Source organism: Anabas testudineus, chromosome 13 (genome assembly GCF_900324465.2).
Source record: "Anabas testudineus chromosome 13, fAnaTes1.2, whole genome shotgun sequence".
Lineage (NCBI taxonomy): Eukaryota > Metazoa > Chordata > Actinopteri > Anabantiformes > Anabantidae > Anabas > Anabas testudineus.
Window position 1 is genome coordinate 13,237,292 of NC_046622.1, and position 72,089 is coordinate 13,309,380.

Below are 72,089 nucleotides of genomic sequence, written 5' to 3' on the forward strand. Positions count from 1 at the left end.
GCTAATCATTAGAACAGTATCACTTGTGATGAAAGATTATGTGTAGTGTTAAGAAAGACACAAGTACTATAGTCACTTACTTTGAAATAGATCCAGATTCTACTGGATTCATGCAGCACTTGCATAAATGGCTTGTCTTGGGTTATCTGCTGTTTTGTACAATGTGCTTTGCTCAATGTGGCTTGCAGTACTCACAGGACTTTTTGGTCCTTCCCCCTGCGTACAGTGAGGCCAAAGGGTTTCTCTGTGATCTCCAGTGTGCTTCTGAGGGGGACGGATGGGTTACTGCTGAGAACTTTGTTGACATGCTCATGGGGGACCTCAAACCTCTCGTTGTTGGGGTCGTAGATCTGAGGGAAAGGAAAGAAACCGCACAGGTAGCGTGAGTGTGGCCTCGTTTCTAACAGTCATGTTTGTACTTTGTTGTGGATGTCCCTATTTTGGTTCTTCTTTGCTTCCGTCTATGTTTTGTTGGACATGCTATGATTAAAAACTGCTTTTGAAATTAATTGGCATAGATGAGGTGTATCTTGTAACTTCCAGGTTCTTACAAATGTGAATGCGTGTGCGTGCACGAGTGTGGATTTTTGTGCAAAAGAAATTCTAAACATTGAAGTGTCTGTCAGTGTGCACCTTAAATCTGAGTCGATTGTTTGACTGCATTACTGCTTGAAGTGATAGCTCGTGTATATCTGCTCCAAACAAGGAAGGAGAGGCCATTCTTTTCAGCTTGGCATTCAGTTCTGCAAAATGAAACGCAAATAGAGATGTTAAAGGTTGTAATACAGTAATACATTGAAGACCTCATTGTTTAAAACTGCAGTGTCGCAGATGAAATGACGTTTTATTGACTAGCATCATAGCCCATAATTCAGTAGGTGTTACCACTGTACAGTTACATACATGAAAAATTTTGTCTTGGGCACAGATGGAGAAAAAAAAACAGGCTGACCTAGAAACTGCACTAAAGTGAAAGCCAAATATTTTCCCACATTAGCTTATACATGGGTGAGAATAGTAGAGAGGGGAAAATGAAGGTTTACCAAATGAATTTGGTTGCTCTATGCTTTCCACAGTGTATCCATGGTTGATTGGGAAGAAACACCAGGGGACATTTGATGCATCCACTGGCCCCCAGCAACATCCACGAGCTTCACATTTGAGCTGTTGAAGTAAGAGGTGTAAAATCTACATTAAAAACAGAATGCTATGATTTGCACATCTCATAAACGTATCTTTTATTCGCATTTTGTTGTATGAATCAGTCTTTCCAAAATGCACAGGGTATTGGATTTGCTTTGTATTCTTGGAAATCATAGTAACCCATACCTTTGAGGCACCACCATCAGGGTAACAGTCTACTCTTTCAGCGTGTGCAATGACGGGACACTGGGCAACAAACAATGTTTCTGTAGTGTTTGCTAAAAGATAAAAATGTTTAAGCAAGCATTAGAAATGTTCAAATTGAAAATCCTGTATTTCTAATGACTCCGAATTCAGTGTGTGTGTTTTGTAAAGTATGATCATGTGTGTTCACCTACCATTTTTAATGACCCCACCTTCTCCAGTGGCAAACAAAACAATGAGAACGATGGAGACCACCATCATCAATGCGAACACAACCATTAGGCTCACCTCCAAACCTGAGAAGCGCCTTTTCCCCATCTAATACACAGAAACAGATGCACATGTACACACAGATTACAAAGGCCATCACCAAGTAATCTAAAAAGCAAGGTCTCTAAAGTTTCAAAAGCTTCTCTGCTTAATGAGGTCTATTGGCTGGACTGACACGTGTAGAAAACAACCCCAAATTTAGAAAAGACGTATCTGAAATATTCATACGCTTTCCTTGCATTAACCTTGGACTTGTTCTGACATCTATTAATCTATTAAATTGTGGAAATCACAAACTACTGCACTACTGTAGATGAAACCTTTGGAAAAAATTGCCCTACAGGTTGGATCATTGCAAAGACACGCGTTGCATCATTCAAGCAATTGGGCTTCACTGTACTCTTGGATACAAAAAAACAAAACAAAAAAAAACACACACAGTGTGTGTGATAGGAGGGTATGTGTCAGTTTGGGTGAATGAGAGGCTTATAGCTATCCTGTTTAATGTGATGTGAAGAGCAGGCAAGGGCAAAGAGAGAGAGAGACGCAAAGCCAAATGTGTGCATGCCCCTGTGTGTGTGGAATCAGCTGCACACTGCAGAGTGAGACTAAAACCACCTGCAAACATGCAACGAAACCCCAAAAACACACACATGGAAAAGCACAGGAGTTTAAACCTACAAGCAGTTTAAAGTATTATCTGAGATGGACTTTTAACTTACTAACTTTAGATCACTTTTGTGTCATATGTTTGTCACCTGTGATTATACTAAAGGCTAGTATGAAAAGCGTGGATTGGTGCAGTGTACGTCCGAATAAAGTATTCTGTCTACACATCAGTATTCAAAGCCCTCTAGAGACATCTGTTCCTCACCATTAAAATTTACATAAAATTATTTACTCTACTGGCAAAAACCAACACATAACCAACATTATTAACAAAGTTGGTCACCGTCTGTCCACATCAATGTGGATACAACTGCATAATTCAAACATCTGCGAGCTACAAAACTTGAAAAATACTGTAAGCTGGCAATTCATCTGTTTTATGCAATTCTGATCATGATATATCTGTAAACAAGACTGAATGTAATAGTTTTTAATTTATTCATCATTATCATACGCTGATGTTGTTGTTATTAAAAATGAACCCCACCAGCATCACGGTGGTAGTCTGTCATCTGGCATTATATTGTCAATGATGCACTATCAACAACAAATGCTATCATCAATGTTGTAGAGAAGGTTTGCTTACTGTTGATCTTAATTGTAATATATGATAAACCTTGTTAGTTCTTGAGTTGAACAGCTAGAACATCTGCAACTGCAATCTTACCTTGGCTCTCTCCAGTGTTCAGGGCAAAGTGCTCTGAGTTTAAGTGAGATAGCACCTTATAATCCACAGGATGTTTTATGGTCATAGGGTTTCACCACTCTTGTACAGCTTGCTGTGTGTAGGTGTTTTATAGTCTCTGCATGCAGACCCAGAAACCATAAAAACCATCTGATAACTATCTGCAGTGTAAAGAAACAACTGAAACCTAAAATCCCCATATCAGCTTGTTACAATCAACCCTGCTATCAGGTTTGATTCCACAGTTTATGACTGGGTATCCATGTGCATGCTTGGTTGTAATTTACCCACAGATTAATGTGTATTTTTGTTGTTTTATGTAAGCTTCAGCTCAGCACTTGTAATCTTCACCACACTGTGCCCACGCTTCTCAGTCACTGATATACACGTGATACTCACATGTTTGTAAAAACAATCTACCAGAACACCTGATAATAATATAGTGGTAATAATAATTCACTGTTATCAAAAGCTTTTTTGTATTTGTTATAAAACAGAATTACAGAGCTGTCATTTTGCTTGCCTAAATCATCTACAGATAGTGTTTAGGCTTTAGTTCCCCTTTCTGTGTGTGAAACTTGTATGAAGGGCAAACACAGTGGTGTAGTAAGCACTGTACTGTACTGCACTCATAGCTAAAGCAATCAGGGTTTCTAACCTACGGGATGTGTAGTTCCCCTTGTGACTGCATGGGTCTTCTCCATGTACTTGAGCTTCTTTCCACAGTCCAAAGCCCTGCAGTTGGGGTATCTGTAGACTCTAAAGTGCCCACGGGTGTGAATCTGAGAGGGAATGGTTGTCTGCCTATATCAGCCCTCTGATAGACTAGAGACCTCTAGCACAATGACAGTTGGGATTAGCTACAGTTGCCCAACACTTAACAGGAAAAGCAGTTTCCTGATGGCTGGATTTGTATGAGATTATTCAGCCATCAGTGGGTAGAGTGATGTATTCAGCTCCACTTAAAAGCAACAAGACAAACAGTATTCTTAAATTAAAGATATTTTCTTTCCAATAGTTAGATGAAGAGATTAATACAACTGTCATTTTTTTTATTATACAAAAATGCTGTGACGAGCGCTGTGATCGTGGAACCAGAGTTACTATGTGTAACTATTGCTCATTTTCACACCATCTTTGTCTTCTAACAATGCTCCCGAGCTTCATAGAGCGAAAGACAGATGACTGCACCCTCTGCTGTGACACTCACACAATGACACAATCATCATCGTGCAGCAGGACAGCAGCGATGATGAACAACACTCACCTCCTCTCTGGTCATCAGACGTGAGAGTCGTGGCGAGCCAGAGAAAACCAGAGCAGGCAGTTCGTTTTCTGCCTTGAAACAAATAGTTTCATTGTTTGCCTTACAACAATGACATTGTATTTGACAGGATGCACTCTGCCTTTGTTCAGTGGGGGTCGGAATTTGATGTTATGTCCTGGACATGAGGTTTTCTGGGCTTGGTATTCAAAACACACAGATTAGCTGTGGTCCAGTGCCACTGGCTTCCTTCAAAGGGTTTGGTTTGTTTTGAAAGCTGAAGTTGAAAGAACTGGTCAGGATCTTGGTTTCAATTGTACATAGTTTCTATGGCCTCCAGCTACTGTACGTCTGGACTCTCTGTAGTATTGGCGACAGTGTCCATGTCATTCCATTGAAGAGAATGAAGACAATGATAAACTTAATAAGCAATTTACTCTCCAGGGATGCAATCACCTGTTCTTCCTACACAGAGAGTGCTTGTCGTGGACTGTAAAAACCCAACGTTAGTCTATTTTAGAGAGAAGGGGTGGGTGGGGGGTACATAAAGGACTTGCATTGCTATCTCCATAATTTGGATAAAATACCATGGATAACAACGACACAATAACCTCTTTTTGTCAGTTTATATGCTTGGAGATTTAGGTGGCTAACCTAAGTCCTTTTCTAATCATTCTGCTCACTCACTCAGTCTTTCTCTCCTTACAAATCCAATTCAACTCTGCCACTGCCAATTTCAGGTGCTCTACCTCTAGAATGCAGCGCCAGCCAATTTCAATAGAACAAACTGAAATTGGCAATTCACTCTCCTGTATTGATCCAGTCACTTTAAAACTAGACACTCAACACTGAGAGCTGCCAACCAAACACGCTTATTTATCCGTGTTTGTGTGTTCCTGTACATAAGAGTATGACAAGTGGAAGTAGAATTTGAATTGTCTTTCTAATATGAGCTATGGCCAAATCGTTTATTAGCTTTAAGAGCGCTACTCGTTTACTGTTTTAGTTCCTTCTTTCTTTATTTGTTTGTATTTAAAATACACAGTTTTACAGACATTTCATTCCAATGAATGTTTTTATAACTTTTGTTTTATCACCTGCATTGCTATTTTGTAACTGCAATCTCAATGCATAATAAAACACTCTCAAGGTCTTAATATAATAAATGTTTTTATAGTGATTTCTGTATCTACCAACAGTCACTAAATTATTCTCTCCAGTGTCAGGTGCCAGGTCTATTAATAATTGACCACATGAAGTTGTAGCACATGTTCACTCAGGAAGACTACTATTCTAATGCATTCTCTTAGTCTACTGCCTGCTTTTCATTTTCCACATAATCAGTAATGTAATTCCACGCTACTACATTTATATTTATGCAAACAAACCCCTCCACATATTATGACAAAATAATTACCATATGACTGCCCTTGCATGTCTGACAAATATCAGTGTACATTTTCTGCACAAATTAATAATTCTTACTCTTCAGCTGCTACATAAATAAGCATGAATCATTTCATTAATTTCCTCAAATGAATACTGCCAAGTTGTTTTAAGCAGTAACCAAAGTTAGGGATTGATAGAGTAATGGAAGTTGCTGGTGAGAGGACACCGGAGGGTAAGTGTGACAGCTACAGTACTGTATGTTTTAAAAATTGATTGCAGGTTCGTAAACAAAATGTCAACTTACACACAGTCAGTCCATTTTTTAGGTCCCTGCTGCTCCTCAGAGTTACTAATGGTCACACAAATCCTAACCCTATTATCTTATAAGGTCTGCGGTGTTCAGCATGTTGTCCAGCACTGGCTCTTCAATGGGGGAGGGGGTTTTGCTTGACCTGTGGATAAAGTCCATCATGTGAATTAGGTTATATTCCAAACAACAAATGATTTGCTCTACTTTCTTACCAATTTTTTTTCTTATTTTATGTTGACAGGTTAGCAAAATCTTAAATGAGATCTACAGAACAATATGTGTTTGGCTCTAAAATGGCACAAATTGCACAAGTAATGACTTGAAAGAGTACCTTATTATCTAAAAATGAAACCTGTCTGTTAGCACAGAGTGTGGAATTAGCCATAAGCTCTAGAGATTTATTTCAGCGCTGGATTTTATAAAGGCCATTGATGGTTTTACACTGAAATTGCAGGAAAGTTGTTGTTTAGTTAATGTTAAGGTGAAAGCCCTCACTAGTACTGTGTTTTATACTGTATTTTTGCTCTCCATGTAGCCCTAAGTAGTCTTTTAAAAGCTTTTCTCAATTAAAGCAAGTCTTTAATGTCAAGTGACTGATTTGTCTTCCAGTTTTATGGTTAGAACTGAGAAACAGGAGTAAGGGAAGGTAGTTAAGGTGGAAAAAGTCACACAAACATCTACAAAGAATTGAGTCATAGTTGATTTATTATAATTTATCAATTTATATAATTGTACAATGAAGAAATTACAGCTACCGTGTGTTCAAACCCCTCAGTCTTTGGACATTTTACTGCAATGTAAATGTATTCTGAAAAAAAAAAAAACATTTATTAAAATCCCAAATTTCAGTCTAATTACTGCCAAGGTTGCGACTTCACATTACTGAATTAAGGCTAGGAAACCCTTTTGTATATACAAGATTTAAGTCTATTCTTTATTTATTTTGATGTTAAAAATTTCTAAAATTATGTTTTCACTTTGTCACTATTGGTATATAAAAGAGAAAAATGCCTCTTTGCCTTTTTTCAATTGTAAATTAGGTGTTGTGAGTCCTCAGACAGTGCAGTGATGTATCTATCTAATTTCATTATCATAATGTCAGAAGCATGTCTACTCTTCACAATAATCTCATGATAAATGGAATTAGAATAGCCAATCCTTTTTCTAAGGTGAGGTTGAGGAAAGCTTTGTGTATGATTTGATTTGATTTGATATGCTTGATTTGATTCATAAACAATAGGGAATGATAACCGTATCATAGCGTTGGATCTTCATTAGGTTTCAGGACAACTGATACACAGTTGTGGTTGTGTCCATGTGGTGGGGGGAATTGGAAATTTAGCTTTGATTAATAAAAGAGAAGACATAATGCATTTGAGAAATGTTTAAAGAATTCAGTGGGGAGGCTGCCAGGTGTTGGTGATTTATTATTTTGCATCTGATGGAGAGCTTTGAACAGCTTGTTTTGGATGAAGTGGTGAATCTAATGTTTCAACTTGCTCAGTCTAGCCTGATTCTCCTGCTGAATTTTTAATGGCTAAAATGATTGTTTTTCTTTCTTTCTTTCTCCTTTCTTCACAGTATATTTTATATCTGGATAAGAATGTTTGTTTTACCTTAAGCGTTGTTTGTTCTTTGGGAATATTAGTAGCTACGTCTGCTAGTTGCTTGATCATCTGTGTGAATTCTAGTGCAAGGTCCAGCGCCTTCTCAACAGCTGAGAGTGATGCGATTATGTGCAGAAAAACTAACCCTAACCCTTTGAACCAGTACTTAGTTTTATACCCTAGCATTCATCTGAATTAGCTGTTACATACATCAAATGCATTAGCTTAGAAAAACAGAATGTCAGTGGAACAATAACAGCATCTTTCTGTTTTGGTCCATTCACATCTAACATAACCTCAAAATTTGCAAGCAAGTTTTTTTCTTAAGTGTAGGTCTGCTTCCTTAACAAGTATCTATGTTCTGCTGGTAGCTTAATGGGGGGATGTAATTACAGTCCATGCAAGCATGCTATTCTACACTCAGAGTGAACCACAGCTAATTAACCCAGTGTCCGAGGCTTTTACATGTGAAAATGAAAGCCAGTTAGTGGTGCTTAAGGCTGCTAGAGAAGAGTGTGGGTGAAATCAAGCAGAATACTTGAAGAACACAATTGTGCTGAACATTTTTTTTTTTTTTTACCTTGTTACCCAGTATCAATTTACAACAGAGGCTAATGTTATCTCCTCAATACTCATCCAGAAACAAAGGTCTTTATTTAGTTGAGTAATTTTCTGTAAGTCACACATAGCTTACCTTATTTTATCCCACGGCCATCTAGTAAGAAATATTTTTTTTAAATTGTCATTTTAGTTCAAACCCTTTTATTTTGGATTATTAAACATGCATTGTGATTTAATTCAGTAGCAATTTTCATTGTTTTTTCCGTGATGCATTAAATCCCCAGTCCCATATTTGTGATAGTAGAAAAAGTAGTAATGTAAGTAATTGTGGTCAGTGTGAACGCAATTGGCCTAATCTATAGTGGCAAAAGTCCAAGTAATACAGTGAAATATTGTTTACTGCTCAATTTCAAAACACAAGTTAAATGTCTGATCTAAAAGAGGCCCTGGTTTATATATATAATATATATTCATATATAATATCTAATACAGTAATGATATTTGGGGTTGCTAATTTGTGTTTTCATTGGAATTTAATTCACATTGCAGTGAGCTATATCTACCAAAATTCACTGTATGTCTGGTATAGTAAGAAAAAAAAAAAACCCTTTCTGGCAAAGTCAAAGCCATGCAACAAGATAAAGTTTAGTGGTTAGAAAAATTATTATTTTATTATTATTATCTCCCTCATAGAAAACATGCTCAGGAAATGGCAATATAACAATGAACTGTTCACGTCCAAGTCATTCAGCGTCCTAGGAGATAAAATCAACAATTACACTGTGGTGTTGCAATTGTTCTCTCTGTGTGATTGTGTTGTGCATGTGTCTGTAGCTGTTATATCATAAGTGGCTGCACAAGCCATAACATGCAGGTGGCCTATCTAAGTGTTCCCATTATGCAGTTTTGCCTATAAGTGTGGCACAGATGTTACACCCCGATGGGGGAGAAACAGCATAGTGAATGGATGCATATGCACAATTGTAACCACACACACATAGACTCAATCAAGCTTCTGCTGCGTCATTCCTAAGGGAAATGTTTTCCATCCCTGCTGTTACTCTCTGCATGTTTTGACAGAAATAGACTCACACCCCTACACACACACACACACGGGTGTGTGCACACACGCTCTGTTCTAAAATAATGAGTATGCTAAATGCTGTCAGTGCTTGATAACCGCTTTAAATACACTGTATGCTGGATCCAGTATAATGATTAACCACTATTTGTGTGTGTGTGTGTGTGTGTGTGTGCTGTATTATCTGTATCAAGTTCAAAGGTCACCAGTTGCCACTACCCTACAGAAGGCCTAAGTATTAATATTTTCTCATATATCTCCCTCTCACTGTTTTATATTAGCCATATTGTGAAACCTGGCAGTGAACTTCTGAACTCCACAGGGCCTGAAGTTCAGTGGAGCTGTAAAATATTACACAGAAAGCAGAAAAGAAAAAAAAAAAGGAAAACTTCTTGCTCTCCTTTCATCTGTTGAGGTCTTAAATTTACTACTGCTTCTGAGTTGCTCACGGTCTGCGGAGTATCAATATTTCATTATTTCATATCTGAGTCTTTCTTTCCCGCTCTCTCTCTCTCTCTCTCTCTCTCTCTGTGTGTGTGTGTGTGTGCTGTATGTGCACATAAAGGATTCTCTGGTTGAAGTACCCCTTTCTTTACCCCTGCTATTCTTTCATATTGCATAGCCGATTTAAAAGCTAATATAATGTGACAGCTAATTATCTTCAATTGAATGTGCTGACGCTAGCAAAAATAGTTCAGCTGCTGAAGAGCGCTGCCAAACAAAACTCCATTATCCATAGATAACTGTTGCATTATTAGTATGTTCACTTTGTATTTGTCCATCGTCCGGTTTGTCCAGCCCTGACCTTCTGATCCCTGACAAACATTCCAGTCATTCAGAAAGGTGTCTCCCAGAAACACTAATCAAATCCCAAATAATGTTTCGTGAATCACCCTGAGCGACAGAGATTAAAGGTAAACTGACCTTTGTTACAAGACAACATCAGACCTACAGTAACTGATGGGGCACTAATGGATTAGGCTCGTTTTATGGAATATGATCAATGTCCATTTAGCAGCGTGGCAGGTTTTACAAAGACCGCCAGCCACTGGATGAACCTGGGTTCAGCTACCGGCATTTACAGACGTCTGGCGTTGCTTGAGTGTTTCCTCCAGAAGTGCTGTGGTGCAGCTGTTCCTGTTTAAGGAGCACAAGAGAATCTTCCCATTGTGATTTTGTAAGCTTTTATCTGTAACACAGCATTATGCATGTACTTTTCCCATATTCAAATTTTACGAGCTTATGACTATATTTGCTTGAATGCTTTTTACAATGTTGCTAAATTGTTACATTTGTGCAGCTACAACCCTCTAAAATGCTGGAGCTGTAGTCACTCATCAGGCCTCTGCCTGCCGAGCAAACCCGAAGGAGAAAAGATAAGAGATAAAAAAGGGAAATAAATCACGAATCAGGAAGTAGCTGCGACACAACCTTTCATATTCTATATGTGTTTAATCTGTTTACTGCAATCTACTTTGGGAAATGTGAATATGATCCACAGTACATAGTGTTTAAGAGTCTTGTTTATCAACTTTAACTCTGGACTCAGGGTCACTCAGGACGCATTCTGCTAATTTATTAGAAAAATAAATATATGCACAATAAAGGTTTCAAAACTATGTAGTAATATGCTGTTTTCTTTCTTATCAGACACAAAATGTGTCTGTATTTTAACACATTCATTTATCTTTCTATTCTTGTGCACAATCCTTATATTGTACGTTAATTATAAAAATACATTTCATACATATGACAATGTATAAAATCTATGTTTAGTGGAGTGAAAAAACAAAATAAAACACATTCATTATAAAAGAAAGCTGGGCAACCGTCTGAACATGTCTCTGTGAGCTCCTCCGGGTGCAACAGCTGTTTTATTTTACATCAAACAGCATAATGACAACTGTCTAAGCTTCCCACCAAATGATCTACGGCACGTCAGCTGGCATCAACTGTCCAATTAAGCAGAAGAAGTGTTTCACGTTTCTTCAGATGCAAACAGACATTTTTACAGTGTTCAGGAGCCCCACCTCAGAGCTGACTCAGAGAAGTTAAAACCATGTGAGCATTCAGTGAGCAATATGCTTTTCTCCACTTTTCTAAAGCTCGAGGAGAAGCCAGTGGTGAAAAAGGTTCTATAATCACTTACTTACTTAGAAATAGTAATCCTATACACTCAAATACACAGTCATAAGTAAAATTTGAGCATTCACAATGGTACTGAAGTAAAAGTACAAACGTAGTAACTCAAATAAAACTTGATGTGCCAAAAGTAAAAGTACTCTCAATGCAAACCAATTAATCTCATGTCACTGAATGTGATGTTTAATTACAACTAACTAGTAAGAATTGTACTGAGGAACAATACTTAAGTAAATACACTTATTTCTATTTCCCAGCACTTTGAGCAGATGTGTTGTTTAATGAACACGCTTGAAAAGGCCTGTCAGTGAAGATTTTAACCCCTATGGCCACATATAGTGACACCACATGCTTTAACTGCTTAATCATGGGACTAGCAACTGTCAAATGCAGTGCTGGTGGAGACTTCAGTATGGCCGGATCTATGAATAAACCTGTGTTTACCTTATCAACAGGGTTCATAAAGGCTGCTTAGGTCATTGCAACACATGGCACAAACTTCACTCACACAGCAAATATGTAACGCTTCTTTTCTAAAATGCTTCCTACTTATCATTAGTGTTCACTGTTCATTACATCATAATTACTGCACAGACTTGTTGGTAGTTGCTAATTTCAGACTGGCTAAAACCACCTGCTCACAAGTAGCTGTATGTCCATGAGATTTGAACATTAGCGTCATCATGATCCACCTGCTCTTCTTCCTTTTCCTTGAGAAGAATTTCACACTGCGGAGCTTGAAGTCTGTTGTCAGATATTGGCAAACCAAAACACAACTCAATACCAGAGTCAGCTAGTCACAGTGCAACATGGGAAACGTACACCTGTCAGTAAAGTAACAGAAATAAAGAGGTAGTGGTTAAGATAGACTGAAGGTAGACACCAAGTCAAGGTGATGATAACCTGATATATTTATTTATGAAGGACACTGCTGAGTGTTATAACAGAAGATGGCACTGGAGAGTTACTTCCATTAAACCTTGACTTGAGTGCGGTGAGAGTTTTCCCACTTTTTATAACTACATAAATAAAAAATAAAAAAACTTCTGTCAAACCGTCTCCAATAGAATAACAGAAATAACATGATGAAAACCATGTGGTGAGCAGATTATTAATTAGCGTGATGCTTATCACATAGTGTAGCCCGCTTTAAACTTCAAATTCATTCAAATATAGCTACGAACAATGCTCCTGAAAGTGCTGGCCGTGTAATCTCTGTGTTTATTGCATATGTGATAGGTCTGTTTAAAGGAGGGGACAATTGATGAATGTCAGAAATTCTCTCAAATAGGGTTAGGGTTGCCTCTGTAAACAGTTTTAGTTCATCGTTTTATGTTAGCTGTTATTTTTCATGGTGAAGATCCCAGGTTAAGATACCCCCTATGGTGACATTGGTATTAATCACTATGGACATATAGTCATTCCTTCAGTAAAAAGATATTCAAACAAACTACCTGAAGTGGATGAATACTTTTGATGATACTGAAACATCAAAATGACCCAAAGCACGTGAAACTACAGACAGCAACTACAGATTAGTCCGAATGGGACTGATGGAGTGTGGACGTGGAGGGGACATCTAGTATTTTCATTTTAAACTCACTTAGACGTATCACTGATCATTATTTGTGCTGAGGCAGGGGGTAGATTGCGATGGTGTGATGTCTGATAACACGGCACCACAGTAGTCCGATAAATAATAAATGTTTCTGTAAAAATAATTTTAAAAAATGTGCCTATACTTCAAGTCGTAATAAAAACATCACAACAAACATGAATTAAAAAGCACAAATAAATATGGATTTTTTTTTTTTTTTTTTGTACCGTGAGATTCCTGTTTGCACAGCATTCACATCAAATTAACATCCTCATTTAAAGTTCAATTAGATGGTGTATTTCTTTTTTATCCATCTCTCCTCTCTCCTCTCTCATCAGGCTGTCCGGGTAGCAACAACGAATCTCGCCGTTGCCATGGCAACTCTGAGCGGGTGAACTTTTGTCAGGTGCCAAGAGCTCGCTGCAATAAAATAGTGTTGAGGGTGTGCATGTGTGTGTGTGTGTGCATGTGTGTGTGTGTGCATGTGTGTGTGTGTGTGTGTGTGTGTGTGTGTGTGTGTGTGTGTGTGCATGTGTGTGTGCGCCACTGCGAGTGTTAGTTGGAGAGAAAGAAAACAGTGTGCTTATCTTCGAGAAAGACTGCAAATCCCCCTTCGGTCTGTCACTCTCAGTTCTCCAGCAGAGTGACTCTCTTTACTTTCTTGCACAGCGTCTCTCTCTGTATCTTCCATTATCTTTCGCTCAGTAACGCCCTTGTTGCATACTACTTCTCCCATATCACTGAAAATGACTTCTGAAAAGCAACTCCTCTTATTTATTTATTTCTTTAATTCTATTTTTTTGTCACCCCTTCTGCTCTCACCTGCTCTCCTATCGCACTCTCTTTCCCTGCCCCCAGAACACAAGGAAACAAAGCCTGAAAACTTAGCACGCCTTCTTTTCTGGTTTTTTTTCCTACACCCACTCTCCTCTCACCCTGTTCTATGATATGCAGATTCTCAGCTCTCAAAGAACACACTATTGATCTTTCCCGTCCTCTCTCCTCTGCTCGCTTTGTGTCTCCCTCTCTCTCTCTCGGCTTCCTCTATCCATTACCCTCCTTTCATTCTGCTCTTTTCCCCTCTTTCCTCCCTCCATCTCTAATGACCTCTCTGCTGATTCAGAGGCCACGGAGAGTTATGGAAAATCTCTGCGTGTCATTTATATCTATGACTGTAACGATGATTAGAAAAAAATAACCATTTGTGTCCAATGAAAGCGGAACAGCAGACGGCTCAGCACTGCAGTAAAACAGCAAAAAAAAAAAAAAAAAATCTCCTCATTGTCAAAACATCTTGTGGTGCAGTTTCTTCATGCAGAGCTGCCATAAATATTTTGGAATGAAGCGTGTGTGTGTGTGTGTGTGTGTGTGTGTGTGTGTGTGTGTCCTAAACTAGGTGAATGACTTGTTGTTGCTGTGTGGCTCTGCCTGCCAACACAGAGGCTCTCTCTTCAACTTCACTTCATCAGTATGCAGCTCATCTCCACATCACCGTCCCTATGTTATAAATACACGGTCACACACACACACACACACACACACACACACACACACACACACACACACACTCACACACACAAAAGCAAACATTTAATCAAAATCCTGTTCATTTCGTCATCGCTGTCCTTGTGGTATAAATATCGTAAGAACAGACGGAGGAAACACAGAACTTGGACTGAGTCCAGTCTGCCAGACACACACGTGTGCATGTGAGTGGACACACTGATATTTGCATAAACTTTCTCCCCGTTGCTCTCTCTCTCTGCCTCTCCGACACATAAACACACAATCAGAGCATGTACTCAGACACAGGAGCTTTTGTGAGAGAGCCCAAATATGCGAGCACACACACACACACACACACTTTGGGGTGATAAATAAACCAGTGCGAGCTCAGCAGTAGCCCTTTGCTATGTCAGGCTTTACTGATGTCTACTTCAATCCTGGAGAGTGGTTCGAACAGGTTCTGAAAGATCAATCTAATCTTAGACTGATAACACACACACACACGCTCGCACACACACGTGTGCAAGAATAATAGCGAATTAATCACTGTTCTCTTACTGACTAGTGACTATTCTGTTTGTTTAGTAACTGTCAAAACAAAGTCAAATTTACATGATTAAATCAACATCCAAAAAAATAGTGGCACTGCTAAACTGAAACAGACAGAAAAAGAGTAGACAGAATCATTTCAATAAAACTTTAAATAAAAAAAAAAAAAGGAAAGTTGGGTTGAGGCCACACATGAAACCTGAGAAAGGAAAACAGTCCGTATGTCCTGCACACCAAGTCCTTTACTCTGGAATTGAGATTCTGATCGTGTTCACATACATGCACGCAATCAGGCATGAAGGTGAAGACAGGAAGAAGTGAAAAGTGTGAAGGAGAAAACCCAGATCCTCTGTCAAAGCACATACCAAAGGGAAAACCAGTTTGATCTTCCACGTATCAATACTTTCTCACCTTCGGACTGTTGAGATATTGTGTAAAGAAATCACACTAAAGCACACTGAAATGAATCTGACCTAGAGGCATATGGAAGCATGCTGCTTTTTCAACCGTAACTCTGTAATTTCACTCTTTTTTTTTTTTTTCCTGGCACATACTGTGATCCACTAGTGCACTGTTTGTAATAGTTCCCTCTGCCTGCCATAGATTGCCTACAGCTTATGGCTACTGTACAACCTCAGTGTCAGTCCACTCCAACCTCTTAAAGACCTTGGCTCTGTTTACTCATGCATGCTTGGGGATTTATTCGTCCAGTTAAGAGTCCAAAAGGCAGAAAAATGTGGGGTATTTGTTTGTCCTGGAACTTGCTGCCCTCGCCACTCTCAGATGAGCAAAATGTAAACACTCGTGATTCGATAATAAAGGGCAAACTGAAGTTAAAAGCGTGAATATAGATGTTAAGGGCTGTTCTGTCAACTCAAAGAGTTATTTTATCTTTCAAGCACAAAACACTGGCTTAAGTATCCCTGGAGGTAATCAATAATTTTCTGCTCACACTTTGACTCACTAAAGATCACTGCAATATAAATACTCTATCAACAGCTTTTCAGTATCGCATGTAAAATTGTTCCCTGCTGAGACAACTGCACTTACAGCTCATGTATGAGATTATGTGTCAAAGGGTTAATTGTGTAAAGTGAAGTAAGAGGCTCTAGGATTAACTTAAAGGTGGAATGAATGGCTTTAAAGAAAGGCACTTTGATGTGATTAGCTGCCTAGCATTTAAACCAATGTGGAGACGTATCAGATGCTACTGTTACGATGGGAAAAAAAGGAGGCGTATGATGATGATACAACAGATCTTAATTATATAAACTATACCTAACTATAATTCGTCTCAAGAGTTTGATGAGAAAATTGATACCCCAGCTTTTTTCGGATAGATATGAAGCAATTGGTCGCAGATTATCTCAGGATGGCATAAAACTCATAATTTTATTTTGTGAGAAAAAGATGGTAAGTTGAATTTCTGTCACTCTCTCACTCACTTATTTAGCTGCAAGAGTTCTGCTTCTCCCTGAAAAAGCACATTAATAAACAAAATAAGAGAAGAGAGGGAAATGCACATGGAGTCAAAATGACTTAGAAAGTGGTTTTATAGGTCCAGATGAAGAATTCATGCAGGAGAACACAAATAAATAAATAAAAAAAACAAGAGTGCTAAGGAAAGTGGCCTCTCTCCGTTCCACAAACACATCCATACGCGTTTGTTATGTCTTTCTGCCGCTCTGTCTCTTACATCTGCCTGCCTGTCAACCCCGCCGACCTGAACGATCTATCAACTGCTTCTACTGTCGCTCCAATAGATGGCGAGGGGGGATAAGGATGCGAGGTTGGCGAGTGAGAGACTCTGGTCAGAAAGAGAGATGCCACCTTTCATGTCTCTTCCTGAGATGCAACGTAACAAGGGACTTGGGTGAGGAAGAGGTGCGATTGCTCTTTGTCTCTGGGGGAACTGAAGTAGCCTCCATCTGCTGTGAGTGCGTCTCCCTCGTCCCTTCATTCTCACTACTACCGCTATTACCACTCCTCCTCCCCTTCCACCAATTATTTACTGTATCTGCCATTTCTTTTAACACTCTACCACCGCTAGCAAAAAAAGACTGAATGCACCATTTAAATTAAGCAGCAATCTGTCTCGCTGCAAATCCTGACGCCTTTTTTTTTATTTAATACCAAATAATTTGGTATAATGACCACTGCAAATGATTACAAATCGTTCAGCATTTTGCCGGCTGACGTTGAGGCCTGCGTTCACGCTGATAGATGGTACAGTATTACAGATTTACATGTGACAGTTCATCCTCCTCAGCCGCCTGTCCGTCACCTGCTCGGCTCTTCTCTTCACCACTCAGTCATTCTTTGAACCAAATTATTCATGGAGCCCAGACAATTACTCAGTCGAAGCAGTTAAGCATGCTCATACATCAGACATTTATAAATAGTTCCTACCCTTCACCTCCCTGTCTCCTCTCTTCCCCTCTCTTCCCCTCTCCACTCTTTCTGTCCTTAGTCTGATTTCCATAATTTCACTCGTCTGCAGCACCTACACAGTTTATTTCCAATCCTCTCTTTCCCCTGTCTCTCCATCTCATCGTTCACCCCTCTTCTACCTCTGGTTTCTTATCATGCCCTGCCCTCTCCTCTTCCTAAAAGATGGAGAGAACGAGAGAAGGGTGGGGGACAGACCAGAGTGGAAGACGAGATAGAGGCGAGAAGAGTGACAGCAGCTTAGGGAAAGAGGATGGGGGCTCTTTTCCTCTCTGTTTTTCTATCTCGCTATCTAACTCTCTCTCTCTCCCTCCACCCTCCATTGTGCTTTCTGTCTCTCTCAGACACAAACACTCACTGCAGGGGTCTCTGTTCTTCTGTCTAGTTGTATTTCCCTAAGGGATCTCAGCTTCCCTCATACACAGCTGAGTTGCGCCTGGTGCTGCTCTCAGTGCCCTACAACCGCTATACATGCGCCTACACTCGTACACAAACACACGCATGCATGAGCAGACACCTTGCATACATGCCTGTCTGCACTTAAACACGTAAACCTGCGGGGAAGAAGTGACAGAATATCTAGATAAATATCCACCACACACTTGCAAGTAAAGCAGACATGTAGTACTCCAAAGGCTTATTTGCAAAAGCAGCACCCATACACCCGTGCAGTGTGCTGCTTCTGTCCTGCCTGTGACCGTGAATCAGCATTCTGCCTGAATTATAGCGCTGCATTATAGATTCCCCTCCACAACCCACATAGTCTCTAGACATTGTTCGGAGAAACAAACACGCAGGCAGCAGCTAGCAGATCAACAGACATAAGTGAAACCTTTAAATAACAAAAACAAGCACTTAATACCAATCTTCGTGTTTGGTGAGGCAGCTTTTACTCCACCGCAGACGTGATGAGGTCGTTTTGCCATGACAAGAAGAAACACATGCTCCTCCTACGTTCACACTCGCAGGCAGAGATCCATAAGTTCCAAACATAATAATAACCATTTCCCTTACTGAATTAACACATCTACACATCTACTGGTTTCCTTTTTTGTCTTCTTGGAAACTGTGCTTTGCGTGGTACCACAGATTATGTGGCAACTGCTGTGCTCTTATATTCTTAGCAGGGGGAATAAAGCATGAAGGTGATAATGAATGCTTAATCAAAGACATGCCCAGGTGCTTGTACAAGTAGAAGGATAGGAAACGTTATCAGTAGAGTCGACACATAGACACACAAAGCACAAATATTCCAAAGAATAGATATAGTCAGCTCTTCAGATATCTGCTGCTTGTCCAATAAAGGTGGACTGTCTCATTTTAGGTCATATATTGTGGTATAATCAAAATGTACATGCATTCAACACTCTGCCGACATGCCATCCACATGACCTTTCCTCTAAGCTGTAGCCATTAAAAAAATACATCTCATAACTGCTGCAGCTGTTTGGCATTGAAAATCCTTTAATAGCTGTGAATCTAGCCATCAAGACAGTCAACACCTATAGAAATGTTTAGGCAGGCGTGCATGTGTGTGTTTGTGTGTGTGTGCACAGTACATCTGTCACATATGTCAATGCGGGTGAGTGCTGATCCTCTGAAAGCAGTCAGGCCTTAATTAGACTAAGTCCTGAATTGTTGAGCTAATGCTAACAATGCAAGTGATCCCTGCTCATTAGGCAAAAAAAAAAATCTCCACGAATCTCTCTTTCTCTCTCTCTCTCTCTCAGCTGTAGAAGTAGTCGCTGAGAATTCCCACTAGCACAACAACAGATCCACATCATTGCACACACGCCGTCATAGACATGCACACGTGCTGTACAGCGTATGTGGAGAGACATTACACATCACTGCGTTCACTAACGAAGCAGAAATCGGGTCTTCGAGTGAGGTGTGTCTTGGTGCTGTAGTCCAAAAGGCCACGACGTCCCTCACACACAAACACGCAGGAAAATAGCTTTAGTGTGTGTGTAGGTAAAGTTCAGCCCGTTAGCGAGAGCCTTGCCTGACAACCATAAATTAAAACGACAGAAATTGAATACATGACTCACTGTGTAGTAGTTGATAGTAGATGTTGTCAAATTCTACAACTCTACAACAGGTGCAGTAACTCAAAGACGCCACTGTTTTATGAAGTAGAAGTATTTCTCCATAAAATGTCTAAATGTAACGAGAAAAACTATTGTCATAAACAGTTAACCAGACATTTGCACTAACGCAATCAAAATGTACATTATCTGTTATTGATGTGGGCAAAAACTGTAATTAGCTCATTAAAGCATTTAAGCATTAAAGAATTGTTGATAACTTCTAAACAATGTTCCACCTGCAACAATAACTGGGACTAAAACCCTGGAAAATATCAGCTTAGCCTTTTTTTTTTTTTTGTCCTGCAGTTTGGGTAAATGCACCTCGCTCGTCTGTCTCTTTGACCATATGTCCCGAAACACTCCTCCCTAGCCCTTTTCTCCAGTTGCTTCCTTCTGCTTCACTTGCCCTCTCTTTGTGCTACAACCATAGCCTGGGGCTAATGGAAGTCAGCAAGCTTATCGCCCAGCCAGAACCAGCAATGCACGTAGGCAAATGCACGAACAGAGGTGAGACACATTGTTAGCAATACAAATGGAATTTCACAAAAAGTCCAAGTCTAAAAATCCTCGTGTTTTCTCTCGTAGAGGAGAAGTGTGTGCAAGCAAATACACATATTTTATTCATATGCATAACAAACATTTACATAGCTCAAGAGCAAGGTACAATATAACAGAGCACCTCATTGGCCACATAAATGTCGATCTGCAACATTTTGACCCCGCCAAAAGAATCTGTAATTAATTTCACATGCAGATGTGCTTTTCTTTAGTTTAGGGTACATTTTTAAAACCGTTAGTGTGTGTTGTTCATGCAAAAACACACAAACCATCTGAGCAGCCAATGAGTACACAACCAAGATTAACCAGTCTGAACAGACAGAGCAGAAAGAAATCCAACCCTCTCCCTTCATCTCTACTTCCCCTCTCTTTCTCTCCTAATCGTCTCTTCTTCAGTCATCACCTCTGCTTCCCTCTTATTTCTTTTCCTTCTCATTCACAATTTCAGTCACTCATATTTGTAGGAGTATGCTGGCACAGCAGCGTGCATTACACTAATCAAGGGGGGTTTTATTGGCATAAATTTAACACATGCATTAATGTTTTTTTTTTCTGTTTTTGTTTTTTATTATCGGTACGATCTCAGAGTCTCAGAATACCAAACATTCTGTGATTTGAAATTTCATTTAACACCATGAAAGCTGCTTTTTGGTAAGAAGCATTATGAGCTTTAAACGACTAATCACATCCGCTATACCAGCCACCAGCAGGTGGCCCTGGCCAAGAAAACCATTCATCATCTGAGTAGAGCAACTGAATGTCAAACCACTACACACACACACACACACACACACACACACACAAATGTAACACCAGTCTTAATTTTCAGTCCACATAAAAAGGAGTTCGACAACAGTGAAAGAGGTGATTTATCATTCACCAACATCATCATGTTTACACTAACAGAGAAGGTCATGGAGTGGTTCGATTTCTTGGATTCAAGCACAAAAAAAAAACCGTGTTAGGTTTAGGGAAAGTTGTGGTTTGGGTTAAATAAATATGTTGCTAGCTTCCTAGGTTTTTCTCTCTTTATTTGCCAGCAACACAACAACCACATCTAAAACAAATGGCAGCCTTTTAACAGCACAGAGGCAGTGCCTTCTATGTATAAAACAAGCACTGCAGTTGGCTTATTCTCTCTTTACTCCATTATCGGACTCTTATTTCAACCAGTTTGGCCCATTCTCTCGGGTCACTTGTGGATGTCAGCGCACTCTGTAAAAAGCAATGCACCTGGCTAACACACACATACAGCCTCATTGTTGGAGACTAGCTGCAAAAGCAGTTGTACCATGAGAGCTAAAGCAAAACACACAACTATTATTATTGGAATATCACCCAGCAGAGAGCTATATACACACTGGCAGCAAGGTCAGTAGGTCACTCATTGTTTGAGTACTAAATGAGAGATACAGTACATAGAGGGGCAAATTAACAGGTGGTAATAAGGACATAATAATGGACAGAAAACAAATAAGTAAATGGTTAATAGAGAGAGTTTAGAGAGGAGAAACAGAAGTACAATACAGGAAAATAGGAAGAAAAAATATAAAAGTAGGAGACCAAAGAGGTTACAAATGATTGACTTTGTGCAAATGCCACCTCATTTGTAATGGTTACATGGAAAAAATAATAAGTGGCTGAGCTCACTGTATGCAAGAATCAAGACGAGTTGTTAGGCAATCCACTAAAGGCCATTCCAAAGCTCAAAGTAGGCCCCACACTGCGGAACAAAGATGGAGATGGGCTATTCGGAACACCAGCCAGGGACACTGTGCTCTATATTTTATTTTATGAAATTGTGCCTCCCGTTCTCCCCTCCCCTTCCCTGCAATGAGTGATAACGACACAGATTGCTAATCTTTCTTACATACAGAAGGCTGTGGCTGTAGCACACTGCTGAGCAGCAAAAATGACTGCAACTTTTCCCAAACTTGCAGTATTTTCAGACAAGAGAGAGGGCCACGTTCTCAGGGGACCACAATTCACCAGGCAAACAATGCGAATGCAGGCCTTTACAGCGCCGAGCTTTAGAGCACACACGAAAGCAGAAGTAGCAGAAGGTGGAGAATCACTCTCTCTCTCGCTCTCACACGTTCCCACTCCGGCTCTTTCCACACCCCTTTTTCCTCTATCTTCCTTCACTCCCCTCTCTCTCTCCCTCTCTATCTCTCTTTTGCCATACTGGGTCAGTCGAGCTTCTGCACTGCAGCACAGCTGAGTGAAGTGTTAAAGACAATTTCTTTTCATAATCTCGGGTCCATAGGAATCCTATTACTTGAAGGTTCTCTTTTTCCGTCTTTAACTATGTTGTTGTCTAACATCCATTACATCCCTCTTAGAAAAGCATCTAATAGCATTTTCATAACAGGCTAATGTGTAGCAAATGACAGTCAGTTCTCTGCTTATTATCACACATTGTCAACACAGTCCAGCTCATCAAAGTGCTGCAGTATGCATCACAGCATCACTAGTAATTGTAGTGCAGAAAATGCACTCAGCACTAAGTACAGTCTCACTAATAAATAATGTACTAATAAATACACAGCGCTGCGTGACGCCACAAAAGAAAAACACAAGTTAATTGAACCATCAGCACAATCACAGAAAACTTAAATGAGCTCACACACACACACACACATGGGGAGGGGGTGGGTGGGGGGCTCCCAGCCATTCGCCACGATGCACAAAGACACGCTTGCACAAAAAGTGGAAAGTGTCTTTTTGTATGTTGCACCTGCAGCATACTGCAACCTCAGCACCATGGGTGAAGACAGATTGGCTTTTTCAGCAAACTGGAGATAATTCCCTATTTCCAAATGGAGAAAGCATATCACACACACAGACACAGACATACACACACACACACACACACACACACACACACACACAATATAAGTGGTCACGATCCTCTTTCAGTCCCCTTTATGACATGCTTCCTTTGGTCTCTCCATTTGGTTAATTGGACAATTACGGCTACTTTTAGAAGCAAAAACAATTCCTGCTTTCATTAAGTGGCACATCCAGTCTACCGGCACTTCCATGTTCTCTCACCCTTCTTCTTCTCTAAGCTGCTTGTCTGTGCTCTCCCTCCCATTAATAGTGCTCTCAAACTGATCCTTACCCCACATTTTGTTATTGCTGCTGCTATCCTATTGGTGCTCCCATTCTAAATCATGCCTTGCTTAATAAAGCAAACAAGCATAGAGCAGAAGACAGATACACAGACAACGAGTGGCCCAATAATATTGCAACCAGCCAGAGGAAAGGAAAAAAAAACACCACTCTGCACATAAAACCACATCCCTGGGGACCAACTAAAATTGTACGTGCAATCCACACAGTCAAATCCAGGTTGCTGCCACTATTCAACACAAAAATATCCACTTATCTTTATTGACAGCTAATGGGTAGAATGAATTCTGAGCTGGTGTGAGAGACTACAGAAGCTTTTCTAATAGGCTTATGGTATCTCACATCTCTTAAACAAGCTAATTTGAAACAGCTATGTCATGGTTAAGGTTTACATCAGCTGACTGATATAGAATTATGTGTCATTACGTGTGTGATAATGAGCATGCATTGCTGCATTATGCTCTATTAAGACTTTTACATAAATGCCTTAAGGAAAGTATACCAAGCACACTTACAAATCAACTCAATTACAAAGGGACTGAAATGAACTCCAGAGAAAAGGCTTGCAGAAAATTTACAGCATAGGAAATTACTGCCAGTCTGTTGTTGCCGTTTGCATTACTTGATCAGTGTAACTGTGCCAGTAAATAATACATCAGCTGCCATAAATCCAGCACAAACTATATCTTAATAAGGTCTAGCAGATGCATGACACTGCTAATTAATGTATGTGGGTTTTAGTAGTATTAGAGGGTCACATAAATGTACGGCAGGTGTGGCAGATATCATGTGTCGGCCAAAATTTTAAAAAGGATTTAAATGCTGATAAACATTAACAGAAGCATAAGAACAGAGAAATCCACAACAGATTGCTTTTCAACAAACTTGGTTAAAATAGTCAAAACCAAGATCGATTCATATAGGAAGCCACCAGCCAAAAACCCTGTGAAAGAACAGAGGACCTCAATAGGTCACAATACAAACTCATCATCAGACTAAAGGCAAACATAAAAGTATACATCTGAGGGAGAGAGAAAACATTTAAAAATGGAGTTATGATGACAGTGACACAGAGAAAGCCAAGGACAAAAAGAAAGGCCCACGTTCAGGTCTTGCCAACATACAAACCTCAGGAGGGATGTTGAAGGAAAGGTTAACCTCCACTGTGAAATTCAAATATCCCTGACATAATAGAGACAGATTCATTCAAAGCGTGCATGCTTACATTCCACACAAAAAAGAGAAACATTTAGCCAACCTTCACCTCCACTGGTTGTATTTATCTAACACCCCAGCAAAGTATGAAATCACTTGAAGATATTAGTGCAGGATAACAAGAGGATTTATTGGGACAAAACCACTCGGCAAGGTAAAACGGGACAAAGCCCAGCAGTCATTTGTAAAATATTATGGTGGGTGGGGGTAGAGGGTAAATGGGAGCCAAAATATGGGGCTATAGCAAAATCAGAAATGATCCCAAAACTTTATTTATTTGTTCATTTAGGGTGTGGGGTGAGGGTTGGGGTTAGGGTTAACAGAGTAATGCGTTATGTTTTTAATCAAAGTAAGTGCACACTGAAAATGCTGACCACATAGGCTAACCTCTTGGTCAAGGATAGGAAGGATTTGTGTGTGTCGGTGTGTGTGTATATGCATGTATCTGTACATGTGTTAAGGGTATATAAAGTTTAAAAGAAAATAAATAAATAACAAAAAAAGAAAAGAGCAGATAAATGCGGTGGGTCAGCAGAACATGATGATACAGCAATGTGAAACTTTCTGAGTAGAAAACAAAAACCACCATGCTTACAAAGGCTTCAAATGAAGGTGACTTCCACTCGTTTTAGAGCAACAATAATCGTCAACAAAATGAAACAATGCAGACAACACAAGATAAAAACGTCCCATAATGTGTCAGCTTATAGGCTGGATCATCGATGATCTATACTGGAAATGGCTGTTCTACACTAGCTAAGGACCTTCCCATTCAACAGGGAAGCATGTGTTTTTGCTACATATCTTCCACTTAGTGTAAGTTGACACATGTGAGAAACCGTCACACTCAGTTTCTATTGAGGATCACCACTCCTAATAAATCTATTAAAACAAAAACCAAATTGCATATCATGCCAATTCAAAAGCAAAACAGGAATTCACCCTTCTTCCCACAGATATTCACAAATGTATAGACATCAAGAGGGCATCTTTTTTTTTTTTTTTTCCCAGATTAAAACTGACTGTGTGTACTGTAACACAATATTTACTCATCAGCTGATTGAACTTTGTTTTTCTGTATGCTTCTAGTGTTTTGGTCCCAGAAAGGAATCATAGAGAAATATGAGTTGGGCAATTTATGGTTGCTGTGGAGAAGACCATTGAAACTTGAGAAATAGGAGATTCAATGCACAAAATATGAGCGATCAACAAACCTGAGCAAAACGAATCAAACCCAACATGTGAAACTCTCATTCAGCTCTTTCAGGATTTCTTTCTTGATTCACCTAAATACTTTTAAGATATAAGAGAAAAGAAGAGACTGAACTGAAATGAATTAAGTCTTTTCTCACTTTTTTTTTTGTATAAATATATATATTTTTAATAATTCATAATGAATAGGACCTATGATAAACAATGTGTGCATTACATTTTAACTGCATTCAATTTGCAAAATGAGTCTGAATGCCTTTTCATTGCCCCCCAGTGGTTTAAACTCATACTGCTACATTGGAGGGAGTCAGCAAATTCAAAGAGCTACTTCCAACCATGGTTTCACTCACTCTCTCAATTATGTCTGTTTATTAGTCTACATTAGCAATACCTGTCTAGATAATGGAAATCACAGCATGCCTCACTGATTTGCTGTCCTCTCTTATGATCCACTTGAACTAGTAGCATTCACTTGACTTGTTCTATAATTCTGTATCTTCTACCTGTTAGATTACGCCAAAGTGGGACCAATAATGTAGTGCACACTGTGAGATCTGTCAGGTGACAATGATAGGATATCCAATATTAATATATTGGATATGGATAGATAGATAATTTTGATATAATCTCCTGGGAAAAAAAGCCAAACTTGTCTTTCTATTGACCCTTTCCGTGTAATTTAATCAGGTGCTAGTCTGAAAATAACAGTTTAACAATTGTTTAAATTCAAGAGCTGTACTGAATTGAAATGGGTTTGCCCTCCACTGCATTCTTTTCTCTCACTCTGCTGGTTCACTCGCTATTTTTCAATCTCCAGCGGTATTATCTCTTGGTGGTTGACCACAGCTTCAACATGCCATTTTAACAAGACACCATATACACAGCCTGTCAATAGCAGTGCACACACAGGTTCCTGTGGCATCAACCCTTTCATCATTTGACTGAAGAGTTTGTTTTTTTATTAAGAAGGCTATACCAGACGCATAATCACTATACATTGATTTAACATTACCTTTACAATTAAAGTCTTCACTGAAATTACAGAATAAATATATGCACAATTTTCTTCAAATCTTTGTGAGAGAGAAAACATTAAAAGTGCCTCCTACAAAGCTGTTAGTGGGTGACGATGAGGAATCCAGAAGCAATGGATGGGGGAGGAGTTGGGGTCTTAACAAAGTGCATGGAAATATCCAGAAAACCTTGAGCGTTGTCCTATAGTAATATTCACAAATGTTTTACCATCCGTGCGTTGGCGCGTCCTTTTTACGAGAAGCACCCTGATATAGACAGAAGTCCTCAATAATAGTAATAATCATATTAATAAGATATAAAAAATTAAATAGAACACTGAACTGTAAATGTGTTGCAGTATCTCTGTTCATATTGGGATGTGATAGTTCTCAGTAAATCTCCTCACTTCCTGCACTGAAGCGAGTGCATGCAGCAAACTGCAGTTCATTTTAATATATATATGTATATTTATATATATATATTTATATTTTCTCTCTTTCAATCATTTCCTACAAACTTTATGTGCACGGCCTCCGGGTGTTTGTACATCTTAGCCAGGGGTAAAAGAGACCAAAAGGAAAGCCCCGTTAAGTCAGGGAGACGTCCTGCTCCCGTGTGTCTTGTCATGGTAGTCATGGTAACTCCATAAAAAGGGGTTTTGATTGACAGATGTATTTTAGGATGTTTTATTTCCCGGTGCCCCTCTTGTTCCTCTTTTGCTCTCTCTTGGGCATATAGAGATATTTATATATTATAAAAATAACGGCTGTTGACATTGCTGGCTACTCTGAAAAAAAGGCACTTCATTGAAATATCTGAGAATGGCCTCTCCTCCAAAGTGATTTGGGGGGAAACGTAACTGTAATATAGTGTTTTATTTTATATCATGCTGCTTTTTCAAGTTTATTTTTAAATATTGGTTTTGGTGATTTTTTTTTTTTTTTTTTTTTTTTTGAAAGTGGCAAAATGAACATGTTAACCTTATTTCGATTTTTTTTTTCTCCAAGGGCTAGAGATGTTAAAACCGGTAAGATTTTTCCAAGACTTCGAGGTAATCCGGCTTGGTTTGAAGTTTGGCCCTTAACTCGAGGTAATCGCTTTGGGACGGGTCAGGGTAGCAGCCTTTTCCCGCCGTGAAAAGCAATGTCTCCTTCAGCCGTGCATCCTGCTGCAAATCCGGGTACTGCATGCCTGGTGGGTGTGCATGTGCCACATGCATGTCCTTTAGTTTCGGTACTGTCCCATACAAACAGTCTACAAAGCCCACTGTTGGCGTGGGCCTCTGACTGTCAATCACTGTAGGGCAGAGCCCTCCATTCTCATGAAATCCTGCCATGTCAGCCGTGGTGTGGTTGACTGTGACGATGGTGTTCAGTTGAGAGTTGGAGACGGCCAGAGTCCACTCTCTCTCTTTCTCTAACAAGGTTCTGTAGTTACTGTTGCTACTGCTGCCATTGTCTTTCTTCTCTGAAAACTGCGCTCTGTCTTCCTCTGCTATCTCCCCCTCTCTAGGCTTATAGATGGGGTTGTTACACATCTGAGTCACAGGATGGGGGATGTAATCATAAACGTGACCATGTGCATGTGTGTGATTGCTGTGAGTGTGTGTGTGCATACTCGACGCTGGTTCTTCTGGCGTGCCAGTGTTACCCGCACTGCTCTGCCTTGGCGGGTCCTCAAAAATTCTGCACTGCATCTGGATCCCTGTCAGATCTACCTCAGAGCGTTTTCGGAAGGGCAGCTTCTTCCTGCGTCGGAGAACGAAGGCGAAAAGCCCGGCTGCCACGAACACAGCTGAGATGAAGAGAATGAGTAGGCTGAGGATCAAGACAGACAGTGGGACAGCTCCTCTTCCACTAGCCTGACCCATGTCTGAGCTCCCTGTGGTGAGATCATCCCCACCAGGCAAGGCTGGAGAGGGACCTGAAGAGTACCTCATCTCAGGGCAGATGACCTCAACCTCCAGGGAACGCAGGTCTTTGCCAAAAGCAAACTCAGGTGTCTTACAAATGACATCTCCGACCACGATGACAGAAGAGAGTTTTTCCAGCCACTGTTTGAGGGGGACGATATCACATGAGCAGTCCCAGGGGTTTTGATGGAGATCAATCTGAACAATCGAGGCCAGATGCTCCAGAACACCATGCAAAGGCAAGGAAACAAAGTAATTGTTGCGGAGGTTGAGGCGTGCAAGGTTTGTGCCAGCAAAGGCATCACTGGGGAGGGAGCGTAACAGATTGTCATTGAGGAAAACCAGCTGGAGCTTTGGCATCAGGGAGAAGGTGTTAGGTTGTATCTCACGTATGACATTATACTCAAAGTAAAGATAATTCAACATCAGAAGCCCCCGAAACATTCCAGGAGTGAGTCTCTCAATGTCATTCCCGTTCAAGTATAAACTTTTCAAATTTGGCAGGTTGATGAATGCGCCCTCCTGGACATAAGATATCCGATTATTCCCTAAATGCAGTAAATCCAAACTTGAGAAGTTCCAGAAGTCAGAGCGGTATATTTTCTGTATTAGGTTTCCACTGAGATATAATTTCTTGGCATTAAGAGGCCGCGGCAGGAGCTCAGAAATGTTATGAAAACCTTTCTCTTTGCAGTTCACTGTTAGCCCCAGGTCGTTAATGTGAAGGTTGCAAATGCATCCAGCAGGACAAATTATTGGGATGGGAGGCCTTGTTTGATAGCCAGCAATGGGGGGCTGGTTGATGCCTGGGTAAATGCTACGAGGGGTTGGGGGGTTCTTTGTGGTCCGTGGTCGTTTGGTAGGCTTGACAACTCTTTCCTTGTAATCCACAGAAGAGGCCGTGTTGTGAAAAGACGAGAGCATGGAGGAAGGTTTAGTAGGCCATGGGTTCTCGTTGCTGAAAGGGACCCGGGGAATTCCCAGCTTGGCCTCAATCTCTGCATCAGAGAGCAGTGGACAGAGCTCAGTGCGCTTGATTTCCCGTAAGTCTTTCCCATGTAAGTGGAAAGGATACTCGCATGTGATCTCGCCCACCAAAGCTGTATAAGGGATTCTCTCCAGCCAAGTTTTTAACTGGACGATCTCACACACACAGTTCCAGGGGTTTTCCTCCAGCTGGATTTCCATTAAGCTCCTCCCAACATACTCCAGTGTGCCCTTGTATGGCAAAGTCTTTAGTCTGTTTCCCCTCAGGTCCAGATGTGTGAGTGACACAGACCGGAAAAGATAATTTGGCAGCACTGGGATCAGATTGTCATTAAGTATGAGCACTCTCAACTTGTGAAGGTGCCTGAACGCACCACTTTCAATCCTTTTGATAACATTGTAGTCTGCTTGGAGATATTCTAAACTCTCCAACCCCAGAAAAGTGTCATTTCTGAAAACCTCTAGTTTGTTTTCATGTAGAAACAGTCGTTTGAGTATTCCTAAGCCATTGAACGCTCCAGCATGGATGTCTTGCAAGGCGTTATTACCCAAATTAATGGATATGGCATTGTTGAGATGGAGGAAGCTGTTAAAGTAAAGCTTCCTCATGGAGTTCCTCTGCAGGTTGAGCTTGAAGGGCCGGCTCCATATCTGGGAGATCTGGCTGACATTTGTAAATCCTTTACTGTCACAGTGGACATGGAAGATGCCCTCTTTGACCTCGCAGTAGCAGGGTTCGAAGCAGGGCTCGTCAATCTCCTCTGAGTCCTCTAGCAGTGGGATCGGGGTGGTCCATCCTAAGGCTATGGTGCTCAGCAAGGTAACCCACAGCATCCTTGCTGACACCAATGGGATGAAGTCTTGGCTCCAGTGACAGAGCCACTTCACAGCACTGCAACAGAGAAAAGAGAATGGAAAGGGGATGGGGTAGTGATTAGACACGTAAGCACACACACACACACACACACCCTCACAAAATGAAGTTTGAGGTGAGAGGTAGGCAGAGATGAGAGAGGGAAGGAAGAGTCCATTAGTTTCAGTGGAAGGAAAGATGGCATTGAAATGAATACCAATGAATTATAGAATGACATTGGAGACCACTTGCCGGATATTTCAAGCAAAATATAGGGCCCAACAATCCTGGAAGGGTAATATGATAGCCAGCAACACAAACAAATCTCTACACTCAAAACACTTACCGTCACTGTACAGGCGGTAATGTCATTTATTATACAGCAGATATGCTGGTGAGGTCGCAATAAATCACCCCAGAGATACTTATCGTCATGAATAAACGAAGGTGGGTGAGGTTAGTGATGAGGAGACACCGTCCTCCCGCTGTATTTATTACATAACAGAGACCTTAATCTGTCTTTCAGTCAACGAGAATCCCGAAAAAGCCGGTGGAAAGTGTGGGTGCACAGAAAGTCATACGCAGGTGTCAGCTCGACTATTATTAGGACAGGATGAGCGTTGTTGAGGTCTGAACATCGACCTCGTTAAAACCAATCTCTCTGTGTTTATATACTTTCGTCAATGCCTTACTGACATCTAATATAACAAATAGGGTAAATGTTATGGAAGCAGTGCCGAAGAGGCTACAGAAATGGGAATTTGCCAGTGTGAGCCTGAAAAACAGTGGAAAACCAAGTCCAGTGATTCGTGTCGAGTCTAGAGTCTGGAGGCGTTTTGCCCTCGGCGTTTTCTTAGGTCAAAAGCTCCACACTGAAAGACAATTAATCGAGACACTAATTCATTGTAGCTGAACCTGTCGTTTGCCAAAAAATAAAAAATGAAATTAAATCAATACAACTTATGCTGGCTTTCCCAACTGATGTCATTTGAGGATTAGAGGAGAAAACGGCGCAAGTGAAAAGCGCAGTGGGCGAAGCTGCTCGATTCTAAGGGTGTGTTTTAGTAGCTCCGGCCTAGAAATAGAGATATGATCTATGAAGAAACGAACCCCCCCCCCCCCCAAAAAAATAAGAAGAATAACGATGATGACAATGATGATGAGGAGAGTAAAAGTCAGATTTGTAATTAATCCGTGGTGTTTAGTGGGTAGAAGTCGGGCACAAGGCGCACACACATGCACACACACATAGCTTCTGAATATCTTTTATGTAGGCTGACTTTTCGCACCCCCCCCTCCTCCTTCCACCACACACACACACACGCACACACACAAACTGAGCACTGTCCGTTCAAACGGGGGTGCTGAAGATCCAGATGAGATGCGCTGGGAGCGTGTGTTGTAGCAGAGCCGCTGTCCATGGTGCTGAAATCAAAAGCCCAATAGCAGGGGAAGAGGAAAAAGGAGCAAAACAGGCTTTATTGTAATCCCCAAAAAAAAAAAGACGTGATAGGAAAACGCACCAAGGAAAAAACAAAAAAACAAAAAGATCCTCGAACACGATCCCCTTCACAGCAACATTCAAAATCAGTTTTCACTTCCCCCTCCGTGCGTAATCCTCCAGGATTGATTGATTCCACTCCCATGGTACAGATAAAAAAAAATCGTAGATGCAATCTCAAAAAAACGTAATAACGACATGTAAAGCTATTTAAAATAATTCGTGCCTTATTATATTCCCTTGGGTGTATCAAATAAGGTGATATACGTACTTAGTTTAGTGGGATTCCAACTTCACATATCCTCCTGCGGTGTGCCCTGTTGTTGCCCGGTGCGTCCCGCTCACCGTCCGATGCCGGGCTGTGAAAAAAGAGAATAAGAAATTAGAGTGGCGGTGCCGTTAGATAGGAACAAGAGGGGGAACCGAGAGGGAGAGATGAAAAAGGGGGAGCGGGGCACAGAGAAAAGGGGGGGGGGGGGGGGGGGGTGAAGAGATGCGCATGTGAATGAGCCACTAGGTTCTCCACGACCCTGCAGACTTTCACGAATTAAAGTGCCGCTCGTCGAGAGTGGCGATTTCAAAACGACCCATGGAAATGTTTTAGTTTAGTTTAGGAGACACGGCGGGTCTCAAACAAAGCTCCAATCTTACCCAAACCGTCCGGAATCCTTCCATCATTTCTGGAATTTCCCCCCCCCAAAAAAAATAACCTTGCTGACAGCACAGCGGAGAGAGCAGGGTGCTTATTGAAATACATGCCAAGCATAATGCAGCAGCCTTTCGTCGTGACATTGGCAGAAAAAAAACGGCGAATAAAGAATGAACGCCTATTGATGAGTAGACTGGTCCGTTATCCTCGAAATATGGAGAGCGCTTGTTGTCCTTTTTGAAGTCCATAGCTATGCAGACACCGATAAATATCTAAACACACAGCTTTAGTCATCGGCGTTATATTTGCCCTGTGGTACTGTTACGCACAGCCAAACAACAACTCACCTTAGTTTCGCAGTGCATTTGGAAAGCATCGGGGAAAAAAGAGCACTAGTTTAAATCTTGTTAGGTCTCTCTCCTTCTTTTCCCTGCTTCTCTCTCTCCCTCTCTCTCTCTCTCTCTTCCTCTCTCTCAGAGGCTGAGGCAAACGAGAGGAGAAATGAAGACGTGCTAGGAATGCAATCTCTCCCACTCTTGCTCTTCGGTGACTCTGACTCTATCCCTTCTTTCTTTTTTTTTCTAACCAGTTTGCTTAAAATGCAAGTCCTCGACTTGTGCCCGTCCGCTTCCTCTTCCTCTCCTCTCCTCCTCCACCTCCGTGTCCGCCGCCGCCGTTGCCGCCGCCGCCTCCCGGGTAAGCGCTCAATAACAGTGTGGCCGGGTGAGAGTGTTCTCCCCTCGGCTTCAGGGCCGTGTCTCTGTCCGGTGCAGCAATGGCAAGAGTCTGTGGATCATATGGTTGGGTCAGCTGCTTTTTTTTCCCCCCCTTTCTTTCCTCGGGTCCGCTTCCCTGTCGTGCGTCAGAGGAGTGAGGGACTGAGCTGAGGAGGTGGAGGGAGGGCGACGGGGTGAGAGACGCAGAGGAGAGCGATCTGGCGGTGAGAGAAAGAGGAGGGGAGGGAAAAAAGAGTGATGGGGACGGTTGCGCTATAGTTGTGGATGCTGTCGAGAGGAGGAGAGGAAACGAAGTGAAGGGAGCACAGAGTGAGGAGCGCTCTGGCTTTCGCAGCGGGGGCGCGCATCGAGGGAAAAAGAAATAAATAAAGAGTGAAGGAGCGCGCGGTGCGGCGTGGGTGAGACTGCCAGACCTGTGGATGACAGGGAGGGCGCAAGACGACTCACAGGCTACTTGACGTGTCTTATCACTGAGATTTATGTAATGATTTTCGTGATGCTTTTTAATGCGGGCAGTTTACTTGTGTGCAGTTGGTGGAGCAGAACGTGGACTTGGCACCTCTCACCCTGCCAAGTCTTCCTCTCACTGCGCTGGAGACGAAGAGCGTGGCCGCGACTATCCACGGTGAGCCGCGGAGAGAGGGAGAGAGAGAGAGAGAGAGAGAGAGAGAAAGGGGGGGAACCACGGAGCGCTTGAGCTTTCCCTCTTCAGTTTGCGTGCCTTCCCCCGCCTCGCCTCCAGCGGGCAACACAAGCCCGTGTTGTGAGCAGGAAGCCCAGCCAGAAGCTCACAAACACGACTGAGACGCCGTCACGATATCTTGCAGCTCTCCAAGGAGGGGGTTGATTACAGTGGAAAGTTGAGATCTCTCGACTGTGTCTCAGGTTATAACACACAGCCTGAAGTGTTGCCACAATGAGTCATCATTACAAAAGAAGCATCATCTGAGGCAGCTAGAATATTTCTTAATACAGGCACTGTACTAGAGAGGCTTCCCCCACACTTTTCAGGAGGTCTACAGTTGAGCAGGATGGCACAACTAACTGATGCAAGTTCATTAGATGACATTATGAATAGGTGTAGATTAGATCCTATATGTGGCACCATGTTGACCTGACATGTTCTCTGTTCCTGCTCTCTGACAGCTGAAGCTAAAGCTTTCCCCTAAGCCCACACACAGACGCCATGATCTTTAGGATTATTTCTATAATTATCCAGTTGTAGTATTGGAAGGATAAATCTATATCCCATCTGTAAAGCCTGTTGAGATTTACCACTTTACTGCTGTGGTAACTTAAAAAAATAGGCTAAATGAGTTCAGGGGCGGATGTCATCAACTGGACGTACAGTATAGGAAAGAAATGAATATGTGTTGTTTATTTATTTCTTAGTAGAGTTAGAGCCAATGCATGTGTCACGCATCACATCCCTCAGACAGGACTCCACACAGGTTCAACTATTTTACCCTGAGTGGATGAATGTCTAAAACTACAGAACAGGTCCGTATCCTATACAAATAGAGGAAAGAAGTAGTCTTAGTCTATACACCTATACACACAAGCATGACATGCAACAACACACACACACGAGCTGCGGTTGAAACGGGAGAGAGGAGCGTTTAGGAGAAGCTGGCGGCTCTAAAAGTGCCATTCTTCTTTATGAAAAGCCATAATTCACTCCTTCAGCTTGTCAGCTAATGTCAGACAGGCTGACACGAGGCCTCAAATCTTTCATTCAACTCACAGGACACAGGTTCACCAGGGTTTGTCACAATGAAGCAGCAGTAACCTGTAAATCACACTGCAATTCAGGGATAATAGATCAGTGGTTAGAATTTCCACTTGAGGTGACACAGCGGGGATTGGACACAGGTCTGGTAGGTTGGGTTTTAGTTTGACAAATATCTGGACAAAACAAACAAAAAAACAAGGCGTCGCTGTAAAACGGAAAACACGGGAGGTAGCAACAACACAATTTGATGCTAAAAGGATAAAAATGGAGGAAGATGGGAGAGTTCCCTTCTCACTTTGAGGCATCTGACTGGTACGAAGCCTGAAAGATGTTTCACTTGAGGAACAAAGAAAAAAAACAACTGTCAAAACATTTGACTGAGACGTCCGGACACAGCAGTGGGCATTAAAGTCAACTCAGTTATCAGCGACATTTTAAGGTCATCGCTCCGTGATAAAGAGACATCAGTGACATCTCTGTCATCACTGGACAGTGCCGCAGCCAAACGGGGGAGGAAGCGGCTGTCAATAGTGCTGAACGACGGCCACGCCCTGAAATGACATGACCCATACAGTAAGACAGAAGAGGAGAGTCACACACACACACACACACACACAGTAAGGTGCCACAACCAGCAGATCTTGTTTAATAACTAATAACTGAGAAGCGAATGTGAACACTTCATGTTAAATAAGGGGGCTAAAATCACTTTAATTAAAAAACACACAGAACCAAACGTACAAAGTGAAGGTGCAGGTTTAACTTCTGTTGTCCGGACGTTAGAACACATCAGATTACAGTGAGTGGAGGAGTTCACAGGTAAAAAAGTTTCAGCCCGTGTTAAAAACTTTTCTTCAGCTGTCACATTTTGAAAACTTTCCATTACCGCTTCTCTTCTTGTCATCAGAGGTTCAGGGACATGCCTCGCGCCACCTGCCTAAGTCCTTTGTGGACCGCAAGTGATGGTGGAAGACACAGTCAAATAATTCCTTGTCTGTCTGTCCGTCTATCTGTCTCCCCACCTGTCAGTCTGCCTGACTGCTCGGGAGTCAATACGTCTGAATGCTGGTCTGCCTTTCTTGCTGTCCACTTACATCCCTGCCTGGCTGCCTGCCAACTGGACCACCTGCCTGCCAGTCTCCCTGCCTGATGTCTTGCCTATTCGGCTGACTGGCCGCCCGCTTTCATGTCTGTCTGTCTCAGTGCTGACGTACCTACCTGCCGTGTGCTTGTCAATGTGAATGCAAGTCTGACAGACTAGCTTTATGCGAGCAGAAGGATTTGACTTGGTTCCGCACGGACAAAGAGAGTTTCAGTTGCACAGCGTAGTGGGAAATAGTCTGACATGGCTGGATAATTGTTTATACTGTATTCCTAAAAGTGGAAGATGTTTTTTTTTTTACTGAGTGCACAGTATCAACTATCATATTATCCATTATGAGCTCTCATAACCATCAACAGAAAACCCACAGATATCAAAACACATGATACTGTTTCCCAATATTTAAAGATAAAAACCTTCCTGCATGTTTTCAAACTGTATAAGAAGTGAGGACTGGCAGCCACACCAGCTATAGCTGAGACTATGGTGCCCACTGTGTAAAAATAAGGAATCTGTGCTTGCATCCACTTTAAAAGATTTCTTTGTAGTTCAGGGCCCAGCCTTGAAATTTCAATGTCTTCCCAGATTGATATTCTAGCCCGGCCTGGGCTTTAAGAATCAGCGGCTGGGGAAAACGTCGACTTGGAAAACAGTACTGAAAAGATTCCCTAAGAAGATCAATTTATGTTTTTTTTTTTTTTTATTCAATTTGAATAATGCTCTAATTTTTTTTCCACCAATGATGATTTTTCCACTGAAGCTTAGAGGAAATTCATAGTGGAAATTAAACTAAACCCCCGTGTGCTCCTTTTAATATCAAGCGATGTTTTATACGTTTCTATTGTAGAAACAGCTTCTCATAGGATTCGTCACTGCAAATATTCTGGGCCACGGAATATGCTGAATGTCACACCGGGGTTTGCTTTGGTGATTTTTTTTTTTCTTCTTTTAGTCTATGAACTGTGTGTGTGTGTGTGTGTGTGTGTGTGTGTGTGTGTGTGTGTGTGTGTGTGTGTGGCCACATCTCAGTGATTGGCTCAAGAATACAAATGAAGTTCAGGACAAAAGAGCATGCAACAAAAAAACAAAAAAAAAAACACTGACAAGTTCTCTCTATCTTTCGCACGCAGACACACACACGCACTGTCTGACACCGCGATGGAGAAAGTCAGTGCCGGAGTCTTTATCTCGTACCGTTATAAAGAGAAGAGCATCTGTGGTAATGTGGTGTTTTTCATTAGCTGCTTGTATAATTGGAGAATTAAATAATAGATGTTTAATGGTGCACGTTCTGTCCTGCCTGCCTCTACATCTTTGATATCCCTAGATACAGTGAATGGACAAGCATTTTCTTTCGCCACACACACACCACACACACACACACACACACACAAACATACACAGCCTATTTGGACAGGTCTTCACATTGAGCACAACAGAAAGTTCAGCTGAGGACAATTACTTACTAGGACAGCGTTCATCAGGAGGTTTTAAAAAAGTCGACCTCCATACTCAGATTCCCTATTTAATACATGAAGGGCACAACACCTTCATTCTAGCGCTGGATGTGGGAGGGGCACATAAATCGTCAGGCACTGAGTCATCCGATATGGACATTGTTCCTCCGGATACAGGGCTTCTGCACCAGAGGTCACACCATTAACATTTACCAGTGTGTCCTACATTGTGTTTTGTCACTATACCTCAAATGACAAGTTCAAGGACCTGTGCCACCATCTACACCAGGGTATTATGAGTGTTGTTTTGCAGACATGTAATTTGAATAAAATTTTACAGCCTAACAATACCAGACTAACTACATAGAACAGTTTGGAAAGTCTCCATTTTCTTTATTTTATAAAGACCTCATGAGCAGGTCTCTCATACAAGAACATCTTGCACGAGTCTTGGTGACCCTAATCAGGCCACTGACCTCAAAAGACAATCACCACTGATTATTGTCTGTGTGCGATTCTGTGTAAGCGCCTACCATACACGCCTTGTTTATCCATGAGCAGCCATACTTTATGAGTTTTTGAGCTTGTAGCCAGATGGTGGCCTCACCAAGGTGCTTTATTTCTTTCTGTTTGTGTTACACACACCAACAAAAACACACTCCTTTCAGCTCTAACTTTAAAATGACCTGATGGTATTAATGTTTTGGTGGACAAAGGTCAGCACGGGCACATTGACTGTTATGGAGCTATACGCAGCTGCAATGCACTAACACCTGTTGAGAAAAGTCAGCTTTTCTTATGCTGACCCCCACCCACCACGAAATTAAACCCACCATTTTAATGTTGTCACTGTACATGCATAGAGTCTACAAGTCTTCTATCCTATCCTCTATTCTTTCTATAGCCCCAAACTGTCGGAGCGAAAATACCCACAACATGTCTGCCGAGAGACCTAATTCTCACACTCTGCTCTCCCTCGGGAGCTAAAGAGAGAGCGTTAGAGAGTGAAAGGCTGAGAACATTAGTTGCTGCCTCAACGAGTTTTTGGGGGTAAATTACAATGGCAAAAAGGAGAAAGAGAATGATGGAAAGAGGTCTAGTGAAGATGGGGTGAAATCAGAAGACGAAAGTCTTACATGAACAGAAACAGCAAAGGAGGAGGAGAGTAACGAAAGTAAAATTTTGAATTAAATGTGGGCAATGCACAATTCTCCTTTAGTCCATGACAAGAAAGAAGAAACAATCGGTAGAACAATGTGGGGAGAGGGCAAAAACTTGTTTAAGCCTCATGGGAACTGGCAATAGAATTAAGAGGTTCTTTTTTCCTTTATTTTTGTCAGCCTGGAACATCTGAATCGAAAGATTCAGTTCATGCTTTTATCCAAAGTGACTTACAAATAAACCAATATACACCAGAAGCAACTTGCAGTTGCGTTTCTTGCCCCAGGACCAGAGGAGATGAGAGATCGGCTGTTGACCTTGTATTTAGCGAACAGCCCGCTCTATCACTTGATCTACCTCCATCCTAGAGCTCCACACCTGCCGGTGCACAACACAGCAGGAAAGGAAATCACACAGCCTGGACGTCCGTGCAGTTTATCCCATAACCACTCATAACGTCTTTTATACTCCAGCTACGTGTCTTCAACATCTGACAATGATCTATGTCTAAAACTATCTCAACGTACATCACGTCAAATAAATCATCAGTCATGTTTGTAGGGGACATTGGGACACAGTCACTGTCCTCTAGTGGTCCGTGTATAAATGTGGATTAAAATGGTCTAAATCCAGATGAAACAGAGCTTCAATGACCATTTCAGAGAGTCGAAAAAAAAAAAAAAAAAAAGCATAAACTGGGTCATCTCTCTGACATCTCTGTGACAAGATTAGCTCTGGCTTTTGGCCAGATTTTGTCGGTTTGCCCAAGATAAAGAGGCGTCACTGACGTACTGTACAGTAGATGAAAGCTGCGACAGCTGTGATAATCATAAGCAAAACACATGTCTCATTTAAAAAGTCATCGCAGTTGAGGCTCCTGCAACATGAATCATCAATATCACTCGGCTGTTTAGTGTTCGAATAGTGCATTTTAAAACTTTACACACCGTGTTTTGTGTTCATTTTGTTTTTCGGTTCCCCTTTCACTGTATTTTTTTTTTTTTTTTTTTGCATGCATCACTCTAAATGGCTTTGCCAGAATACTCCGCTTGGTCACTGTGCTGCAGGCACAAACTCTTACCACCATTACTGAAGCTGCAAGGTGATGGAATGATTCATACGCTATTTTTAGTCAAATGTTTTCGTGACTATGGGCCCAAAAGTATAAAAAATATATATATTTTTATTTTTTTGGGGGGGGGGCATTTAGCCCTGATGTGAGATGAAGATGACACTGTCATTGTTTTTCTTTAGTTCTTTCCCTCTCTGACACGTTTTCCTGTGCATCCCAGTTTTTGACAGAAGGACTGAACCCAGATACGGAAAGAACTGGGTCGACTCTCTGACCTCTATGTGGCAAGAGTAGCTTGGGGCTTTGGTCGTTTTTTGAATGTTTGACCGAGATAAAGAGGATATGCTGAGAAAGGGAAGTATGCTGCGGTGTCTACTTTCAGCGGCAGAGGACAAATAAGATGCATCTGAACCACTAACTAAATAAAGAAGAAATAGTTTGAGCTGTTGTTCTTGAAGTTCTCACGGAGTGGCATTGATGTTGTAACTTTCCTTACTGGATAAATGATGTTATCTTTTCCTTTATTTTTGTGTCACTCTGTTTCCTGTTACATTTCTATTGTGCAACTATCACATTAAAGGAAGAGTTCCTGTACAGCCACTCATGACAGACCATGTTAAAAAGTAATCTAATAATGAGACAATAGAAATTGAAAGAAAACCATGTTTTCCATATTAGTGCTTGTCCATCTTCTCTGCTAGAAAACCACCAGCACCACACTTAATTACATTCCCTTAGTGGATTGACAGGCAGGTGTACGGCAGATGCTTGAAAGCGTATGTACCCAGCTTTGGCTGTCACTACCACCAGTCTGTCTGGCCAGTGGGTGCTGAGGTTGAAAGGGCTATCATGTGGATCCTCCAGTTCGTGCCAGTGACACATCAGCGGCCTTGCTTTCACTTTGTGGAAATGCCCCTAGCTGTGATGGAAAGCATCAGCTGACAGATGTCTGTCATTCTGTGGTATTAAAAGGACGCCCTATCAGGAGGAGCAGCAGTAGTATATCCATGTGTCTACATGTCCGTCCACCTCACCGTCAATGGGTCTGGTGAGGTTAGCCAAGAGACAAGTGTAGTCATCTGTATCAGAATAGTGGGTGTTCATGAGCTGGCAGTCCACGGACCACAATGCATCTGGGAATAGTAATTGAATCAGTGGTCTCACATAGTTATCAGTGTGGAGATGTAGAGGTCAAATTGCTTAATTAGTGTGAATGGATGGAAGCCAACTATTTCTATTTAGGAGTGATAGCAGGACATATCTGATGGCTTTATATTGAGTTTTTCAGCTTATACTTGAATCACAAAGTGTGCCTTTAAGGTTACAAGGGGGAATGCACAACAATAATTTCTCTGTAAAAAATGCAAAAGGTCAAATATGAGGAACAGACATCTTTTGTTGCTGGGATCTTTGTTGTGATGCCTACACTGTCACTCTCTTGTAGCATATCAAATTACAAAGGCATTTTGCGTTTCCACACTGAAGAGATTAAGTGACTTACAAGGACAGCTGTATGTCAGTGCTTGTGCAAACGTGTGTCTGTGTGGAAAGGCCTGTTTTTTTTTGTTTTTTTTTTATTGCACATTTGTAGCCTTCTACAGGCACCTACAAAATATGGAAAGATGCATTTGTTTAACAGAAAAAAGGTCTAAATACTGAAAAACGTGTTTCAGGTCAGAAATATCAAACCAGTTTATCTGGACAGATGTTAAGAGTAGTTTACTTACGAGATTCCTCAAGATTATTAATGGATTTTATTCAACTTGTGCAGATGCATGTGTACCAAATTTCTAGGATTTAAAAATGTAAGATTTTCTGAATAGGTCCTTAATTATGAGTCATGAGGTGATGCAATCAATATTAGTTGAAAACCCATGAATTATGGACATTATTGACTGGAATGCCTTGAATATGTGTGTATATAAACATTTTCTAACAACAACAGTACAAACAAACACACACACACACACACACCCATATATGAATATAGATATACAGGAGGGTTGCTGTAAATTGCAACCTATGGTGCTCTCCTCCCCTATATTATTCCCAGAGAAGCATTAATGACATATAGGAGTACTGACCCCAGCCCACCTAGGCCCAGCACCACCCTCATCAAAAAACACATGTAGTAGCTCTTTGTATACAAAAACCCTGCTGCATTGGGGTGCCAGGGTGCAAGCAGTTCAGAGCAAGAGGTTCCTTATTATCAATAGGGAATTGAATTATCTGGAAACATTTATCATGTGTAGCAAATAGCTGATGTCTGTTGTTGAGAGTGGGAATATAGAGGTGGTACAGGTGATGAGTGTTCCCACAGTCACTTGATAATCCTAAGACAATCCCCCTACAGCCTCCTGTATTAAGTGGCTGGTGAAATGTGCTGCCAGTCGGATCATCCTGTCATTCCTTTGATAAAGGAATTGCATCTTTATCAAATCTTTGGACTGGTAATGTCGACTGGATACGGTAAAGTTAAAATATAACCCTAACTCCAATAAAGTTGGGATGCTGTAAGAAATCTGTATAAAAACAAGATTTGCTTATTTGCAAATCCCATAAACCCGTATTTTATTCACAATAAAACAGAAAAAATAGCAAATGGTTAAAATTAGAATGGAAAAGCAATTACTTGCTCTCATGACTGTAGGAAGTATATTAAGAAAAGGACCCGTTTAAAACAAAAAAGCTCATTTTTAAATTTATGGCAGCAGCACATCTCAAAACAGTTGGGACAGAGGGAACAACTGCTGGAAAAGTAAATGGAAACGAAGAACCAGAAGAGCATTTTGCAACTAATTAGGTTCACCAATCCTTTAAAAGCCACTTCTACAAATATCAAACAATTTCAAAATCATTTTCCTCAATGTGAAATTGCAAAGACTTTGAATATAACAAAACACACAAACATATAACATCATCAAGAGATTCAGAGAATCTGGAGAAATCTACGTGCACAAGGGGCAAGGCCGAAACACAGCAGAGCAGCACATGCTCCCATCCAGAACTGTCAGTCTTTTGCAGGTACGGCTGCATATTTTTAACAGGACAATGCTAAACTGCACACTGCATTTATGACAACAGCATGACTGTGTAGTAGAAGAGTCTGGGTGCTGAAGCGGCCTGCTTGCTGTCCAGACCTTTCACTGTTTGAAAATATTTGGCACATCTTAAAAATGAACTGTTGAGCAGGTAAAATCCAATATCAGGCAAGTGTGGGACAACATTCCTCTCACAAGCCTCCAGCAACTGGTCTCCTCACTTCCCAGACATTCACAGAGTGTTGTTAAAAGAAGAGGGAATGCTGAATTGTAGTTAGCTGGGGCCAATATCAAGCTTTTTGGAATTGAAGTTGTAATATGGGACATATGGTCTGTGATGAGGTTACACTGATCACTGCTAGGAATCAATATGTGGAGAATCTTCATCAGTTTGATCTGTGGAATCCATTTCAGCATTTGGTTCTGTGTCAGTAATATACTTCCTACAGTCATGAGAGCAAGTAATTGCTTTTCCATTCCAAGCACTCTTCCAGCTCTTGCACTCTTGAACACAAGGCTAAAAACCTAATCTATGGGGACTACAAAAGTAAATGGCAATTTGAGCTCCACCACTTTGCCAGTAGATTGTGGGGATTATATTGCTCTTTATCCATTGTTGCAGTACTGTATGAGCCAGCCAGACAGAGGGACAGACGGAAATATGGACAACACGTCTGATAATCTGGATGACAGAATGAAATACTTGCCGACATACTGGCTATGTCTGTACAGGATGATAACACAATGACCAGGAGAACAAAGCAACAACAGTATCTGTTTGACTTGTAAGAGAAAGAAGAAAACTGTATGCACAGCAGAGATACCCTACATAGACAAGGTAAGTAGTCTGCTCAATTACTCACACGTTTCCTCATAAATAAAAATTAGGGACACGTATTTTGGGAAGCACAGCAGAGACCATCAGCAAGTTTGTGTTAGCATAATTGCCCCCATTGAGTCAATCTTTTTTTTTTTTTTTTCCATATCAAAACTTTGCATTGCACCTCTAAACTTAACCACCGTTAACTTTCCTCAATGAGGCCATTGATTGCTGATGTCCTGCAGAATTTGCATATACCATGAGTCCCGTACAAACTGACAAAGAAGTCATTAGTGTTTGTGACAGTAGTGAGCAGCCAAACAAGGAAAGTTGCACATTTCTGTTTCTGATGTGTTTAGTTTTATGCATTAGTTGTAGAAACAGTCAAAACGCGAACGGCCATTTTCTTTAAAGCATAAGTAGATGTGAATATGTTCCTTAAAATATTTAGAGCTCTGCCTTCTGCTGCTCTGCGTGTTAAGAATGATGAATTAACTTTTCTGTTTTACTGCACGTGTCTACTATATATTTCATAACAATGTTTTGGGTGCAATACCCCGTTGATCTAAAACAACAGTTTTACAGTCATGTGAGATGTTTATTTCTTCTCTCTGAATCTGATTAACTTCATGTGATGTACCTTGTGCAATCCTCATCTCCGATGATCCTGTATCTCAGAATGAGGATACAGCTGATATGCTTTCTAAGAAGACTGCAGTAAACAAGAGGTAAATATTCTAATGTGAAACCTTTGCTGCATGAACATGCTCACACACACAAAACCATGCAGCTGCGACCAAAATAGCAGGGACAATATGACTCATACTGTAATATGAGAGTCTTGGTGTAGGTGTCATCTTATCTCAGCAAAAAGAGCTTGCAAAATCTCCCTGTACACAATTTCACAGAACGCACTAATGAACATATCTATCTATTTTCATTGCTGACACCAGAACATAACATGTATTGCACACTGATAATGTACTTAATATTTAATAAACTGATTAGTGCTTTTCAGGTACGGCTTAGATAAATATATTGACATAAAGTTGTCCTGAATGCTGAAAGGTTGACACATGAACAGTAATTCAATCTAAGTCCTGCAATAAACATATTCATAAAGTTCGTTTCATTGATAGTTTATTACTTTTGGGGCTATGGTGGATGTGCCTTTTAATTGAACACGTCCTCACAGAAATTGTGGAAACGAGTCTTCGATATTTAACACCTCTGTTTCACAAAATGTCCACACATCATTATAATGAGCACAAAGAGAAAAAAAATAAAACAGCCACATGTGAACATTTTGTTCCACACATGCAACGAAGACTTCAAGACCTGCTGTGATTGCTGGCTGAACGTGCACTGTCTATTGTTTCTGCAAAACTGTCAGCAGAAACACTTGAGTTTACTAAGCATAAGAAGTTTAGGCTAATAGTCACATATACACACCCACACCCAAAGCTGGGCTGGTCGAAGTGTTCACTGTTGACAGCCACCCACACAATGCATACTGATGATTGCAGTCACTGGGACAGGTTGTCTAAGGAGGAGAACACCAATTTCTCAGTGAATGACAGCAATGTATTTATAGTTTGAATTGACCATTAGATCAAACTTGTTCATGTAATTAGCAGTGCATGAACTGCAATTACTGGTATAATGTTTCTTTATATAATCAAGACTTATTTAGTTATTTTCAGTGAAACAAGCCGAGGTGCTTCCCTATAAACTGCTTCCTACTCTCTCTAATTCTTACCCTTTGACCTTTGCCATTGTACACTGTATATGTCTTACCCTAGCATTTACATGCACATGGACCCAACAGACTAATAACTCCTGTATTGTCATTATGTCTTTGGTCAGTATAAATGTGCTACTCTGTGGTGGGGATGTGTAGAGTTGGGATAAGGCCAAAAGAAGAGTAAGTGCATTCTGAATATCTGTCAACCACACATTTATCCAGATTTTGTGTAATCTTTGCTAAATCACTCTGTCTGTGCCTGTTTATGATTCAGTTCAATCTTATTATCTCCATCAGAACATGCTGTTTGTGTGTGTGTATGTGTGTGTCTGTGTGTCTTTATTTCCTTGTGTGGACAATTTCTATTCAAATACTATTCATGTGAGAACATTTTAGTCTCTCCTCACAAGTTCAAAGAGCATTTTGGGGATTAGAATTGAGTTTTGGTTAGAATAATGTTTACGGTTAGGCATTTAGTTGTGACAGGGTAAAGAGCCAGATAATGCATTATGTCAATGAGTGTGCTCAGTCTGTGTGTATGTGGGTGCACATCTGTGTGTGCATGTGATAACTAATACATCACAGTGGTACACCTTGTGATTTTTATGCCCAACCAGCCAACCTGAGCATAAGGACTCACAGCAAGCAGTCCAGGATGGAATGAGCCAGCGAGAGAAATAGTGAGAGATAAAAAAAAAAAAAAGAAAGTGATTGTGAGACAGGTCACAACTCATTTAACAACACAATGGTCTGCTGCACGTCATCAAGAGTTACATTCAGAGTAGGTCGTGAACTACAGTAAGTGTTTGATAGGAAGTGTTTGTGTTCTGAAAAAAATGCATATTTTTATAGTATCAAGGCACATGTACTGTTGAGTCATTCACTACTCTAAAGATGGTCTTTTGATCCTAGGTGATGTATAATGAAAGGGAAAAGTTATTTACATGAATTCCCATCAGGGATGTGTCAAAGACAAGAAAGAGAGACAATAGGAAGTCAGAAGTTCAGGGAACAACCGAGGTCACTGTGAAATGGTGCTTTTATTAGATACTTGAATAAAAGGTAATTGTACAAAAGAATCATCAGCCTGACTCAGGCTCTGTCTGCAGACAAGTGTTGTGAAAATTAGAAGTTCTCCGTATTTAGGGATGAACTGTGTAGTACTCATTTACTTCTGTAGGGATCTTAGTGTTTGTAATATCATAAAGAGAATAGGAAAATAGCTTTTCCGCAGCTCGTCTTCCATACTATGATTGTAAAAATCCATATTGGTTCATTTTCAAGTAAATGATTTTAGCACTATTCTTGGTCTTTTCAATGCGTCTGTCCTGTGAGCAAGTGACAGAGAGCGAGAGAAAGAGAGAGAGAGAGAGAACTTTGTTTGCAGACTCTGAGTGAAACAGTGTCAAGAAGAAAGTTTTGGCAGTGTAATAAACAGTGATATTCGACTGCAGGGCTTTACATGAATATGCATGAGGACAGTGACAACAACCAGGGTATGGAAGGAGAGAGAGAGAGAAAGGACATCTGTGTGTGTATGTGTCAGAGAGAGATTGAGAAGTTTCTGCTAAAAGAATTTGTTTTTGTCCAGTTGGAAATTGAAGAACACAATAGACGTTTCACTGAGTGACAGATTTCGAGTGAGGAAGTGATGCAAGCAATAGAAAGACAGAATGAAAGCAAACAATCAGGTGTGAAATCATTCTGCAGGAGATTAAGCCCATGAGTGTGTGCACAAACTTGGGCTAGAGGAGTGTGAATGTGACACAATTAATCTGAGAGGCTAGGAGCTTATGTGAAGATACTGGAGAAATGTGCTTCCACACAGTTCAATCTGTAGCTCACTTTTCCCGAACAGATTAATTATTGCTCCTAAAATGTTCTGAATAATTAGAATAGAGGAAAGATCAAAGTGAAAATATTGCCACATCAGGTACTATTGCAGTACTATTGCATCCACAAAGAGCTGCACAGTTCTAGTGCTCGTGTTGCATCAACACGGCTCCACAGCGAGTGATCACACCAGATCTAGTGTTTATTCTGTGCAGCACAGACCGGTCTCCCTCTAGCAGTCAAGTAGGGCATTCCAAGCTTTCAGGCCCAGTGGTACATTGATTCTCTGGTTAGGCCTGTGGGAGAAAGCAGATGGCATTTCTCTTTGAACCATGGAAACACACACAGAAAGTGGGCACAGGCACTCACTTTATTGCGTACAGCTGAATAAAACTAATGGAGTCTACATAACTAAATCTCCACTGAAATGGCCACTTACTAGCTCTTTGTGACTTTTCAAACACATCTTATTGTCCTTGTTGTTTCATGGTTGGAATAGCCAGCTTAATATGTCTTCAGCTGTCCACCTGTTTGATGACTTAGTTATCATCCTAGTTGACTGTTTGAGTTTTGGTCTTATTCCCAGAGGGAAATTGTTTCTTGTCCACAGTCCTAGGAGGACCGAGGATATACCCTGTCACGACTACAACAGTCTTTGCCATTGATCTCTTATGTATGTCCAGACAAAATATTAGAAACAGTATCAGCCAAGCAAACCTAATAAACACTGCACGTGCAGGCATGTAGATGCCTACAAGCAAAAATAAATGTGCATAAACATAGTTAGAATAAGCCAGACCACTTTCCTCCCTCCACACGCTGCACACGAACTACGTCACTCTTCATCACCTACACATCCAGACATTTTTAACAGCCCATATTGGACTTCCATCCCACTGACACACTCTGTAGCCGCTCACTGCTCTTCTCTGAAGCAGTATTAGCACTGGTAGGAGTATAATTGGCCACTGGGGTGACCAGAGTAGGAAGCCCATAAACGCTCCAGGCTGGATTTAGACATGAGCAATGAGACAAATCTGATTTTAACACCTATCATGACACAGACATAGTTTTCACATCATCGGCTCAACATGGCAAAACACCATCAAAATCGAGGTCAAACATGGTTAAAATCAGATTTTAGGGGTAAATCCAGCTTCAGAATCCCAGATTTAGTTGTGTGTTTGGATCTGCACAGCCTCAGCAACACATAACTACAATAGCACTACAACTCACAATCCATTAGTCGATATCTAACGCAGGATGCTGGGATTGTCGGGTGTGGGAGAGATTGATATGGATCAATCTCACAGGGTGAAGTAAACAAAGATAAGGGCTTATAGTCACAGTTACACATCACTGATTTAATGGTCTTTTCATATGGATACATAAACAGAAAAGAGAAAAAGATTCTTCCACCCAACCAATTGCTGTTTTATACATCTGTGAAACATTTCATATTTGATTTGCATCATGTACGGCTGTGCAGATAACATTCATTTACACTTACACTGTATCAAGCAAGCTGTGTTAGCTTAAGGGTTACATTGCGAATATTCACAAAAGGATGAAGGCAAACATTCACTCTTACATCAACACTGCTAAAGGATTGCACGCTTCATTTGTACAGAAGCCTCCATAAAGAGAAGAGAAAGAAGAGGTGTTGACGTCAGCAGACTTCAACTAAATGTGGCGTATTTGTTTTACAGTGGTATTAAAATGTATGTATTCAGAATTGTGTGATGTTCTGCATTAATTTGTCATAAAATGTGAACTGATCTGCATCTAAGTCAAGAGTATTAACAAATATAATGTGCCTAAAATAATAAAACAAAAAAAATCTGATCTTTCATGTCTTTATTCAGAACTGTATTATTCAGAACAACTGTAAAAACTTCAGTGAAGGCCAGTGAAAAAAAGTATGTGAACCCTTGGAATAATGATCTTATAAAAGCTAACTGGAGCCAGGCGCTAGCATACCTGGAGTCTTGTAAAGAAAATTTGTTTGTAGGTGTGGACTAGAGCTACTACGACTGAAAAAAAAAAACAACACTCAAACTTTTTGAGTTTGCTCCGCACAAGAAGAATGTCTTATTTCAGCCATGTTTCGCCAAAAGGAGCTTTCAGAGGATCTACGATCAAGAATTGTTGATTTACAAAAAGCTGGAGATGGTTACAAAGTGATTTAAAAGACTTTAGAAAATCACCAGTCTACAGTTAGGCAAACAATCTCCAAATGGAGACACTTTGGGACTATGGCTACAGGTCAAAATGACCCCAAGACCAAAAAGAACACTAACAATGACGCAAAGAAACAACCAGAGAGAAAAATTTAAAGGTCTCACTGGAACTGGCTAACGTCTGTGTTCATGAGTCTACAGTAGGTAAAACATTGAATTAACAGGGTGTATATGGTAAGACACCAGGAAGGAAGCTGCTGCTTACTAAAAAGAACATTTCAATAAGTCTGGAGTTTGCACAAGAGCACATTGACACTCCACAGCAGTATCAGCAAAATGTTTTGATGATGAAACTAAGACTGAACTATTTGGAAAGAACACAAAGCTCTACATCTGGCATAAAAAGGCCACTGTATATCATCATGAAAACCCAATCGTAAAGTATAGTGGAGTGAACATCATGATTTGGTGCTTTGCTGCATCAGGGCCGTTTTATGTTTTATTTTTTAAGTATTTTGAAAGCACGTTGATCATTTTAGTACTTTATGATACAATGAGAATCTGTAGGCTGCTTAAATATGAAACTTGTTGCTATAGGGAATACGATTATGTCACTGATGGAGTGTAATCCTTTTGGTGCTTTATCTCTGGCTGCTTTAAAGGACATTTTAGGATTTTGGAAGATTTAGTGCATGTGTGTCACAAGCAGGCTCAGCCTTATTTAATAAAAAAACATTAATATGCTGCACCTAAATGTCTGTGTGTATAAATATATATACAAGTATGAATGTATTTTTAGATGCTGCAATGCACTTTGTTTTTGACTTTTTTCAAAATACTGTAACCACAGGAACTGTAACCCCTCTTGTTGTTTAATGCTGAGATTAAGGTTAGTATAATGGTTAAGGTTAGGCATTTAGATGTGATGGTTAATTTTAAGATAAAGGGAATGCATTACGTGTCCTCACAATTATACAAAGACTAGCATATATGTGTGTTATTTAAATCCCCAAATGCAGGATTGCTAGTAGATCTATAGTAGAGTCACTACTTCGGTCTGTTTTAAAATCCCAAAAATATTTTGGATTAAGACTAAAGTTAGTGCCATCAAGTCTTTGTGACTGAAGTGTCTCTTCAGGGGAGTTATGATGAACTTATATTTATCCTGGTGACTCGCAGCCACAATTCAACGTGGACGGGACATTGCAGGCTGTTATAATGGCAGCATATTTGTCAGGTTAATTGACACTCAAATTTAAAGTTGGTACAAAAGGCTTGTTTTCACCTACCTGTAGCATGTACCTAATATCTGTGGGTGACATTATGTATCCAGGCTCATGGGATGTGCCTGAGTCAGAGATTATCATATGGATGTCAGTGCTTACTCAGGAATATACATTTTGTTGTCTACGCATGTTTCTTTATTTATCCTGAGAATTGCTGACAGTAGGAAGTGCATGGATCTGAATGAGTCACACGCAAAGATGACATGAGCCAGAGTAAAAGGGACAAGGAAATGGAACAAGGAGAGTGGGAGAAGTAGATGGAGATATAAATAGCGAGGAAGATGATGGAAAATAATAGAAAAAGAGGTGAGGAGAGACAAAGAGTGGTGAAGTAGTGAAAATCACTGCAATCAGGTCATAAAGACTGAAATCCCACCGGTATAGAGAAATGACCATACGCCATACACATAAGTGTGCATTTTTCTTCATGTGTTCCTAACTTCACACTCATATTATATCAATTTTAACATCTGAAATAAACTGGACGTACGTGCAATTTGTCTGTCCAAAGAATTGGGCAAGAGTTGTATGTTTGACAGATTGTTTGGTAATATGAGTCATTATGAGGGTGAGAATTTGGCTTCCTGAGCTACTTCTAGACGTCACTGGCATCTACCCAATGATTCAACATCATCTATTTGAGATTTGTGGGAAAATTCATGTCCAAGGCAAAGTGTAGACAAATGATTAGTGAAGTGTGGCCTTAAAGGGTGAAGGAAAAAAAGAGGGTGGTGTATAACTACTGATGAAAAAGACTATACAGTCTAATAATGATTGAGAACATGAATCCCCGTGGGGAAATTCTTACGGACAACTGGACAACTTAAAGAGCCAAAGTGTTAGGCTACTGAAGCTGCACTGCAATGGACGTTGTCAAATGCTAGAAAGATGGTGTATTAATAATAATAGTCTTGACAAAGCTGACCTTTAAAGAAGTAGAGTGCTCTTAATGGAAGAAAAGAAGGCTCAAAGAAAGTCAGTGGTTTGGAGAATTTTGGCTACCTGAAGTCCAACTGTGAGACAGAGTAGCGTGCAAATCGTGTGCATGCTCCAACAAAGACAGGTAATACTGTACCACTAACCCTTATTTTTACTATCTGTAGCAGTGCCATCCTTTCTCTCACAATGCAAGACATTGAGCACAGATCCAAACAAGTGCTGGTGATCCAACAAAAATAACCCCTATGATACCTAGGCAACAACAGACCTGATAGTAATCACGTTAAAAAACAAAGAGACACACGGATCACAAACTCAATAGCTGACTTTTTTTGTAAAAAACATAATACCAACAACCATGATCGAAAATGTCAGATTTAAGTGGCTGAGTTATCATAGGAGTCAATAGGAACACTTTAAGCCTTTAAGCTGTCCAGAAATTGTAATTTGACTTATATGGCGATATGTTGCAATATTGACTGATGTGAAAATTTAACTTTTAATATTTTACATTTTATTTCCTTCTGTCTCTCTAAAGACCTAAGGCAACATGTGGTTGAGAGCAACTTTTCATGGCTAAATCTGTAGATTTAGGTTTAATCCTCATCATTAGTAAATACCCATGGAACAAAATAAATCCACACACATCTTTCGTGTGACGTTTAAAATCGTCTATTCTGACCTTAGAGGAAACAGAAAACAGTGTCAGGGAATTTTTAATGGTAGACAGTATCATGGGTCCTGAGCTTTGTTACATCTTACAGATAACAGGTCCTACTTGTTTTATGTATTTTTAAGCATGTTTAAATTAAAAATGTCACGATAAATTCCCCTAATGGGTATAAGCACACATACAAGAGGAAACAGAACAATGCTATAGTGACTTTCTATGTTCTTGTTGCGCTAGCATGTACCTCTTAACCTACCACCTAGCCCTGTGATTGGCCCCTAAGCCTCTAGGACCTTCTATTTTGCAAAGACATGCAGATCACTTTTATTGTGCCACTTTTTACGCATATGACGAGACCTTGAACGCAATCCGCAGCCAATTACAACATAGCTAACGGGTGCAGATTAAAAATTTGGACTAATGAATTTGACAGCTACAGCTCTACAAGCACAACAGGGAATCTCTTAGCCCTTACAGCACTGCTGAATCCTGGATGCTAACTATGTTTAATTCTTATTCTGGACATAAGTGCATGTCAGTCTTGAAGTGCACTGTCCCACACACAGTTGATGTTGTCTTTTCTTTTGCTGTTCATCCTTTTCCTCCCATCTCTTGCTGACTTTGTTGAGACAGAATGAATCAATAGTTGGATGCTTTTGTGCTCTTTCCTCTGGCTCTTCTAAAATATTTAATAATGTAACTATAACTTTCCTGTTTCTGTCCGTCCTCTATCTTACCATTAAAAGTGCCGTTCCATCTAAATTCTATAACACATTACAAACACCACCCTGTCTTCAGCCATCTTCTTCTAGGAAGAAGCAAAGTGGTGCTCTCAACGCATACCATTACTTAACAATTACCCTTTCAGATGGAACTCCATGACTATTTATGATCTTCCCAGTTTGTTTCAGCGATGCAGGCAGCAAAACGCTGATTGCTTCCAAAATTTCCATTTGTGGCTCAGCTGAAAGTAAATTTATTGTGTTGGACTGGAGTGTGACTCTGTTTGTGCATGTGCAGGTGAGTGTCTTTGTGCACATATATGCATGGATGTAAAATATAATAAACAAGAACTCTTCAAAAATGCACCTATAATTTTGTGGATTTATTACACATACGTGTACACTAGCATTGAACTCTACTAGTGCAGAGTTACAGATTGAATTATCCTGCCACAAAATACATAGATATTATATTTACAGGTAGAATAAGCAAGCTGTGTCACACATTTTGTACATTAAAACAATGTAGTCTAACTGTTTTCACTGGTGAGTAGTGGAGAGATGTGCAAATGTATAATGATTTGTTTTTTAGTAAATTGGGAGTCCTCTGAACAACTTCAAGGTTCTCACTGATTTGTTTTTGTGCAGCCTGGATTAGTGTTTGACTAAGCAGTCTTAAAGTTGGAAGTTTGTGCTCATTATTTTTAGATTCCTCTAACTTGGCCATTTAGGAGCAAACACCAAGAATTAAAATATTTTGTGAATGCAGCCTCTGAATGCTGCGGTTTGAACTTGTGCTTTCCAAACGAATGTGTGTTTGTGTGTGTGTGTGGAAAAAGGAAGAATGGGTAAGATGGGTTGCGAGACAAATGACGCATAGATGAGACGTTACTATATTTCGTAAAACGAGATTTAGTATTTCCTTTAGTAGTAGATTATTACTTTGCCATTTTCTTCTATCTCTCTATTCTGCTATATTATAGTGTTTTAATTTGAAAAAAGACTTGTATTGTTGTACAATTGTTATTGAATTGTACCAAAAATGGAAATTAACCATTACTGATAAAATTCATTTATGTCTGATTCTGCATAAACTTACAGATTTTTAATCTGACTGACTTCACTGACTCTTCGTTGGAATGTCAGTTATTAATATTACTGAGCTCAACACCTTTGGCTTGTTGGGCAAAAGGCCTACAACACAAGGTGTTTCATTATCCAGAAATAACACCCTCCCACTTTCCCACTGCTTTTGTTAAACCAGGCATCTCATCCTGTATTAACCTAAATATCTCATTATCTGACTCAATTAAGCTTCTGTTTTGACAGATAATTAAGTTACACTTCCTGTGTCTTTCCATCAGTGCATCTGCCTATTAAAAGAATAACTTTCTCCACCACTTTGTTTGTATCCTCTAATCACTGTACCCATCAGCCCTGCCTGCATGTCGAGCAGGATATGGAGACTGACAGTTGATTTTTATAGTGAATTTAATCCATTTCAAACAGGAAGGTGAGATGCACACCTTGATCAACCCTGTATCAGCAGGCAGTGGGATGCAATTAATGATGCAACAGTTTAAGAACTGGAGACAGGAGCCAGAAAATGTGAAATGAATGAAGCAAATTAAGTGTGAATCAAGCAGCAAACGTGCTATATATAAACAAATGGGTACGCTTATAATTTCTGTTTTTGTTACTTGCATTAACAACATTTCAATTTGAATACTGCCTTCTGTATATCAACATAAAGAATAACAGATAAATACATAAAAATCAAAGGGGTCCTAAAACTATCCTTGCAATAAGACACATGGACACTTTCCAAACAGTTCATTGGAATAATTTTATAAGTAAAGTATTTTTTGTAGTTCCAGAAATTTATACTATCTTGACAAATAATAACTTCAAGTCCAAGACAGTGATGCAAGATTGCAGTTTCAGAGTGAAAGACTATATAATTATTTTCAGTTTTTCTCTCCATCCAGCCATCTTTCATTTTCAGCAAACTGAAGTCCTCATATTCAAAATAATAATTAGTGTTTCCACCATTGTAAACGCAATTATGGGTTTCTATTTAATTTTGGAGAAAAAACATTTACATGTTTAACTACCCAAGTCACCATTTTAGGCTGACTTACTTGCCTAACCACAATGAGGCTAAAACTGTATTTAATCACACTAATTACGCAAATGACCACAGTAGGATAAGCCTTTTTTTTTTTTTTTTTTTACTTTCATTCAGTGTAGTTAGTTGTCAAGCATCCATGTGTCTTTCTATGCAGGTTTTCATTCACATTTTCATAAATGTTGCAGTGCACACTCTGTGATCATGGAAAATAAGATTTGCACCGTTCCAATAAATGCGGTATAATAACATCCACTGGGGGAGAAACTAGAGAAAACAAGCAAGGCAAAAAAAAATGTATTAAGTATAACAAACAGAATCTCTTTTCAGCTTTTCAGTTTTCTGCCCATCTTTGTGATAACATTCACACACAACACTCACCATGTTCACTCTTTCTTTCTGTAATTCCCTGCATAGGCTCCAGGCCTCTCCTTCGAGAGATGAAGTAGTCTTCAATTCAACGGATTCATATATTTTTGCTTAGTTTAATGATTGTATAAATGAGAACGCCAAAAAACAACATACATACAGTGTCTGTGAAACTTTCTATAGGGCATCATCCATAATATTTAAAAGCAGCTCACACTGCACTGAAAACCATTTTATGTCATCCCAGGTGTAGTAACAACACTAACTTTCAAAGCCACAGGAAACGAGTGGTCACAGAAGTCGTGTTAGTGGGAAAAAAAAAACAAAATACCTGTGTCCTCAGGTAAAGTAGCCCATGCCAAAGCTCCACCACCTCTGCTGCTTCTTGATCCCATCTGTTCTTTTGTTCTTCTTATTTCTCCTCCTTCTCTCACTCTATCTCTTTCTCTCCCTTTCTCCTGATGCCTCTCAGAAGTGAGGACATAGCTGAGGGAGCAGTGACCCATATTACCCTGCCAACCACTTGTGATGAATAGTTTGTGGGAATGTGCATGTGTGTATGTGTCCACCTCTTCGTGGAAGCAATTGCTTGTATTTGTAGTAAAAGACAAAGATGCTTGATAGTAGCTGACTAAAACCGGCCAATCCCCAAAACAGGGACAGCTTTGATCACCTCAACTTGTCAATCACCACTTATCATGGGAGAGTGATTTTTAGATCTTTGACAGTGTAGATGATTGTGCATGTGCATTATTAATAGGTGTGTTTGAAATCTTTTTAGTATCTAAATCTATGTGTGTGTGTGTGTGTGTGTGTGCTGTGTGCTGCTTCTCATAGTTGTGTATGTGATGTGGGTCACATTTCACTATGAAGAATGGGCTGTTACAAAGGTCAGCCTGACCCCAGCCATTTCATTACCCATGTTGCAGATCGCCTTGTCTGTGTGCACATCTGCAAATGCATGTATTTTTTTTTTTTTTGTCTCTCTCTTTTTTTCATAGGTCATTGTTGACAGGCTCCTGACGAGAGACCTTGGGCTTATGGAAGAGCCAAAGAGCTTTGTGTATGTGTGTGTGCGTGTCTGTGTGTGTGTGTGTGTGTTTGTTTGTTATGTTACGTTAATAATGGATTTATGCACAGAAACTGTCCACTTACTTGCTGCCTCTCTACATTCTTCACTTCTAATGTTGTGCTTCCCACTTGGCCTCTGTTCTAAATCCATGTTTACTTTCTTTGTTCTTTCCCTTAATGAACAATTCCCTTCTCTAATGCCTCACTGTTATTTTTGTGAGTGTAAATCACTGAAAACGATGAGACATACTGGTATTATTTTCCCTTGTGGCTCCAGAACAATTGTACTTCAACCGCTTTTCAACAATTTGTCTGATTAACCTATTTTAAGACTAAAAGTGGAAGAGTAGAGTATTTGACACTCCATGGCATATGCAGCTGAAGTTTTGAAGATTCATAATCTTCTCTTTGCTTCCAACCTAACATGATTTCCAGTTTGTGAATGGCTTGAGCACATTGAGCACATTAAGCACATTTGACCAAATGATGCTGTATATCTTCGGCAATCTCATGAAATGACTGTGGCTATGGCCTCGCTAATGTACCACCAGGGAATAACAGTGATTCCATGCTCTGTCATCTCTCACTATCGAGGTGTCTGTGAGGCGTCTGACTGAGAACAGGCTGTGTCCTCTCAAGGACAAAGTCTCTTGCTTTTGGCCCTGTACTCTGTAGTCACATACAGAATGGATGGAGGCAAGTCACTGACAGCCCGTGAAAAGTGGCATGATGGTCCTGTAGTTTGAGTAGCTCTTTGGAGACAGGTCCTAAACACATAGTGGGCTGTCCCAGGTGCAGTGTCAGTTTTCAAACATTTATCACAGCATGGTAAGTTGCAGCAGTAGTGGAGTCACCTTGAAAAAATGGGAACAGGGAAGTATCCATTCAGAGCACAAAAGGAGATGGGGGTCTGAGAAGGGCAGCAGATAGTCTAAAATGACGGCTACACTGAATGCTGGCCTTCATCTAGCTCCATCTCTAACCACCTGTAAGCAAATCAGATTTCTGCAGTGACGACTTGCATGTTGGGATCGACATGCAAGTTCCCCTCAAACATCTCCCCAACTAGAACATTAGAGTATTCAGTGCATGTCATCTGTAATGTGCCAGCAACCTGCCCACATCCTTCTGTACTACACACAGCAGTACAGGAGGCTTTGTCTCTGTCTGTTCCTAATATCTGCACAAGCTGTGTACACAAGATGCTATGAATACACTGTGACAAAAAAGTACAGGATCATCTTGTACCTGGAAACAGAGCATGACACACAGTAAATATAGCATATCTGAGGTCTGTGATGTTAAATATGTTGCTCAAATCGATCTATTCTGAAAGTTGAGTCCAGGTCATTCCTGTGCATATGTAATTTGCCTGTAATTTCACTCAACCACATTTTTATCGCCCTCCCTTTATACATCATTGTGCAACTAAACTCAATGTAATGATTATCTTTTGAGGCAACATGTTTTTTTAATGATTAAAGCGGCTCATTTATTAAAAGATAGGGAGTAGCTGCACTTAATTTGCAGACCGACAAAGCACCAAGCCGAGTCCAAGACCAAATCTGGAGTCCCATGTAATGTCGGGTTGAGTTAAGAAAATAACTTTAGTTAGGGTTAGAGATATAAAGAATAAAGCTAAAGAAGTTGTGCGTGAATTAACTGTGAATGTCTGAGTTAAATTTTAGTGAAAAAAGTTTTGTCTGTGTGCATTTAAAGGATACATTAAGTGTCAATATATTTTCAACCTGCCATTTATGTTAACTGTGGATATGTCATTCAGAATGATCAATAAGAAAACATTCACATATTTCTAATTTACAAATACGCCAAAACACACTGCATAATAGTAAGTATATGCTTACAGTTTCCAAATGAAGACTAGCTCCAGCTCATATATCACCATAATCTAACATCCTGTTAGAGAGATCATGTATTATCCACCACAACTTTTCCCTCTCTATGCCACACAACGTAGAGGATGTTTCTCTTCCCTCTAGTGAATAAGCAACAGAAAAGCAGCAAAGCATCATTTGGTCCATATGGTTCTGTTGTACTGAGGACATAAATCTAGCAAGTGCCACTCTACAACAACAGTTTGGGTGAATTACAGTCCCTGAATGGTCTAGCCTAGTCTTTGAATACCAATAACTGTGAGTGTGGAACCATGATGCCTCCATTAGTATCTGGTATTTGCAATATCCAGTTCACCACTTCTAATTAGGCCTTAATGAGTTTTATATTTTATTTCATTTGCCCTATGTGTCCCGGGCACACAGGGGCGTTGTAACATACGTATATCATGTTAAATATCACAAGGCCATTTGTATCCAGCTTTGGCACACAGTGCCTGTCAAAGACATTAAAAGCAAATGCCTTTAGCTGGGCCAAGCTGTTTTTAGTAAGTGGAGGTGGAGGCAGGGCTGTGTGAAGGACAATGTCTGTCTGTATATTGTTAGTTGATGTGTCTGTTTTTAAATCTTCTGGTAGATTACTTTGGTCCAGACCAAGATTTTACTTTACAATAACTACAACTAAACATGAAACACCATGAATTATCCAGTATCCATATAGTAATATCTCTGCTGCTAATATGCACGTTAACATGAAATAGGTAAACTGAGACAACAGCAAGCATCATCTCCTCCAAACATCAGTATGTTAGGATTTAATATTGTGAGTGTGTTAGTATTTGACAATAGCACTTATCTCAAAGACACTCGAAGACTTTCAATCTTGTGTTTTACAAAAAATGACCAATTGTCTTTTTGAATGTCTAACAAAAATATCTTAAATTAGATTCCAGCTGCTGGTTATTGAATTAAACCAATGCATCCTCAGATTGCTATAAGATTGCTATAAGTCAAATTTTGCATTTCATATTCAGGCCTTAACATAGTATCTAATTGGACAGGGGGCAGCAGTGGATCACTCGGCAGAGCAGTTGTCCATGAACCTTAGGGTCAATGGTTTGACACCTGGTGACAAAACACTAAGACTTTGTTGTAGCATCGTAATACATGTGCAGCTATTCAACAACAATTCCCTCAAAGGGAATCAATAAAGTATGTAATTAACCAACTATTTGTAATTAATCTTACTAACTGGGTTTTGAGACAGCCGAGGCTCAGTTGGTCTGTCTATCTTTCTACTTATCTATTATTATTAAATTACTAATGCAGAGGCAGTATTTTGATGAATCATGCATAATATCACTGTAAGAGGTCCACTCAGTTCTTTTTAGTTTATGCTTTTTAAACACTGGTGCTGGTTGATGATGGTCACGGAGAAATAAGGCTGGAACAGTATGGCTTTGAAGAAGCTCATTCTGTGTGTTGGCCTACACAAACTGTTAGGTCACCTACTGTGTGTCTGTGTAAGAGTCTTAACCAATTAAATTAGTAGACCTGTGGTATACAAAGTCAGGAATGAAGGGATGTATTTGATTAAACCTGAGTGCTGTCGCTGTTGTGGTGAACTTTTCTGAATATTTCTTGTTGTTGTGTGGTCGAGGAGCACGAGCACACTGTGTGTTTAGATAAGATCTGTGTGCTTTCATATGGGTTTTTTCCTAAGCATACATAAAATAAGGAATGCTTGGATTACAGATTATATGTATAAACTTGTATATTTAAATGTTTCAGAAAAATTGTCCAGCATGAGCATGTGTGCATATTTTTAATTTCTGTTCTGTATAGAGTTTGCTGTGAAAAGTTTGATTATTGATCCAGAGCTGGACTAAAACAGCAAGTGACAAGATGAAAACACCGACACCTTCTCTTCCTCCCATCTCCTGTCTCTCTTTGGGGACATGGTTATGATTATGCATTTTCTCTTTTCCTCTGCATTTCAGACCACTGCCTTCCTTTCTCAGTCTCACTGAATCGAATTTTCTGTTTACCTATTTGCAGATTTTCTCCTTTTTCCTTTTTTGCCTTTTCCAAAATTATTTTTGCCTTTTCATTGATTTTCTTTTTGGATTGAAATGATCAATATGGATTTATGTATTTGTGTTTGAAATTTGTAAAGATTATTGTCTTTGTCAAAACACCAGACATACACGAGTTAAGGACACATTTGTCAAGGCCATATTGGATCTTTTTACCTAATGTTTCTTCCTTTTCTAGAAGGGAATCAATCATTTTGGTAGCTCAGCATGACTTGCATAATGGCATCAGAGTATGAGGCCCAGTCTTCCAACACGATTAACTTGGCTGGTTCACCAGTCTTGGTGCTGAGATTTTGTGCCAAACTGTGTCGTAGGCCAGGTGCTAGCTTTACAGCACATAAGCCTGGCATGACATCCGCAGATGAATTAGAAATTGCCTGCCCATAGGTGGTCTAACCAATCCAAAGAGTACGGGGTTGGGCTACTAAGTGTGTAAAGCAAAATTAATTTATTTACAGATTTTCTGTGAAGAAAAGGGGCTTGACCATAAATTGATCAAATAGACTGAAGACTTACAGTAGAGGCCTCTGACTTTGCCATAAACCATTAAATATTCTCCAAAATACCATCACCTCACAGTGTAATACTTAATTTATATGAAAGACTTAACTGTATGGAAATAACAAATGAAAAGTGTGTTTCAAGACAAAGAAAAGTTGCTGCAGTGTTGGAGACTGTGCTCCTATAAAAGATGACTGTAGCAGCAGTACTGTAATACTGTACAGTATCCACTCAGACTGCTGTTTTTATGTAGCTTGATTTTATACGTCTTACTCTTTGGCACCATCACGCTGTGGTTCTTTACCCAGTGAATGTCTTTCAATTTTCTGCTTTTCTACTCCCTTTCCTCTCTCTTTCTCTCTCTTTAACCCTGTCATCTGGTGTCTTCGACTGATAATTGCAGATGGCTCCAGTTCCACATGGGACTCATCAGTGATGAAAGTGAAACTAGCAGTGAAGTAGAATGCCCGAGGAAGAAGGGTAAATAATTTCACTAGACAGCAGTTTCCCTCTTCATGTCACTAACAGATTGATGGGCCATTTTTCTCTGTTCTTCTTCTGTTTAAGCCTGTCCAGATGAGGACAGGGTGTGTGTGTGTGTGTGTGTGTGTCTCAATACAGATTTTGTGCTTGTATATGACCAGATGTGTGTAAATGTGTGTTTAAGTCCTGTACTGGGTTTGTATGCACATGTATGTATGTGTGTAAGTGTGTAATTCCATTGAGGTGGCCCATGGATAAGTGCCTGTGGCAGTTGGTGATTACTGTTCGCTTTTTTTCACTTTATCCTCTTTACCTCTCCGCTCCTTCCACTCAATCACCCAGTGTGTACACACATTTGCATGCCGACAAACGCACGTGCACCCACACATTCTCTTATCTAAAGTTGTCTACAGGGTCCACCTGCTATCTGTCATTAGAAGATCACAGACACCACTGGGCCTGTGCGAGCGTATGGCTTTCCCTCCCCTATCTTTATATCTGTTAGTGCAGCACGTACAGCTTTTATTGAAGACAGTATTCCTAATAGGTTTTGCATTTGTAGTTGAGCTGGAATATATATTCAAATAATAACGTGAAACATTATTTATACAGTGCAAAGAACTTTCTCCCTAATTTTCTGGGCAAGTATCAGATGTCTGAATGACAGCTAACATCAAGATAGCTTGGAATTAGTTACAAGGCACTAATGGATATAATCATTTCTAAAATAGAGCATCAGGGAACGCACAATAAGACAAAGATAAAAACGAAAAGATAAGAGAGTGAGGCGCATCCTTCGTCTATAAAATGATAAAATGAATCTTCCACATCCTGGAACCCACGTATTATTACAAGGTCAAGGTCAACCAAATATGCACATGCATATACTCATTGGCTCACCCCCACACTGCAACACATAAAACACTTGCCATGTTATTTGTTGTACATGTGTATCACAGGGCTCTTTGTTTTAAAATATTGTTCACTATATGTATTTTGAGCATTAACCTCGCAGAGGCACACTCACACACTGTGGATCTTCTTACCTACAACCCAACTGTGCCAAGTCTCACCCACAAAATATATTTATGTCTTTCAGTTCTCCCTTCCAACATTTATTTTTATAAATAGCATTAGATAAATATAAACAGACAGAATTGAAGCCACGCAAGCCATAGAAATATTTAAAAAAACCTAAATGAGACAGTGATGTAGAGAAAGACTGATGTAGTGTTCGAGCACAAAAGAGATTCGGTTTCCATTTCACTATGCTTTGTATTTCATCATAATCTGGCTTTGTATCTCAATCTGTTTCTTTCTCTTTCTGCCTACACTGTCTAATAAGACTGGGCATCATGTCTAAGGATGATTTGCCTGCTCATTGGATGGTAAATGTTATGCTAGTTACTCACCATGTTAGTTCTGCTCACTCCACAACCAGGCATAGGAGTGGGACTGAAAAACAGCCGAGGACTTTTTCCGATAAAGAGCCGCAAAAACCTCTGCATGGAAACACAGAATGACTGTTTAATATTAAATTAAAGTCTGTCAACCCACTGAAACAAACTAATTTCTCTCCATACTGATTAACAGGGGTCGTTAACCTGCAATAGAAAAGACAAATGGCTAAAAGGTCAAATGAGACATCTTCAAATTGTGGAAACAGCAGACGTACAAGCTGGCTAGTGCACTAATAATAAGAATGCAGCACATACTGTCAGAGTCAAAATCTGGTCTATTTCTAAAAGTAACCGTGCATGTAATACTCCAACTGTCACTGCTAGTGTTGTACACGTCCAAATCCCACACAGTTAACACAGACTAAAAAGAAAACCAGGCCACTTCTTTTTGTATTCTGTGTGACAGACCACATTTCAACTTTTGTTTCTGTATTACACAAATCATTATTTTCTAGCGTTTGATAATCTCTCTTGCTGCTTTAGGCAGAATATGCCATTTGCTTTTCCACACTTTCTGTCCATTATCTGTGGTCTTGAAGAGAAAAACAACTTATTCATTTTATGGACAATACAGCATTTGTGGACAGACAGGCTGAAACAAGGCTGAAATGACAGTGCCTGTGATGCCATGCCAATCCAGATACTAAATTGAATGGGAGGCTGACTTTGTTGGCATGCAGAGGCGTTTTATAACAACAGCATAAACATCATTTTTGTTATTGGCAAGGGCCTTTGGCGGAACCATATCAAATTGTGGAAACAAAGTCCATCACACATCAAAATCTCTCGGTCATGGTGGGGTAACACCTGGAAATGTGATTTGTTTTATCTATATTGCATCATTTAGAATTTATTATCTATTGTTTTGCGCTCTAGTGAAGTAACAGAGCACTATGTGTGTCAGTTGCACAAACAGGGCATACAGTAAGCCAAGTGTAGACCTTATTCTGAACTAGCCAAACTGGGGCATTTAAAGTGGCCATATTATGCCTCATAACTGGTTTATATCGGTTTTTAGGGCTCCGTTGATGCCAAACTACATGGCTTTCAAGTAAACAAGGGTTACAGTATAATCCTTCTTTATGCAACAGCTTCTCTACACTTGAGACTTACTTTTTTAGTCATGCCCACAGCATATTAAACAGTCGGCTAATAGCATTAATGTTACTTTGTGACGCAGAACAAATTGATATAAAAACACAGTTTAACTAATTTAGTACAACATGAAACGGCCATGCCTTTGTCCTGTGTCTTCATTATACTCACACACAGATACTAAAATGAGTTACTTTAGCTTCATAAATAACAAGTGCAATAATACATAATGCACGGACCAACTGCGAGCATTATATCATAATACATGAGCCATGTAATAAAATAATCAATACAATATCTTCTGCTCGTGATTCCTCCCCACACCCAGTTTCAGCTGGATTCAGCTGGAACAACACTGTCCTACAGCCACAGCCCAGCTGAAAGTCATAATGTCTCCTGGGGCAGGTTGTCTGAGCCATGAACACATAAAAACATCGCTCAAAGTCCGTTGCCAGCCTGTAACCGTATCCACTGTTGTTTCCTATCAAACCTTTAAAAAAGACAAATCCCCCCCTGTACAAACACTCACTGAGCAAAGTGGTAGCAGCTCACCTGAGAAGGTAGGTGCCACGGGTTAGGGGGCATGGGCGTGTCAGCCTGGGACCTGAAACAGAGTCCAATACCTTTAATGCTGTTTTGTTTTTCCTATAAATTTGTGGGTAATAACATATATTTGCCATCATTTTCATCTGTAAGAATACATCTAATTAATCTGGACTTTAAGTTATTGAAAGCAGTTAGTAGTTAATTAAAAGTTAGTTATAGTTTAGCTTAATCAAGAACAGGTGAACATAAGTAATATAATATAAATAATTTAAGCTTAACTAAGTCTTAGCATGAAGACAGCTGAAACAGGTATTTAAGTGTGGGACTTGTCTTAAGTCTCGTCTGTGAAACCAGCTGAAGTCAGAAACAGTCATGAATACTAGCTAGGTAAAGTAGGTTGACATATATTTAATGTAATACTACTAGGTAAAAGGCTGACTTTACTTTGAGAAAAGACATGGGGTAAAATAAGTCTGATTATTTCCTCAAATCATTTTCCAGTATTATTGATAGGTCACCGCTGGGACACCAAGAGCCGAGTGAGAGAACACTGGAGCTGCAAGAGAAAGACTGACTGAAAGAGATGGATATCACTGGAAGAACAGAAGACGTGACCAATGTGTGCCATGCAGTGTCTGTGGTCTGTGCTCCTGGTCGTACACACTCCCTCCTCACCTCTTCCTCCCTGAGACGTTTTCATCTTTAAAACCACACACTTCACACTTAGTCACACCCATAACAATTCACACAGATACACAGGAGCACGCTCCCTCCGTCACACGCTTTCAAAAAATTATACACTCAACCGAATTCAGTTGCTTTGACTCTGTGTGTTCTATTATTCCTCACTTCTTTCCCACTTTTCCCAGACACTCTTTAAAACCTTTGCTCAGGGAAACTAAATCTGTAATCAGCTTAGTCGTGTTGATGCATCAGACATTTTTAATCAGCGGTATTGAAAAGAGAGCAGCTGAACGCTAAGGCGCTTGGCAAAAGCAATGGAGAGGAGAGGATGGAGGGATGACGAAAGGAGTGCATGTTTATTTTTCATCTCTATCATATCCCTCCATTTATTTATAAAAAACAAACAAACAAACGAATGACACTTTTCGAAGGCTTGAGCACTGCAGACCTGCTCTTTGTAACGATTTACAGAGACTTTCTTAAGGAGAGGCCAGTGACACAGGATGCATTCTGTGCAGGGAGAGATCAGAGAATGATGCTGAAATAAACCACTGTGTTCTTCTCTGGTGTCATGAACAAAAACCTAAAGCACTAAAGCTATGCCATAATCCATGCTGAGGAGAAGTACCTGTCTGGAACTATATTTTCTAAATCATCAGTACAAAAAAATGGATACCTGTGTCAGAAAATGTTTGGATCTTACATGAAAATCCTGAATTGAAACTAAATCAATGAATTAAGTAGCACTTCATTCCCTTTTTAATTATTCAGTTTAGCTTTTTTTTTTGTATCAATACTTATTCTTGCCAATGGGTATGTTTCAATTTACATAAGTGTGATGCTATTTCACCTCCGCTGCATGACATCATGACTGAATCACGGTCTCGGATTGTCCGACACGTCCAACGGAGTAACCGAAATGCATGGGCAGAGTCAAACTGCATCTCTAAGGAGCTGGGGTGACACTGTTGTGATCATCACTCAAACACTGCACACACAAACACAACATTGCAATCTGAATGTGTTAAAATGACTCTTTCAGACTTTAAATCAACTCTGAAATCCAAGCTGCGTATGACACAGCTTGGAGAAAAGGCAGAAACACAAAGGAAACATTATTTTGTTTATGTAGGCAACAACAATCAGCCAACATGTCCAACTTGACAAAGCAACTTTCTGACTATACTAGAGAGAATTCATTATATTTTATTATTATATTTATTCTGTGACAATAAGTCACAATCAGCAGAGTTTGATCAACTAATTCAGGACAGTGGTTACTATCTAATTTGGCTTTATGTTCTAAAATGCTAACAGATATTTTCCTGTAACATCAAACGTATCCCCAAACTCACAGATTCAACATGTTAAGGTTGACTTTAAACACCCTTCTCACGGCTACTTGATTTCTCATTCACCACTTCATGGTTTATATGATTAATCCCTCCCCCACCTTCACTTGTCATTCAGTGACAAAAGACAAGGACAGTCCATCGCTAATTTCCACAAATACAAATTACACCAACCAATTTGACACAACTTCTATTCCAGATCTGACTCAGCCGATTGTGTCACTCTCCAGCCTCCTCCTCCCCTCCTCCACGGGACAAGGTCAGGCCAGCAGTTTATCTTTTAATGTTCAGGCTTAGTCTCTCAGTACACTATAAGATAAATATTTGTCTTATCCCTGGTTCACCTCCATTTCAAACTCTTGAGTGGTGATTAAAAACCATCTACTAACAGAGAATCTTCTGTACTGCACATTAGCACACAGCTCGCATTTTAAGAGCTCTGACTTGCACAGTAATTTACACAGCAGCCTGCCAAACTGCAGCCTGGTGGAGTCTCTTACTATGGCACTGTTACATGACCTGGAATCAACTGTTGTCTCCACAGCCCTTCACATCAGACCTGCAGTGCAATCTCCAATATTTTTCTTTTCTTTGTAGTTAGCTGCTAGTTTGTTTGTTTGATTAGTTTCAGCTCTATTTGTGACATTAAAATAAGAGGTGGCTTTGGAGATACAAAATCTGTCTTATGCAGAGGCCTAGTCAGAGCACCGAAGTGATGTACATGCTGCTAAAGAGGTATATTTAACAAAACACGCTCGCTTACCCCAGTATTCAGCCCATCACAGTGCCATATATACATATATATATATATATATATATATATATATATATATATATATATATGAATATTCATTTTTAAAATGTGCATGTCTGTCCTTGATGACTGTGAGAAGACATCACGTAATTGTCGCAGCAGTATGAACTGAGGCGAGGGAACAGTAGATCAGGCAAATCAGATGTTTGACGTCACACAAGGTTGTGTTTATATTTGCTTTTGAAAGCCTAAAAATGATCCCTGTGCTGTGTAATAAACCATACAGTGTGAATAAATATGATTTAATTTTTTTTTTTTTTCAATTTCCATGGAATGATGCTATTATATTTCTCCGCTTCCACTCATGAGTAGCCTGATGAAAGCCGGCTGCCTCTCCTTGTATCGTTCAGTGTCACCAAATCCTTTCTCATTTTCAAAGTCTTCAGTCTTTCATTATCCTCTCTGTGTGTCTATCACATTTTTTCCTCTCTTGCTCTGTAGACTTCTGTATTTATTTTTTTTTTGGATTGCATGAAAACGATACACCCTCCCTTTTGTATCAATTCCACTCCTTTTTTCCCCCTTTGCTTTTTTATTCTTGCCAACTGCTCCCTCTACTACCTCACCCTGTTTCTCACACCTCCTGTGCCTCAACTCGCTTCACTGCTATTGTTGTATCCCTGCCGTGATTTTCCTGCTCTCCCCCTTGTGCCCATCCCGCCCTCCCTCTGTCTCTCCTTCTTTCTGTTTCTCTTTAGCTGTCTGGATTTGTCCTTCTCCTAATCACCTGTCTCATTTGAATGATGGGAGTCTCTGTCACAACTGACAGGTGAGGTCAGACTCATTCTCACTTTGACATGTTGTTAAATAGCGTTTTCTGGTCAACTCCGGGGGATGTCTGAAATGCCTTTTACTATGTGGGATTAACCAGCTGAACACAGCTGAGCACCGCTTTTCATTTGATTGGTAAACCATGCTTTCTCATGTCCTGATATAATTCCTGAAGGTGCCTTATCTTTTTGATACATGGGATGGGACTGAAATGCAAGTGGAGGAAAAGTAGGTTTCCATCTGTCCGAGTAAAGTTGCTTTTAAATAGTTTGAAGGCAGAGGATGTAAGTATTCAACAACATGATCCAAGCTGTTAATAATGTATGTGTAGCTTAAATTATAAATCTCCATGAGATAAAAATCACTTGTTTTGCATTTTTTTGTTGTACATTTGCTGTTAAAAAGTGTGTGTGAAAGTACCGAACCCCTGCATCTACTCTTCTTATTCATTTTACATTTGAGTTTCACAGTTGAAAGTAACATTTCATCATTTTGAACTCACTCCAGTGCATCCTATTTTTCTTGATTTTGAGTGTTATATAACAGCTATCCTTTATCTAACGGGTAGCTGGAACTAATCTTAAGAGCAAGCACATGCATCAGCGAAAGTATGAAAGAGCAATGCCCACCATTCATGGTGTATGTCTACCTGAAGTGGATACGAAGCTGGGGAGAAGAATTCAATATGACTATTACAAGACAAGTCTCCCAGAATGACCTGGGGCACATGGGAGCTTATAGAAGAAGTCTGAAAAGAGTTGCTCTTACATAGTGCCACATAATGATACAGTTTCAGCACATTTTAACATACATAAAACATCATAAACAAGACGCATGAAGGACTTAACAACCAGAAAATTGAGGAAAAACTAATAAAATCCTAAAGCACTATAATAACATAATGGGACATTTGTTAAAAAGAGAAAAACATCAATAGTGCTTCATTTCCAGCTGAGGAACAAAGGGAGAAAATGCTGAGTGATTGTCTAGTTATTTTTCCTAAATGTACAGTTTCCCCACTTGACAGGGAGCGTCTTTTTGAAGATTTCAGATTTCAACTGGATCTCACTCAACAACAGACAACTTCTTATGTTCTTTCCATTTTTTTTTAATCTGGTAATTTCTCAGTACAACATTACTGTCCTTTGAGTCTATTAATATTCTATTGTTGATCTAACAAGAGGGGTGAACAACCTTCACCCAATAGGAAAAGCAAGTGAAAGATATATCAACCTTGTCCACACACACAATCCAACTGTAGATCAACAGTGATCAGCAGTATTTCCCTTATCACAGCTTTCTACTACTACTGAATGTGTCGATTTTAAATGACCACCTGGTCTGTGTACTCTTGCCTTACTGTTTTCATTTCTTTCCCCCTGCTTCATACCAATTTATTTATTAATTTAGTTTGAGACAATGTTACCACAAAATTCTTCTTTATTTCTCAAGGTTTTAAAAACACCCCAGAATTTTCTTGTTTGACTCAACAGTGATCATCCTTGCTTTGGCATGTTGTAGCAAATACCCAGAAGGCTTTATCACTTTGCAGGTCACAATGACTGCCAGTGACTAAGTAAAAGAAAAACTTTTATCACGTTGATGAGACTTCTGTGGCGAAAAGGACATCTAGTAAAAATGCCAAGTGGGGGCCTCCTTTTGAATGGTGAACTAGGAACATACTGGAAGCAGGGCATCTCTCAGTTGGCCTGGTGATTTGTCAGGAATAGAGCTGCAGGAAGTTTGTTTGGAAGAAAAAAGAAGCATGTGGAGTCCACTGCTTTGAGGACTCAGCAACATTAGCATGGTTGATAGATCGGCACGGATGGTGCCACTGTTGTCGATGGTCGTATACGATTGTCAACTGTAACTGTAAGGCGCTTAATTAGCAGATTCATACTTCTGACATAAATTTAATCCTCATATGGAAAATATGAAGAAACTAAATATTGTGAAACATGTCAAGCAGAAAATGCTGGATTGTCCAGTGAATAGTGATTGCACTGAGAATCTACATTGTATGCCTGTGTAACAAATGTTGTTAGTCTCTAACATCAACCACTGTTATTCATTTGACATTTGCTCTGCCCTGGCTGTGTCAGGGGGTAGTAATAGTAACTTTGCATGACAGTCGGAGGTGTTAATGAAGCTGTCAATGTCATGTGCATTAATCAGACGTCCCCACTGATGTCTGTCTCAGTGCCATGTGTGAGAGCTAAACTGTGGCACTGACATGAGTCAAAACAGCTAACCTCCCGTGAAGCAGCTCTTTGTTCTTTCAAATTAATAATACTGTGTTCAATTTGGTGGTAAAATCAGATGCTGCAGAGCAGGATGCAAAAGAAAAAGGAAATATGCTACAGTTTAGTTTAGTTCTTAGATGCTGTAGAACTACATCAGTGTATAATTTTAAAATTAAGATATGAAATCAACACCCTGAACTCTGCAGCAAAGGATTTAATATGACTCTTGTCTTGCAGAAGAATATGCGCAGACAACTTCAACTTTACCTCATAAGAAATAAGAATACAGAAAATTACTCGGCCACTAGCCACTTTTGTGATTAGTAGCCAACTCCAACATATTGTACATATACCTACCCCAGTTAACAAACATTAGCATGCTAACATGTGAAAGGTGGTGAACATGGTAAACATTATGTTAGAATATTAACATTGGCATTGTTGGTGCCGCTGTGGTGACTGTTTGACTAGAGTTGTTTTGTTTTTTTTTTCTTTTTTTCCATAAATAAAACTTTTCAGTAGCCTTAATTTTCTCTTTTCTTTATCACCTTCTTCTATTTGTATTTCATTCCATCATACGTAACATCCCTATTGCTCCCTGTCACTGTCTTTGTTGTGTCCATTATGTTGTCCTTGGTTGTTAGCCCCCATTTCATAAGCAACGTTAAACCATTAAATCCACATGGTAATTTCAATGTAGTAGTTTAATGTAGTGGTGGATAGGGGTCAGTGTGGGAACAATTTATGATAAGATAAAATAAGTTCAACTCATAAGTTGATTGACAGGTGTCTTTAGGCTGAAAAATCAGGGACATCACTCTAACAAGGACACATGAGTTTGCTGGAATCAATTGAGACCGAGACGTTTGCCTTTTCATCTTTGCTACCTAAAAACTGTCCAGCTGCAGTGAATCAGGACTGAGTTCAGTCGGTTTTAAGGCACCGTCTCAGCAAAATAGTTCAGAGCTTTCCTCCTGCCACACCCCGGTTATCTCAGCTCCTGGTGGATTTCTTCTGGAATGGTTTTGTTGGATTCCAGGTCTCACATATGGTGTGTTTTGAAGGCGTAATGTAGAAAAACGAACAAATAGTGCTGTGTCCATGGTAACATGTGCCTTACAAGGGATCGGGAAGGTCCCAGAGGTTCTCTTCTGCTCATCACCTCAGTAAAACATGAGTTGGACTAAGATAGCTAACAAAAACTCAGCAAAACTACCACAAAGAGAGCGGCTGCGCTGACTGCTTAATGCTAGCCATGACTGACAGGCGTCAGAACCCACAGCGCATCACGTGACATACTCCGTACCAACCCAAAAGAACATTAACACCACCAGGTGCTTTCAGGCGAATACATTAAGTTATGTAAGCAGTGGCCAGGATTCATCCTACAGTAGTTCACTAAAAGGTCAAATAAAAAAAGAGCTTAACTAGTATACCGTATGATTTAATGTGTGTGTGGTATGGAGCAGTAAATATGACAAAAATAAATTACTTGGCATTTAACCAATTCATTTTAGTAGAAAAACAGCAACCGCTGACACATAATAACACGTTAGAGTCATATCAGAATTGTTCC

The 72,089-nt window shown here is 40.1% G+C and overlaps 2 protein-coding genes across 2 annotated transcripts in view; both read right to left on the reverse strand.

The window, feature by feature from the left end:
* Positions 1-6,055, reverse strand: part of si (sucrase-isomaltase (alpha-glucosidase)) — a 53,302-nt gene extending 47,247 nt beyond the window's left edge. Inside the window, exons 1-6 of the mRNA XM_026339841.1 lie at positions 5,929-6,055; positions 1,542-1,665; positions 1,330-1,421; positions 1,044-1,164; positions 634-743; positions 196-350 (exon numbers count right to left, since the gene is read on the reverse strand). Of these exons, the coding sequence (XP_026195626.1) occupies positions 196-350; positions 634-743; positions 1,044-1,164; positions 1,330-1,421; positions 1,542-1,665 (602 nt within the window). The 5' untranslated portion in view covers positions 5,929-6,055. The remainder of the gene's footprint in view (positions 1-195; positions 351-633; positions 744-1,043; positions 1,165-1,329; positions 1,422-1,541; positions 1,666-5,928) is intronic.
* Positions 6,056-24,539: 18,484 nt separating this feature from the next.
* On the reverse strand, positions 24,540-33,580 carry slitrk3a (SLIT and NTRK-like family, member 3a). The gene is made up of 3 exons (XM_026340579.1): positions 32,899-33,580; positions 32,174-32,261; positions 24,540-30,440 (listed from the first exon to the last, which is right to left on the reverse strand). Exon 3 carries the CDS (start codon positions 30,380-30,382, stop codon positions 27,668-27,670), a length of 2,715 nt encoding a protein of 904 aa, XP_026196364.1. The 5' UTR covers positions 30,383-30,440; positions 32,174-32,261; positions 32,899-33,580; the 3' UTR covers positions 24,540-27,667.
* Positions 33,581-72,089: the final 38,509 nt, after the last annotated feature.

Excerpts from the sequence above, each read along its gene's own strand:
- slitrk3a (XM_026340579.1), bottom strand. The coding sequence starts at position 30,382 with ATGCTGTGGGTTACCTTGCTGAGCACCATAGCCTTAGGATGGACCACC.